At 44.1% G+C, this 69073-nt stretch overlaps 3 protein-coding genes across 5 annotated transcripts in view; all 3 read left to right on the top strand.

Annotated features, from left to right (window-relative positions):
- Positions 1-16101: 16101 nt before the first annotated feature.
- Positions 16102-26389, top strand: RGS18 (regulator of G protein signaling 18). Of its 3 annotated transcripts, XM_088060657.1 has the most exons (6): positions 16103-16493; positions 17287-17375; positions 18026-18127; positions 21120-21181; positions 22216-22382; positions 24242-26389. In XM_088060657.1, the coding sequence occupies exons 2-6, from the start codon at positions 17329-17331 to the stop codon at positions 24425-24427; spliced, it is 564 nt and encodes a 187-aa protein (XP_087916783.1). In that variant the 5' UTR covers positions 16103-16493; positions 17287-17328; the 3' UTR covers positions 24428-26389. The 3 variants fall into 3 exon arrangements, with proteins under 3 accessions (XP_014113093.2, XP_087916783.1, XP_005528776.2); XM_014257618.2 differs by lacking the exon at positions 24242-26389 and adding an exon at positions 24026-24211 and having other exon boundaries at positions 16102-17375; XM_005528719.3 differs by having other exon boundaries at positions 16106-17375.
- A 3224-nt stretch (positions 26390-29613) lies between these two features.
- LOC102106063 (regulator of G protein signaling 21) lies at positions 29614-37245 on the top strand. Its single transcript, XM_088060443.1, has 6 exons — positions 29614-29902; positions 32095-32346; positions 33200-33282; positions 34682-34743; positions 35947-36113; positions 37042-37245. The coding sequence occupies exons 3-6, from the start codon at positions 33272-33274 to the stop codon at positions 37243-37245; spliced, it is 444 nt and encodes a 147-aa protein (XP_087916569.1). The 5' UTR covers positions 29614-29902; positions 32095-32346; positions 33200-33271.
- Positions 37246-68334: 31089 nt separating this feature from the next.
- LOC102105878 (regulator of G protein signaling 1) overlaps positions 68335-69073 on the top strand; it is a 3532-nt gene continuing 2793 nt past the window's right edge. Inside the window, exons 1-2 of the mRNA XM_005528628.3 lie at positions 68335-68507; positions 68879-68962. Of these exons, the coding sequence (XP_005528685.1) occupies positions 68404-68507; positions 68879-68962 (188 nt within the window). The 5' untranslated portion in view covers positions 68335-68403. The remainder of the gene's footprint in view (positions 68508-68878; positions 68963-69073) is intronic.

Raw genomic sequence — 69073 nt, 5'->3', positions numbered from 1 at the left:
AGCTCACCAGATTTCCTGCCTAGAGACCTCTCAAAAGCTGCAGGAGTTCTGAGTTTAAGCCTTTTCTTCAGAAAAAAGGCCATTTCCTCGGTGGAGCCCTTTGGACAGGGTGGCTCCCTGTGCAGGTGCTCTCTCACCTGTCTCACCACACGCTGCCTCTCCCTGCACTGTGCACAGCCCCCGAGCACTCCCTGCCCCATTTCGGTACAGTGCAGAGGACGTGGCTCATTTAAACTCTCTGAATTGCTCGGGGGCTTCAGGGGGTGCTTACCCCTCCTCTTCTGGTAGACAAGGGCTCCAGGGAAGCCACCTTGAAATCCCAGCTGTATTTAGAGTGACAGGCAGCTGATGCAAAACAGGCTCCAAAAGGCAGTTTGGGAAAGATAAACTGGGTAGAGAGAGGCCTGGCTCACCCCTCCCAGAGCCACAATAAAGCGTTTGATGTGTCCCTTCTCTGCACTTGATCACGTTCCTGCTGCCTGTGTTTCACATTACGCAACTGATTGACTTGGCAAGATGTGAGAGCAGAGCCGTCTCCTTGCCCCGCTCCCTGATGTGTGCGAAGTGTCTTAGACGGGAAGGATGGAGCAGAAATCAAAACAAGCCCTGAAGCCGCCTGGTTTCGCTGCTAATCGCTGGTGCTCAGATCCTTGTGCTCCAGCAGCCTGGAGGCACCACCCTGAGCATGTTTCTGTGGTCTGCAGAGCCCTTCTGCTGCGTGTCCCGGGGAGCTCTGGGATGCTTTCTGTGCTCAAACAGGACTTTTCCCCTGGGGCGTTAACGAGCACCTCTGGAAGCAGCCTCTGACCCAGGAGATGTGAAGGAAGGCACAGAGGCCAGCTGTCCTGCCAGCTGCATCCCCATCACACAGCCTCGCTCTCAGGGGGTGGCCAAAGGCACAAAGTGCCCCAACCCCTGAACGCACGGCATTTCAGGGCATTTCTCATGGAGGCTTGGACTGCTCTCACTCAAGAATGCACTGCCCTAGAGCCAGCATATCCCACTGTAGCATCTTCAGCCTGGTGCCACATCCCCAGGGACGGTCCCCAGACTTCCCAGCACGCTGCTGACGCCAGGAGGAAGCAGGTCTGTCAGTGATGCCACCCACATGGTGTGCTCTCATCTCCAAGGTGCATCACTGGGATCCTGCTGAGCTTCTCAGAGAGCCTTTGCCACATGAAATCTGCTGCTGACAAGAGTGGGTTTGCTGCTGTATTTTTCTGTTTTCCTACATCCAGCCAGATTGCCTTTACTTCCAGCTCCTGGATAACAGAGGCTGAACCCCACTGTGCTTTTAAATTCTCCAGTATATGCATACTTGGTCCAAGCCCCACCAGGGCAGTACAGGAGGCACTCTGGACTCTGTCAGCAGCAAAGATCAAAGTAGGCTCAAATTCTGAAGAAATTATCTCTAAAACCCTGCTTGTCTTTGTTCTGTATGAGTCACATGAAGTAATACGCAGTACATACAGGAAGGGGAGTGGGGACAGCTCTAAAAGCAGGATTTTCTTCCCCCACTGCAATTTGCCTCTCATATATTGCCTGGAGTTGTGCATGAGAGGGGAGGGGCAGGATATTCTGCCCTCAGCCCTGGACCAACAGAGTCTCGCAGCAAATAATTCAGTCTAACAGTGTCTGCTTGGTATCACAAAAAACCAGTAACAGATCTGAAACCCAAAATCAGGTATTATCATATTAAGGGCATGGAAATTATTCTCAGACAAAACTCCATCAGATTTTTATCCAGCTATTCTGTGCTCTGCAGCTGCTAATGTGTTCTCAGTTAACCTGTTTCAGTACTGGTGCAGGAACATGACTATCTCAACCAGCCCCCACTGAAGAACTAACTGGCCTAACTACCCAGGGTTTGCAATTCAGTGAAGCAAACACTTTGTTTAGCAGCAAGTACCTCCAGGGGCCTCTCTGGAGACACTCTCACCCTTCCCAACCAGTCCAGAGTCCCCAGATATGCAGCCATGGAAGGGCAGGGCTGGACCTAGCATGTACAGAGCTCAGAAACAGTTTAAGTGCAGACTGGAAATGAGGAAAAGCCAGGAGATTTAGAACATGAGCAATCCTGCCCAGGGAACGAGGGGAGGGAGAGCAAAATGTGCCATGCACACAGACAGGCTGCTGGAGGTCAGTGCAGGATGAATGGATGAGACACAGAAGCTTTCAATCCACTACCTGGCTGCACAGAAAACATTTTTTTCCCAGGAGGTAAAAGGCCACCAGGACAGTGTGCAGAAAGGGAGCCTTAAGCTGTACACACTGCCCTTCCTGCCACCAACAGCACAGGCTAAACCCTTCACATTTGAGACTTATCTGCTTCTCTGGTCAGGACATGTTTGTTTTCCCGATGGCCCATCAGGAAAAGCAGTGGTGTGTGAATTGCTGCAGCCTCCATGGCATTCTCTGGGTGGGACAGGTCTGTGCTGTGATCTGACCAGAGTGCAGGTCCTTGGGGCATGCCATGAACACATTCTTCAGTTTTACAGCCAGGAATGGCATCCTGGAAACCCAGTTCTGGGAGCAGTGCTCCACTTATCAGTACAGGTCATGCTTTTAATCCTCACTCACCCTGTTGTTTTTTCCCCATTCTTTACATGCACTACAACTCAGGCTGCACTTCAGCCTTAATATTTCTGCTACACATCTCTTACACGTGGGAAAATCACTGTGCTCTGCCTCCTTCAGACATCCAGTAAGAGCTTGGAAGATGGGTATTGCTCTTCAAGGAGCTGCAGACCGACTGGAAAGGGTCCAGATTGCAGACCTAAAAGGTAAGATGGAAGAATGAGAGTTTGTTCAATCTAGAAGTGGGCAGACCAAAGGGACACAGGGTAATGATACATGAAGTACCTAAATATCACAGCCATAAAAGGCTGCAGTAACACAGAGGAAGATGATAAACTATTAGTGTGTCTAAGCTGGGTAAGGACAAGAAATGTTTGTCCTTAGTTACACCAAGTAAGGATTAGATTAGGCAGCAGACAAGATTTTTCCAGCTGTAAGAGCATGAAGTACTAGATTGGATCACCTGGAGAAGGGCTTAAACACTGCTTTGAAGAGCTCCCACTAAAAATATCATTTATCTGCCTCTGCCTTGGAGCTTGGTGAAGCTCTAGAGAGCCTTTCTGCATTCCTTCAGAGAGGTTTTTTTGGGCAGATGGTAAAACAGGAGTTTAAAGTTCAGCTTTGGTCTCCAGGTTTGTGGACATTTGTGGCTGAATGTTGAGTGCATGGCGTGTCCTGATCCCAACAATCCCACCTGGCTGCCTTGGGGACAAACACCCAGCTCTTGCTGGACAGCAGGGACCCGGTGGCTCTGCACAACCCTGACCTTCCCACTCTTGCCAAGCTTTGCTGCCCTTTGACCACTGCCCTAAGCCAAGCTAGGCTGCATCATCGAAATGGTTCACTTGTGTTTTATTATTTTTTTAGCTAAATGGATTTCCACCTACTCTGCAACCCCGGGGGAAAAGGAAGTTGAATTTCTGGCTGGAGACAGCAGCTCACAGTGACCAGTCCCAAGGGAAAAGATGGTATCAGTGTTTCTGAGTTTCCAGTTAATTGTGTTTACCGAAGAATACATAGCATTAGAGTGCCTTGAGCTTTGGCCAAGTCTGTAAAAGTAAATAAAGACAATTCCAGCCTAATGTTAGAAAACTGACCCTTGGATTATTTCTGAGCTCAGTTCTTCCAAGAGCTAGGATAAGCCCGGATGTGTATGACGGGAAATAAGGAGCACTGGACTCATACCTTATTATTTCAGCAAAGAAACGTGTTTGCTGTAGGGAGAAGGCACCTCTCCTCCAGGTGACAGACCAGGGCTTTGTCTGGTGACCCCTGTGCAGCTCAGCAGACTTCCAGCCACCCTCTCAGGAGGACGTGCTGCAGAGTGTGCTGTGTGAGGAGGCAGCAGAGGGGGAGATGCTGCCCCAGGCAGGAGCTGAGCATGACCCCAGCACTGGCTGTGTCCTCAGCCAGGGCACCATCCCACAGCACCTGAGCAGAGCAGGCTGCACAGGGACCAGCCAGTGGCCAGCACAGCCCTGGCGTGGATCAGAGCAGGGGACATTCAGCAGGAGGTGGGCTTGGAGACAGACAACAGAGCTCAACAGAGCTCTAGCCCCGAGTTTAAATGGAGCTCCTGGTCCATGAGCAGAGGGGGTGGGTGGGGGCCCAGGTGGGGCTGTTTGGGGCAGCCAAGGCCTGTCAGTGCCCTCGGGGGCTCTGGTACCCTGCCCTGTGCCCTGAGCCTGCCCACAGACAGCAGAGCCATCTCCAGCCAGGAGCTGTGCTCTGCCCAGGGGCCACGGCACCCACCAGGGGCTGGCCAGCTCCTCTCTGCCCTTCCCAGCCTCTCTTCCCCTGCTGACTCCTGCTGTGCTTTGTAGCACACCTTGCAAACTGCTCTGAGCATCCCCAGCACGGCCACTCCTGCCCAGTGCAGCCCCAGCAGCCAGCAGCTCTCTCCTCGGCCTGTAATGATTCAAACCACAAAGCCATTTGTCACGCTGCATCTTCTCTCCCAGTGAGTAAAAGTCAATTAGTGTTTTCAACTTTGCTCTGAAACAGCCTGGCTCCCTCCTGCTTCTTTATGCTACCAGGAAACCATCTACAATAATGACTTCCTTGGATGTCTAGTGCTGTGTTGCAGTGGATTAGGAGCTCTCTAAACTTCCCTCCCTGTGTACCAAGCACCTGACACAGAAACCACGTTTTGCCAGAAATTCCACGATGAATTGGGTTTTGAACCTGTCAAATGGCTGTTTTTATATTTTAATCTTTATGCTCAAGTAAAGAAATATGAGTTTGGCTTCCAGAACTTACTTCCTATTTCAAACATGTAAATCTTAATCCTGCCTTAGTAGAGGAATAAACCCTTGAAAAATAAATGCTCAGAAAGATCTGCAGAGTCAAAGCAAGGTGGCAGTGCTGTGGCTGTGAGCTCTGGTGGCCTGCTGTCACCCCAGGGCAGCACCTGGTCACACAGCCCAGGCTCCAGCTGAGCCCACAGGGGCTTCAAACAAGGGGCTTTGCAGGAGCTCCAAACCCAGGCTCAGAGCCTCTTGTATTTGTCAGTGTTAGGTTGTATTAAGGCATTAAAACTCGACTGGCACATGATAATTGTGTCAGAGCTGCAGGGGTTTTAAAGTTAAAAGACAGTAATGTTCCTAAAATGAAAAATTCAAAACTAGTGTTTTCTGTCATATTGATATTTTGATTTGAAGGAATAGCCATTAATCAGAGCTAATTGAAATTAAATAAGATTTTTAAAATTAAGTCATTTCATTGCCTGGCCATTTTTAATTAAAGAAAGCAATTCAATTATGAAACAAAATCAGATGTGCTGGTCAGCAATGAGTTTATACATCTGCTTAAATTTCATGGAATCATGGAATGGTTTGGGTTGGAGGGTTTGTCTTACCACCCTCTCGTGAGCAGCAGATTCACAGCAGGTGAGTGGCATCCCTGAGCTCCTCCACTGAGGTCTCCTACCCCACCAACCCTCCCTTCCAGGTTGTGTGTGAACGTCCTTCTGTTTGTAACTGTCCCCTCCCGGGCAGTTTGCAGTGTGTGACCCTCCTCCAGAAGCCCTCACGACAATTCCTGCTCTGTGGCTCACGGCAGCAGAGGTGTGGGCTGCCCTTTGCTCCCTTTCTGGCACCTGCTGGGGCAAGCTGCACACAGGTGCTCTGCTGAGTCTGCCCCCTGCACCCACATCTCCTGCCTGGATGGGCTGCCCTGGGGAGCAGCCCTGGGCCACCAGCACAGCCTGAGTCACTTCTGGGGACAGCAGCTGCCCTGGGGAGCAGCCCTGGGCCACCAGCACAGCCTGAGTCACTTCTGGGGACAGCAGCTGCCCTGGGGAGCAGCCCTGGGCCACCAGCACAGCCTGAGTCACTTCTGGGGACAGCAGCTGCCCTGGGGAGCAGCCCTGGGCCACCAGCACAGCCTGAGTCACTTCTGGGGACAGCAGCTGCCCTGGGGAGCAGCCCTGGGCCACCAGCACAGCCTGAGTCACTTCTGGGGACAGCAGCTGCCCTGCGGACGCGGCCGAGGCGCGCGGGGAAGCGCTCGGGAGGGTTTTGCTCGTCTCTTATCCAGCCTTGAAAGCAGCTGGCAAAAGTCACCGGGCCTGGCTTCAGGCCCAGCTCACACAATTAGAAAAGTATTAGCTGAACTTAATAGGAAAATCAACATTAAGCAGATAGGAGCTGGTACAGTTGTTAAAGACTGAGTAGTGTTTTTCCCTGGCAGAAGCCCAGGCTAATGGAGGGCTTCCAGCACCCAGAGCAGCCTCCAAATGAAGGCTTAATTGGCCTCTGAAGCCACTCATATAATTACAAACACTTTTAATGAAGCATGAAAAATACAAGAGCCTGGGCCTGGGACATGGAGGGAAGAAATCATCTCATCCATCTCAGAAAACAAAGCAAAGCTGCTTTACCTTCTTCCTTACACTGAAACCTCCTTCCTAGCTCCTGCCTGGCCAGCAGACTCCTGTCAGGGGCCAGCTCCCAGGGCAGTGCTAAGACCGAGGGGAAATCTAACACAAGACAAAACTTCTGCTTTCTCCTGGCTGTGGGGGACACCTCTGCAGGCCCCCACCCCCGGCTGTGGGGTGGACACTGGGATGGGCTTTGACTGCCCACTGCTGGTGTGCACAGCACAGCCCTGCCTGCAGCAACACAGCTGAATTGGCTGAGGATTTTTTGTTCGATTCTGCTGTAACTTCAGCTAAATGGCCCCTCTGATTTCTGTTCAACAGCTGCTCCCTGGAGCACAAGCCTCTGCCCATTACTCAGCAGCAGCACCTGTAGCACCTGGTTCAGGCAGAGCCACACATTCCCTGCCAGAGCCTGGAACGTGCGTCCCAGAGGAGAGTCCAAGGTGCAGCCCCTCTGCTGCTTTGCTGGGCTGAGGCAAAGGGCCATGGGGTTAGTGCTGTGATTTTCTGGTTGGCTGGGGGCACCTTGTTGGCTCCTTGGTTTGTTTCTCAGGTCCTCCTGACAGAGTAACCGAGGTCTGGGAGTCAGAACCCGTCTGGCCCAACACTCACAAAGAGCAAGGGACATCCTGTGTCCTTTCTATAGATCAGGAGGTGTCTGGTCCCACCAAAAGGAAACTTCAGCCAGGAGTGTTAGGAAGGATCCAGGGGCAGTTCAATCACGAAGGCTCCCTCCCTGTGTACACGAGCAAAACATCTGTACCAGCACCACACCCAGCCTTGTCCAATTAGCCGTGCCATCATCCAGGCTAATTAGCCTACTCAGAGCTTTGCAAGGCCACAGCAATGTTGCTCATTCTTTCAGTGTCAGCTCAGATCACACCGCACCACTTCCCCTTATATTTCATCCCAGTGTTTATCACTAAGGCCGGGTTGGGAGCTGTGTGTGTCCATCACCCACACCTCTGTTGGCAAAGCTCACAGCTGCTGATGCAGGGAGAGGAAACACTCAGGAGAGGAGCTCCAGTGGTCTCGTGAGGAAGGGGAAGGGACAGCACTGGGACTACCAGGGCAGCCAGAAGGGCAGCAAGGAGGCAGCAGTCAGCTCTGTGCCTGCTGTGGGGCAGATAAACACCACTGAGCATCACTTTGGAGCAGGCTGGTTTCCACCACACACCTTGAGGGATTTGAGGGCTCATGGCCCTACCTTGGCTTTCCCTCCTGGACCCTGTGTCCCTCTCTTTGGAGAGCTCTGGTGCTCACTTCTCATGTGCCAACACAGACCCCACACAGGGCCCATACAAAGCCACTGAGTCACTCAGACCGGGCATGAGAGATAGGAAATTTCCATCCTCTCCAAGAAACTGATTTTGGCTGGACTTACTCAGCCTCCTGTCACTGCTGTGCCATCCACCTGCACCTGCACACTGAGAGATGGACACTGGTCGCTGGACCACAATTTTTTTTCCTGTGACTAACACGGTTTGCCAGCAAATTCCATCCAAGAGTCGTAGCCCTGCCCAGGCCAGACTGTGTCAAGAAATGCTGCAGGATAATCCCACACATTTGTGATCTCAGGGGGCTCCAGCCAATCTGCTGAAGCAGGCAGTGTTCAAGCAAAGGGAGAGAGCATCCTCTCCCACCCCAGAAGATGGTGATTAACAGCTACTGTTTCCCTGGCACAGCCTAGACACAGTCAGCCCCAAAGCAATGGCTTTTTCCTTGGCTTTGCTGGGTTTTACTTTAACAGCTAAAATGCTAACATTTGATCAAATCACACTTGGCCGCAGCGAGACCTGTCATGGGCTTAACTGCCCTCAAGTGATGATGAGCAGAAAGTGCAGATAAATGAGGCACCTGAAGAGGAGCACGTTCTGCAGCAGGCTGAGTGAGCCTTCAGAGAGGCTCATTTGTGCACAGGAGCCTTTCCCTCACATGTCCCAGGCACAAGCCAGGATTTTGCTTTGAAGTGTCTGCTCTGGCTCTGCCCCAAGGGCTTGCTGGGGTTCCCTGTTTCCAGCTCTGCTCAGATAACCATCACACCGGCTAAATGAGTGCAGCATGGCAAACACTGAGGCAAAGCAGCGCCAGATGATCCTTCAGAAGCCAGGAAAGGACCCCAGCTCCCAGCCCAGCTGTTTCTTTACAGCTGAGGTGACGCGGGTTCCTGCACGCGCTCGGCTGCCGGGCGATGGCTCCGGGTGCGAACATCAAGAGAACAGTTGTGTCTTTGGCCACGTCTGCACAGCCCTGCCACAAAAGTGACAGAGATAAACAGGGCCTGTGCCATCCACACAAATGATTTGTCAGATTTGACACTGATGGATGTGTCACTGCAAGAGGGTGACCAGGAAAGCAGCGCGTGATCGCTCAGCTCTGGACACTGAGATCCATCAGAAGCGAGCGGGTGATAAGAGCATCCAGGTCATCCTCAGCAGGAGCAGAAGGGTTCTCTCATGCAGATCATCTTTAAAGTAAGAGCTGATGCTCTGAGTTTGTAGAGTCACCAGGGCCAAGCCTTTTTCCCCCCAGGCAAGCGGATCTCAGAAGGATCTTCACATCGTGGCACACGCGTGAAATGAGCTGGTGTGAACCAGGCAGCGAAACTGCAGGTACAAGGAAAGGAGGTTGGAGCCAGGTGGGGTTCAGCCTCTCCTCCCAGGATATTTGTGATAGGACCAGAGAACAAAGTTTGAAGCTGTGCCAGAGAAGGTTTAGATTAGATATTAGGAAAAGCTTCTTCATGGAAAGGGTGATCAGACACCGGGATGCCCTGGGAGGTGCTGGAGTCACCACCCCTGGAGGTGTTTGAGGAAAGACTGGACTCAGTGCCATGGGCTGGGGCACAGGCAGTGTTGGGTCATGGACTGGTCTCAGAGGTCTTCTCCAACCAAACCGGTTCCAGGATTCTGTGTGACAGCAGGGATCTGCTGGAGGTGTGGGATGGACACGTGGGGATACCAGAGCTGCTCTTTCTGCTGGCTGCAGGTCTGACCCTGCTCACAGAGAGCTCCAAACCTCAGGGGAAGCCCTGACAGGGCAGGCTGTGGCCAAACCACGTCCAGAGAAGAACTAGAGTGTGCTAATGAAAGGGAGGAGGGTGGGAGGGCCGGCAGGAGCTGTGCCCAGGGTGACACCGGGAGCCGCAGTCCCGTGCCCTCCATGGCTCTGCCCTGTGCTGGAAATCAGATTTGTGGTGTCTGCAGCACCCAAACAACTGACTCCTGGCACAGGGAAGCACCTGGGGAGAACATTTCCAAAAGATCAGACTACTGCATTTGATATAATGAATCGATATTATGAAATAATATTATGAAATATGTATTGAAATATATGAATATACAATAACATTAATGTAATTAATATTATTACATTGAATATATTATATTATAATCTATTGAATTAATATTCAATATATGAAATAATCTTGATTATTTCTCAGTCCTTAAGAGAGGCTGCTGTGTCCACGCTGCTGAACCGAGCCCCCCGCAGCGGCCTGAGCTGGGGAGGATGGAAGGTGCCAGCAGCTCTTTCGGGAGTGACTGCAGAGGGGCAGAGGTGCTCATGTGCCCTTTCTGCCAGGGAGAAAGGACGAGTCAGAACTTTTCCAACAGAGGGAGCACCACGACAGCCGTGGCTGCTGTCAGCCCTCACCTGCCGTGCTTTATTTTGGAGCTGGAAGAGCTGGGTACCCGTGCATCCATCCTCTGGGCAATTGTGCCTGAGCTGTCAGGGTGAGGCTGGAACTGGATCATCAGAAAGCAAATGTTTCCAACTTGGAGACCATTCCGGGTTGGCAAATACCGAACTTACTTATCCTCAGTGAAAATCTCTGAATTAGGATTTGAAAGGCGCTTGTGGATGGAGTAAAGCAGCGGCTCTCCTGCTCTGCAGACGTTCCCTAGGAATTACAGAAACTGGCTCGTGGTCCCTGCAGACTGGAATGGAAATTGTGCCACAAGGACACATTTCAGATCAACAGTCTGTCCTCAGATTGGCAACAGATGAAGTGCAACATTTGTGTTAGACTTGGTGACCACAGCAATATCAAACTTATTAAAGTTTCATGTTTATCAAATTGGCAGCATAAGCTGATAAATGATCACCTGTTTTCACTCAACAGAGAGACTAGAATAGCTCCCTTCCTAGTGTACATACTGAAACTGCAAACACCATGTTTCCTCTGCTTGGAGGAAGCATTTTTGGCAAGCTCTGCAAAACTTATTTTTGTGATTCCAGTTAATCTAGCTGTGGCAGAAAAACACAGAGGAGAAAGACAGGAGCAGCAGACTGGACCTGATGAGAATCTGGTGTGAAAACCAGATGTCACCAAGGACAACTGGTGCAAAAGCTAAGAAGTGTAACATCAAACCCACAATAATCATGAAGCCTGCCATGACTCAGGCTAAAAGCCTGAAAAATTCGAGGAATGCCCAAATGGCAAGGTCTTTTGTCATGGTCATAACAGCACGGGGTGCCAGTGAGGAATCCATAAAATCCACCCTGCTGCCTGGAGTGCAGGATGAAGGATGGGTTCAGTTGTTTCTGCTGTTGCTGCTCACATCTGCTGGGTCCCAGAACGTCTCAGGTCTTTGCCAGCTCACACAGCACCACGAACGAACGAGTCACAGAAGATTTCTCGCACTACTGGAATTAAACACTCTCACAAGGACTTCACTGGAGCAAAGCCTTATCTCTGCTGTGCCTGAAGCTCCCCTGAAGGCTCTCTGGGATTCACAGCCTCTCACTCTGCTGGGTAACCCAGCAAGTTCTCGTGAGGGCTCCTGCAGATGTGAAGAAGCTGGATGGCAGTTTTGGGGAAGCTGCTGGTACCCTGCTGCCTGAAGAAGGCTTTTGTTGGGAATGCTGGTGTTAGCAAAGAGGAATGAGACTGTGGCTGACTGGTAAAGACTGACAGGGAGTGTCCCTGCCTCAAAGCCAAACTCCACATTAAATTTCTGAGTTTAAGAGTAGGAAAAGAAAACTACTTCTGCAAAACTTTCATAATCTAGGAAATAAAACTGTCCCAGCTTACATTTTAGAATACAGCTTTTTCCAATCCTCAAAAATCTGTTGAACCTTCCTGGAAAATTTTTCAGTCATTCTGAAGATTGCACTGAAATGTGATGTAACATTGTTATTTTTACCTAATTTTCATGATGAATGTCTTTGGATAACTACTGAAGAGAAAAATCAGAGTGACACGTAGTTTTTATACCTTCAGACGCTGTCTTCTTTTGACAGAATTTGAAGATAATATATTTACATATTCATATGGAAATTGAGCTATACATTTTCAAGTTTTTTGGGTACCAATTTTTTACTGCTTTGGTGGGAAGTCCACCACACCACTTTGCAAGCCAGTTTGCCTCAGCTAAATCAGGATGCCAGAACAAAGTGTTATCAGGAAGAAGTAACAATAAAATAGAATATTTAATATTTAATTTAATAATTTAATAATTTAATAATTTAATAATTTAAATTTAATTTAATATAAGAATATTTAATTTAATATAAGCTGGAAAAATAATATTGCCAAGTCACTGTGGAGGTTTGACAGGTCCTGCCCTGGGAGCTCAGCCTGACATTCCTGATTGTCTGCCTGGAAGAGCAGAGTGAGGACATGCCTGGCACTGAGCGTGGTGGCTCTGCTTAAAGCACCCAGCGGTTCAGTCCTGATGCAACACAGATTTTATTCCTGTGTGTGCTGTCAGGAGTTTGATTTTATAGCAGTCAGTGGATCAGGAGTCACAGCCCTCCTGTGTGTGACTAAAAACAGTCCCACACCTTCCCCAGGAGGACCAGAGAGCTCCCAGCCCAATACTTGCTGCTGTCTGCTCCATTGCCACGGGCTGATAAAATCTCTCTTGGAAAAACCACAACAACCTCCAAGTCCAGGTTGTCATGGGAGGAATCCTTCTGGGCTTCTGTAAGAGGAATAAATGCAGCAGGGCACAGCTCCAGCAGGAAGGACATTTTGGGCAGGATCTAGAGAGCTTTTCCCGTGAGGAGCACCCCGACAGGAGCAGTTTTTAAGTTGTGGTGGGGAAGGGGAGTCTCTGGGGAAGGTTCTCATTATTCCCACGCCACACTCTGCTGTCAGAGCCTGCTGGAGACGGAAGGTGACACTGGCGTGTGTCCCATGCAAACTGTGCTAATGGGAGATGCTGGCCAGCAGGAAAGGAACAGGCTGAGAACGCTGCACTTTCCTATTCTGACCTTTCAAAAGACCCAAGAAATGAATTCTGTTTGGCACGCACATAAACGCTGTCCCCAGCAGAAGTTCTGACGAAGCTGTGAGGATTCCCAAGGCTGTGCCACGCTTGAGTTTGCATCAGGGATGGCTTAAAAAATCCTTCTGCCATGCTGGGCTGGCAGACCCCAAAAGCAAAGTGTTATACTAAACATATAACATAACATAACATAACATAACATAACATAACATAACATAACATAACATAACATAACACATGTCATAACATAACATAACATAACATAAAACATATCATAACATAACATAAGTGTTATGTTCCCATAACATAACATAACATAACATAACATAACATAAAACATATCATAACATAACATAACATAACATAACATAACATAACACAACATAAAACATAACATAATATAACAAAGTGTTATGTTCCCATAACATAACATAAAACATAACATAACATAACATAAAACATAACATAACATAACATAACATAACATAACATAACATAACATAACATAACATAACATAACATTAGTGTTACGTTCCCATTGCCAGTGCTTCACATCTGAAACAAGGTGATTTTGTTTCCTTCCTTTCAAACAGCAGCCACAAAGGAGGCTTTTCCAACGTGAGCTGTGTGCAGGTGTCACAGGGATTCTCCTCATCCGACTGAAGAATCTCACATGTCAGCCCCCTCCCCTGGGATGCATCTTTTAAGGGCACCACTAAACAAGTTCCCTGAATTAGCAGACAGCAAGTTCCTCTACTCGACATTTCCAATAAAACTCTTTTTCTTCTGGGTTTGCTTCCTGGGGAAGAGATAAAAAAACAACCATAACTTGGAATATTATTATTAAATTTTAGGTCCAATTATGGTTTTCAATGAGGAATAAACAACATAAATATTGAGGAGGGGTAAATTGGTCAGAAGTGACTGAAGAGCAGAATAATTAATTAAAACACGTTAATTCAAAAGACATAATTTTAATTTTCAAGTCTTCAAGTGTCTTTACATGAAAAAGAAATGTGGAAATTCATGTTTTCAGCCCATGCTCTTCAGTGAAGTTTCTTTCCATGCTGACTTCTTCCTGTAAGAATAAAACAGTAAAAACACTATTGGTTTTGGTTTTTTTGTTTTTCTTCTCACAGAGATGAATATTTCTTCCCTTCAGCAGAAACCCAACAAAGCCATACTGGTAAGACTGGATTTGAAGAAGAACAGTGCTGGAGCTTGGCTGTGGAGGAGCCTGGGCAGTGCCAGAACAGGAGGAAGGAAACGGAGGAGGCGAAGTTTGCGTTTAGCTGGGAAAGAAGGAAAAGAGCTTGGAGAGAGCTGCAGTGGGATCATTAACAAAGGAGAGCTTCCCGAGGTGCTCCAGAGCTTTGTGCTGAGCTGAGCTGCTCAGGCAGGGCTGCACTTTGTTCAGCTGGACTGAAAGCCTGAACCTCTCAGAGCCTCCTGGAAAGAAGGGAACATTCCCAGTGCCCAGTTCACTCTGCTTGCCAACACGGTCACTCAGCATCGCTTCCACCAAGGGCAGCTCTTGTCTCTGTACAAATCATCAGCTGTGACAGGACCTTGTCAAACACCAACAGGAGCCAGTGCAGACACTTCTCAGCCAAAGGACAGGAAGGCCCAAAGGATCAGGAATCACCTCATCATCCTGCCCTTTATGCTCTATTCAATTTGACTTTTGTGCCACAGGTGCTCCGTTATGAAAATACATTTGGTGTTCATGTAACCATTGAAAAATGTGTTTCTACACAGAGCATAGAACATTAACTCAATACTGTTCTCACATTTCAGAGAGAACCTCGATTTGAGGGCTTAAAAATCAGTAGCCTCCTTCCCAACAGATTTGTGAATATATTTCTGTGGTTAGAGAAACAGTTGGGAATCAGAACATTTAGTTCTCATCACAATTTTTTTTTAGAGCTTTCTAGATCTCTAGTCATGTCATCAACATAATATTCTGTGTCTGTTTTATCTGGTTTTAAAATAACTTATTCATTTTCCTATCTCGTCATCTTGCAGCACCCAAAATGGCCCAGAAGCATTTGCAGGGTCATTAACACTGTTGCTATAACTACTGCAGCCTCCAGTGCAAAGCAGGGATGCTCATTAGCACCAGCAGCAGCGCTGACAAAACACAGACTGACTTGGAGGCAGTCTGGCTACTTTGTGGCCTGGATTTAATATTAGCTTTCTATTAATGGGGGGAAAAAAAAGTGTGTGTGCATGGGGGAAAGATTGTGATTATTCCCTCCCTCTCCACATTCCTCCAGACTTCCAAGGGAATTCTCAGGAGGAGCACAGCACACTGCTGCAGTCAAGACACGATTGCTGAGGTGTAATGCAGACAAAATTCCAGCATCTGGGGCATAAAACCCACGCAGGAGAGTGAGTTCAGCCCATGGCTGGTGGGTGCTGGAAGAGGGGACACAGCTGCTCATCCCCATCCAGAAGCTGCCTGGCACAGTGGCCACTCATAATTCACCTCTGAATTATGTTCCATGCTCCAAATCTTCCTTAAATCAGCCTAGATGGACTGTGGTGGCTACAATTAAAAATGTTTTCTGGGAGCAGAAATCAGCAGGTAACAAAATGATGGCAGACGAGCACAGACAGTATTTTATACACATAACAGGTAAAAAAAGCTCATGTGACCACCACTATTGCAGAAAAGTGACACAAAATCATGCAGTCTATATTTATTTACTTATCTGTAAAAGGCAGAATAAATTATCACACACAGCTGTGGTTAAAGCCAGTTTAAAATATGCATGATACAGTGCAAAAGCCTTCTCTGAAATTGAAATGAGCTTTAAACTGTAACCCTGCTTCTTAAAGTTCCTTGGGTTACAAAAGGCAGTTGTGCACTGTTTCCCATTCAGTCTGAATTTAAAATTTGTATCACACATGTAGCACATGAGAGTTTTTCAGTTTTTCACATTAAAAAAAAAAAAATCACAATAGATATAATCTTTTTCTTCTTTCAATGTTTCACAAATCTGGATTCCTAGCAGAGTTGAATTTTTTTTATTTCTTTTGAATATTAGTGTCTCCAATTCCCATCCTCCTCAGCTCCACAAGAAAAAAGCCACAGGGGGACTCTCACCAGAACTAAGTAAGCAAAACACAAAAAATGATGGGAGGTGATGAGCTGATGTCTTCTCCTCAAAGCTCAGTGTCCTACCTGAGAAGTCAAAATGAGACACTGCCATTAAAAACATGACAACTATTTAATTCCTAATCAATTAACTACTGCATTAAATTTAACCCTTTCCAGTGCCCCCTTCAGCTAACACTGAGGATGTTTCTTTATTAGATGTAACATTCTTATGACACCTCCAATAGAAACTGAACTTAAACCAAGAAACTTAACTGACATCAGACTTGTAAGTGGAGAGGTAATTTGTGCTGAACAACCTCAAAGATGAAAACATTTTTACCTTATGCAAACTGAAACGAGCAGTTTTGGGTTATTAAGTAACAAAATAAAATGGAAAAATCCTTTTTTTTTTTTTTTTTTTTTTCTGAACTAAAGGCTTTTTATCCTGGGTAGGAGATTGCAAGTAAAAATAAATCCAGACAGAGAAGTTAAAGAGAGAGCATTTAGTGGACAAGCTGGAAATTAGAGGTGGGTGGTTGTAGTTTCTGAAGAGTGGCACAGAAATTAAAATATCTGCTGACAAAATGATTGATCAGCCAAAGCTTGGAGGAGATGCTGAGGAGCTCTGGGTTTGAAGTCAGCTGCTGTGGGTGGACCTGTGGCCAGCACATGGCCCTGAGGCTGCAGAGGGCAGCTGGAGGTGGATGGATCCACTGGAGCTGGGTGTGGATGGATCCTGTGGAGCTGGGTGTGGATGGATCCTCTGGAGCTGGGGATGGATGGATCCTGTGGAGCTGGGTGTGGATGGATCCTGTGGAGCTGGGTGTGGATGGATCCTCTGGAGCTGGGTGTGGATGGATCCACTGGAGCTGGGTGTGGATGGATCCTGTGGAGCTGGGTGTGGATGGATCCTGTGGAGCTGGGTGTGGATGGATCCTCTGGAGCTGGGTGTGGATGGATCCTGTGGAGCTGGGTGTGGATGGATCCTGTGGAGCTGGGTGTGGATGGATCCTGTGGGAGCTGGGGACAAGGCTGCACGCTGTTTTGGGAGGTGTCACTGGCACCAGGGCTGGTTCTAGGAGCCCTGGGCACGTTTGGGAGCCCAGAGCAGCCCCAGCAGCCCAGCCCTGCCAAGCTGCAGAGTCACTTCCCCAAGTGACAGGGACACAGGCGGAGCTGCCCTCGGAGCCTGCAGGGCACAGCCACCTCCTGCCATCTTCTGCCACCTCCTGTCACCTCCTGCCATCTCCTGTCACCTCCTGTCACCTCCTGCCACCTCCTGTCACCTCCTGTCACCTCCTGTCACCTCCTGTCACCTCCTGTCACCTCCTGCCACCTCCTGTCACCTCCTGACACCTGCTCTGGGCACAGGGCTGGCCAGGGCAGCATGTGAGAGCCCCAGGCAGCACGGACCAGGGCCGAGGCAGCCAAGGGAGCCTCACCACAAGCTGTTCCAGAGGAGGATGGAGAACCCACTGCTTTTATTCCCCCAGCTCAACATTGCTGCTGCTGAGGATAAAGGCCATTACAGAGCCATGAGATCGGCGGTTCGGGAGGAGCCACAGAAGGCAAACAAACCTGGGTGAGTGTTCAGCTCATGAACCCTCTGCTCACATGGAACATCTTCCAGCATCGCTTTGTGGGGCTCGTTTCATTGTTGACATATGTATGAGAACTCATGAACTGCAATCCCAGAAATGATATGTGTAAAATATTAACTCTTCTTAAAGAGTTATCTCAAAGAGCTCTTGTTTTTTTGAGGACAAGAAACAAATCAAATTAATGATCTAAAAATACTAAGAAAGAGAGGTTGCAAGCAGTTCTGAGAAATGCTTCTCTAAAGCCTGAATATGATCCGGGAAAGCTTTCTTCACAAATTTCAAATGACAGGAAGTAAAACTTCCTTTTTGCTTTGTGAAACATTAAAAGTAGAAGACGCTGAGCCAACTGTTTATGTTCTCTAATGGCAAGTTTGGCCCCTTTGTCTTTAAAATAAATGAAAAGGATGCTGGAAATGAAAGGATTTCCATTTTTCTTTGCCAGTGCTTCATATGTAAATTTGTGCTAAGCTATGAAGAAAAAAGCATTAATGTGAATAATATATGTAGGAGAAGTGACACCAACATTACTGAAAGTGAAAATAGGGAGATCTGTAACACAGAAGCGGAGAATGCTGAAGAGGGAAAAACTTTCTATGATGTTTCTTGAACATCTGCTCCAATTCTGTTTTAGAGCTAAGCAGAAGAGAAACAGGCTGAGCCTGCTCCTGCAGAGACCTGAGTTCCATGAAGGTGATCACCTTGGCAAACCTGGAAGCCTGACAAAAGCAGCGAGGTAAACGTTGTGAAAGGTTGGGGCCGGCTGGGGATTCCTTCCGAGGAGCAGCTGCTGACTCAGGGTGTTTCCTGTACCCTGGCTGTGTGTTCTGGGGCACAGGAACACCTTGAAAAGTGACCAGAGCTCCCCAGGCATGCAAACACCACAGAACCACCTGGTGTGCATCAAAGCACTCAGCAGTGCTCCCACACCACTGGTGCCCACACAGCTGCAGAGGGCTTTAAACCTTGTGCCAGCAGCCTTGGGGGGACTCCAGTGACTCCACAGAGCAACAATCAACTCAGAAGTGCAGCTTGCAGGAAAATCCTACAGCTCCATGCAAAGCAGGTGTTCCAGAGACTTCTGTGGTGTCCAAATGCCATAGGTGTGTTAAACACTGAATGCAGAGCTCTTCAGTAACTGCAATAATTGGTTGAATACTCTTGTCTCCAAAGTCCACGGACTCTGGTAGGATTTACCACAAAGATGCAGGGTACAATCCCGGCTTTGCTGACTTCCATGAGAGTTTAATCCCTCACTTCAGTGGAGGGTCAAGATCTCATTGATACATTAAGAATTGCGTTTGTAGGTCCTGCCTGAGAGGAAGGACTGGGTAGAATTCTGCAACGCCGTGGCCTAGAAAATGTCCCGGCCCTTGCTTTCCACCCAAATCTCCCCAGAACCCTTCAGTGCTTGCCACAGCCTTTTGTCTCATTCCAACAGGTCCTGCTTTGGGACCAAGCTGCCTGCTTTGACCAAAGCTGCTTCTCCAAGCCCTCCTGAATAACGAGGACGTGGCAGAGGTCACCCAAGGGCCCAAACTCTGCTCCCAAGACCCATGGCACAGTGGCTGGGAGGGGGTATCTAAACACTCCCCAGGCCGTGTTTCCTGCTCTTCTTCTGCAATATCCTGGTTGCAGACAAGTGAAACCATTCTAAGATTGCATCTGGAAGGAGAAGGCAGAGCTGCCTGCATGCAGACAGGGCTGCTGGCTCCTGCACCCCCGCTATTTAATACAAATTGAAATTAAATTTAATACAAAGTACAGCCATTCACTGCATTCTCACAGTCTGCCAGACACTTTCAGAGCAGAAACAATGAATTTGAAGAATTTCCCCCTTTTAACAGACCATCACTTCCTCACCCAGCCAGCTGCCTTTTACCTTGTTACTCTCAGCTGGTGCCTGACTAACAGAGATTTCACTGTTCTTGTATGGAAAAGAAACTTGTAGATTTTTGCTGGTCTTTATATTTGGATTAAAGTGGCAATTATATTTGTCAAAAATGGAAAAAAAACCCTAAACAAACCAAACCAAACTAAAAAAATTTACTCTTTTTCAAATAATAAGGTGAGATAATAGTTTGATGTTTATTAAGTGATTTACTTAGCTTTTATGATTTCCATTTTTCCAACAGAGCTACTAAAATAAGTAGAATTTAATGAAACACTGCAGATGGACATTGGGGTGATGGTACAAAAGTTAATTGAAAGTTAATTTCCAGTTTAGATGTTTATCGATTAGTTTAAATTTGTTTGTTCTCATGTTTAGGAAGTGGCAAAGCTGAACAAATCTTGCTTTGTCTGTTGTTGCACAAGCTCACTGCTGCACTCGGGGGTCTGTGAGGCTCCAGGGTTGTTGCAGGTTCTGAAGGAAAAGCAGAAATTCGCAGTAGAAGTTTCCAAACCCAGCAAAGATCCTCTCCAGCATCCCATGCCTCTGAGCATGTGGTCTGAAGTCATGAGGCTTTATCTTCCACTATGACCAAAATCATTTCTGTAGGTGCAGGAGCCTGCAGCTGACAGAGCTCACTGCACTTTTGGTAATTCTCATAACCAATGGCCTCTGTAAGGGAGTGAGGTTTCATTTTGTCTGACTTTCCTGAATTTCCTTTCTCCAGCATTTGTATCTCTCCTCACAAACTGTTTTCCTCTCTCTAGTGAAAGTTTTCATTCTTGAAAGCAACGACTTCAGCTATGGAACGTGTGACACCTAAAAAATTAAAATAAATAAATAAAAATCTCCTCCTTTTGAGTTTTGTGCAAACTCAGGATCATTACTGGCTTAGATTCCTTCCCAGAGAGATTGGAATTTCCTTTCACCTGAACTTCATGTGCCTACAGGTTTTGCCAAGGGAGCCCAAACTCTGTAAATTAGGCAACAGGACAGCAAGCCTTGATGAGGAAGTGGGATCATATTCCAGAAACATTCAGTCCATAAGAACTTGATCTGACCAACTAATCCTGGACCAGTCACTTATTGATACTTTCAGTGTCCTGTGGTTTGCCTTGGAATGAAAATGGTTGTAAATATTCACATCCACAAAGCAACTGAATTTTTTTCCTTTCTCTGCTGTTTCCTTGAAGTGAAACACGTGCAGCCTGTCATACTTGATGAATGTGAAGAGTTTTATAAATGAGGCACAGAATAACACAGCATTTGAAATGTTTGTGGTAAACAAACCAGACTACATGTGCTATTGCCCTGGAAGACTGACACCTAAACTATCTTGCTACAGTTTTGTCTTCAGGCTATAGAATGATGCATATTTCACTAAAAGCAGAATGTTGTAACAGCCTCAGAGTGAGAGTATTCAAAACCACATCTCTGTGCCAGAATCTCAAGTGTAAACAGCTGACAAGACCTGCTTCCCTTAGGACTTTCACCATGCTACATGGTCTCAATTCCCTTAAAGATTACTAGGACAACACAAGTGCCACAGCAGAAAGCCTCTGCTCTGATGGTTTCATAAAAAGAGGAAACAAGTATAACTCTGCCGGGAAAAATGTCAGGAAAGAGTTAAAGCAAATGTTCCTGAAGTCCCTAAGAGAATGATCTCCCTTAGTGATCTCCCTTCTCTCCCAAACTTGCCCTGAAGCAGGACACACGGTCCATGAAAGGCTTTGTGGAGCAGCCCTGAGCCACAGTGGGAAGAGATGATGTGTGTTACACAGCTCCTAAGTGCACAGTCTGAGCAATTCTTCAAAACTCCTTTCTGTTTCTCACGCAGTGTGTCTCCTGAGGAAGCAGTGAAATGGGGAGAGTCTTTTGACAAACTGCTTTCTGAGAAAGGTCAGTAGTTTTTTCTGTCTCCATGCAGACTGGTAGGATGGAAAATGGATGGTAGAGGATGGAAAATTCTAAAATCCAGTTGTGCCCTCAACTAGAAGTGGCAGTTACCTAAACTAGGTATGATGGGTCATTTATAGCAGCAGGTATTTCCTGCTCCCCTTGTCTTCCTATGCTACAGCTTGCTGTCAGCTTGTGAAAATAGTTTAAAATTATTTTTGAGTTTGGTGTTTTATTGAACAAAGGAATATAGCAGACAGCAAAGAGTCTCTTCAGTAACCAGGAGCATTTAATCTGAATATTGCTCAAATATTCCTGACTGCATATGTTCCATGTACTTAAGAAAACACCTTGTCACTCCTGACAGAGTTTGTTTCCAAGCCAGTGACTGGATCCAAGCTGATTTGATCCAAGATCATTTGAGAGGCCCTGCTGCTCCCATAATTATCAAATGCACATATGTTCCTGCCTTCATTTTGGAGGGGCACACACACCTGTGTTTCAGCTGCAGGGCTGGACACTGTGTGCTTTTCAAACCTGTTCCCTGAACAGCTCCCATCCACACAATTGCATTACTTCCACAGATGAAGTGTGCTTGGGAAAGAAAATATCCTCAGCATAGCAACAGCAGGATAAAGTAAATGATAGAGATGCTGAAAGCCATCCATTTTAAATTGCTGCTGAAGAATGGTTTGCTTATGAGCAAAGATTCAAAGAGTCTTTTGATCAACCCAAATTGATATTCAGCTGGAATAAAGTCCACCATTTCCACATATAAATACATGTTTTGCTTAATGTTTTTTTCTAAATTTATGAAACCTTAGTAACATTTTTTTTACTGATGCTGTGAATTCTGTGATGAGTTGCAGGATCATAATGAAGAAACTGCATTTATTTTAAAACATTTATGTATTTTACAGACAATTATCTGTAAGGTGGTATTATCCCAAGGGAGAAAAACATATTTTACTACTTTGAAAGAGTAACTGTCTGATAAGGATATATTCTTTAATGCAATTCAACTTTCCCTTTTGCAGCTGGGCTGGATGCCTTCACAAAGTTTCTGAAAACGGAGTTCAGTGAGGAGAACATTGAGTTCTGGATAGCCTGCGAGGATTACAAGAAAAGCAAAAGTGCGCAAGAACTTCTGCCAAAAGCCAAGACCATTTTTGAAACATTCATACAGAAAGATGCTCCAAAAGAGGTAAAGACCTTCCTCATTATACACAGGGTCTGATTGGCACAACTGCAGCAGGTGAAATCTGCTTTTAAGAAGTGCGTGCCCACAAGCAGCTTCAAGAGCTAATCCTGCAGTCCCCTGACATTAGAGGAATTTCATAAAAGTCAGAACTCTGGCAGGAGGATGGATTTGCACTGCTTGGCTCCTTCTCCCTTTTCCACCCCTCCACCTCCAATTGTATGTCCTTGGTACGTCACTGTCAGCACAAAACAATGCTGATATCACAATCCCCACCAACACTAAGGCCTTTTGTTAGTATCCTAAGAATGAAAAAAGTTTTCATATTTCCAGCTTTGTCATTTTTCTGGAGTGTGTTAGAAATGATTCATAAATGGACAAAAGAAATATTTTTTTGCCTGCCCTAAGAAGGAGATGAACAGGTTGGGAGATTATCAACTTTTCAGTGAAATCACAAGCAGCCTCTTGAATAGGTTTTTTGGACTTACAGCTTCCTGTAATTCCATCACATCTGAGCAGATCAAATATGTCACTTGCCAATAACTGTATTTATTTTATTTGCCAGAATAGCAGAAGTTAAACACTAACTTCTGCTTCCTTGTGACGAGGGTGAAAAAGGTGTAATTCTCATTTTAGTGGAAGGATTGCAAAGTGGTGCAGTTTCCACCTGCAATTCCCACAGATTGCATCAGGATTCAGATCTGCTTTTCCTAGGAAATGCCCACTTTTAAGGACTTCTGTCCCTTTTCCTTCCCTTCCCTGCTGTGTGCCTTTGTGGGGAAGCAGCTCTGGACAGGTAACAAGTGCTGTCAATGCTGATGATGATGAGCAGGAGTCACACTGAGGCCAGGGAAGTCACAGTGACACAACAATTTCTTTCTGTGCCAAACCTGAGCCTGGTGCAGGCAGCACAGTGGGTGCTGTGGGTCACCCTGCACCCTTGGCCTTGGGGTGCCTTCCTGCCTTGGGTTCAGCTGAGACCACACAGCTCTGGAGCCTGCACCTCTTCTCTGACTCCTTGTCCAGCAGGACACCTTTAAACACAAATTTCTGAGCCTAGAGTTCAATAGGATCTTAACATTTTGGATGAGTGGACCCTTCTCTGATCACTAATTGCCCTTCAGCTCTTAGATCGAGACTATTTGTTCCAACGAGTTATATGGAAATGACAGGCACCTCTGGGGAGGGAAAAGGAAAACATTATAGAAGTCACTTTTTGACAGGGTTAACAATTTTTTAATATATATTCTAGCTTATTTTTCAAAATACTGTGCTTGAATCAGTGTCTGTCATTCAATTTAAATTCTTATACCATTAAATAAATCCCAGGGTGAATGCAGCAGCACGTGGAATAAATAGTCATTTGGAAATGCTTTTTCAATCTAAAGCCTCTAGAGGCCCATTTAAATTTTTTTAAAAAATTTATTAGCATTTTCTCACCTTCCTGCTACCCAAGCTACACAGAATCCAGGAATTTTAACTATTCCTTAACGTTCCCTCATTAGAACAAGTTCTGCTTTAATCCTTAAATGAGAGAGGGGAGAGCTGCAATAGTTGGGTGCAGCAAAGCTGGGACACTGCAGAGATGCAGCCATGGGTTGGAAAGTTACTTTTGATCAAATGTCAGCGTTTATCTCCTGGTTCACCAGTTTTGCAGGGTGCCAGTGATACATTTGAGGAGACTTTCTGAGAGCCATCACTGGAGGCGAACACACCGATTCCGTCATTTAATAACCCGTTGTGGGGGGACAAATAATAAAATAAAAAGAATAAAGCGAAATAGGCAGGGCGCAGCGGCCGTGGCTGACGGGACCTGCGTTGTGCCGAGCTGACTGAGCCAGCTCTCTGTTCCCCCGCTGCTGCAGGTGAACCTGGACTGGCACACGCGGGAGGTGACACGGGTGGCCGTGGCGCAGCCGGGCCGCGGCGCCTTCGAGGCCGCGCAGCGCCACGTGCACGCGCTGATGGAGCACGACAGCTACCGCCGCTTCCTCGGCTCCGCGGCCTACCTCAGCCTGCTGCGCGGCCATTCCCGCTCCTGCCGTGTGTAACACAGGGAATTCCTTCCTGATAAATGAACTCTAACTGCTGCTGAAGGTATTATTAGAGGCAAGCAAAAGAATCGCTGTTGCAAGGCAGATGCACCCCTTTACAGATGTTACAAATTGAGGTACAGGATGGAGTTTGGAAGATCAGTGATGTCCCAAGACCAAAACGGCCTTGAGATGGACAAAATTAGAACAATTTAGGCATTGGGCCTAAAACCCAGTAATTATCAGACTAATTAGTAGACTAACATAACACAACGCTCAGTACGCTCACACAAACCTGTGAGGTTATCCAAAGGACAACGAGGAAGAGGAGAAGCCTTCACCAAAAGACCACCAAAAGAAGACTGGAGACCCCCTAACAACAAGTGAGGCACGGGCCGTGAAGGAAAGGGACATAAAGTCAGAAAAATGGGAAATAGGAGGAAACTGTCAGGAAACATGAATGAATATGTATAAACACACAGTACATGAGTTTAGCTTGAGGTGTTTTGTTTTGTACCTGAGGCAGGGTGGGGAACCCCCTCCGTACCCCAGCTGGTTTTGCTTATGCTTTAATCATATTTAATTACTGGAAAATTACATATATAAATTGTAATTTTTTACTAAACTGTATTCTTTTCTACCAAATCACTATTCAATTTACTAAATCGCACTCATTTTTAATTAAACTGTTATTAACTCAAGGGACCTAGGTGTCAGAATTCCAGTTTCATGTATGACAGGTGTATGGGCTGATGGAGCTAGCGCCGTTTCCTCAGCCCGCAGCAGCGGGGAGTGCCCCGAACCCCAGCCCAGCGCCCGGGAAACGCGCTCAGCCCGCCTCAGACCGCTGCAGAACAACCTCACTTCCCTGGAGGAGTAGGGGATGTGTCGCCAAGCCGCGGCATGCAGAGTTTTCACACAGCTCTGATCAGATTTGGGGGGAAAAATCTGAATTTCCAGCTTAAAGATGTCCTGTAAAGTGGTGTTTGATGTTATCCAGCTCGTTCCCTGGGTCTCTACTGCTTAGGCCAGAGTTTCATCGCAGGCAGGATCTCCGTATCCAGTCTCTGCACATATTTATGGTTTTTGGAATATTTCCTACACTGAGCACAGAGAATTTGTGGTATTTTCTCATGCTGTAAAACACACAGGAACATTATCAGGTATAATGCAAAGTTGCATGAATTTTAACTAAAGACACCGCATAATTAAATCTGTAATTAAAATGTAGCCATTGCCTATTTTAAGAAGAACATTAAAATACGAATGTAATTTTTTGGGGGTACACTTTTCTTGTTCCACATGTCTGTTCTCTATTTTTAAGTTATGCTGTGTATATTAGCTTTGGCATCAAATACAGGTATTCTAATTTTTTTGCAGCTAAATGAGCAGCAACAAAGGGCCAAGAATGGTATTTTGACACAGTGTGTATCCTTAAATACCAGGCCATGCCAATGTGTATATATATATATATATATAAAATATTTCTACTTTTATTTATAGTCATGGTACACCAACTTTGCTACTAAACTTCGTTTTAATTTTTTTTCTGCCTTTTATTTTGAAAATGTATCTGAAAATTAACAGTTCTTGGACTGAGGCAGAGCAACTTTCAGTTCCACCGGCCATTAATATTCTCTATAGGCTACAGATGCAGAAGGAGAAATCTTTTTTATTTCTTTACTATCAAAGACAGACGTATTTTTCTGTAGTTGGCACACACAGTCATTCTGTCCTCCTCATTCACAGTCTTGCTGCAGACATACCTTGAAGCTTGGGGCAGTTCTTAAACATTGGTCCAGTTTAGGAAGCAGCTGCAGGATTTATCTGGAACTATGACTCGTATATTCAGTTGCTGCTTGTGCAATTTAAGCTTTCTCCCTTTCTCCCCCTTTCTGTAAGTGCTGAAGGAGAAGAGGTGCAGCTCCTGAGGATGGGACTTTGTGTTCATGGTTAATTTGGGGTGTATGTGAACTGCTGGATCTGCAGGTTTCCCTCTCTGCTTTATTAACTTCCAATAAATCTGATCTGCCTAAAGAGTTGTCAGGATTTGATTTATCATCAGTACATTGATGAGGAAGATGAGAAGACTTCACCCAGGGTTCAATTCTAGCTGTAATCACTGCCACAGTAATGGAATCGTTACTGTGCACAGAGAATCAAACTCTGGAGATGCTGCTGAGCCACAGTGACCCAGGAGCCACCTCCAAGCTCTCACCTTTACCTGGGGAGCAGAGAGGAAACACATTTGTGATGATGATCCGTGCTGGTTTATTGCTCATCCTCCCCTGACCTCAAAACACCAGGCACAGGCTCTTTCTGACAGTGAAAGCAGTCAGGGGCTGGGCACAGGGGTTTTTCTTTCTGACAGTGAAAGCAGTCAGGGGCTGGGCACAGGGGTTTTTCTTTCTGACAGTGAAAGCAGGGCTGGGCACAGGGGTTTTTCACTGGCTCTCAGGTGCTGAAGGAGCTGCCCAAGGGAGCAGTGGGGTCTCTGGAACAGCTCAAGAGCCTCTGGGCTTAGGGGTGACTGTGGATTCACCTCCAGCCCTGAGGATTCTGTGCTGAGGAGCTCTCTAGCAGCACCAGCAGTGCCTGAATTCCAGTTCTCAGGCACTGAAAACGTGCATGTTCCTGTGCCATGGATGAGGAGCCCTGCTGGAAGAAGGGAACAGGTTTGAGAGCAGCCCCACCTGAGTCCTGGCACTGGGTTTGTTGCCACACAGACGTGAGACCAACAACCTTGCAGCTAAATTCTGCCCTGGTGTGATTATGTCCCTTCATATCAGTGGAGAATCCATATCTTGGGTGGATTGCCATGAAGGAAAAAAATGAAAAAATTACATATATTTAATACTATTCAAAAATCCAACCAAATGACAAATGCAGTACCCTGAGTAAGAGTTTTTCTTGTTAGCAAAAGCCCAGCTGTTAGTCAGAAGGGTCAGCAATGATAAATAGAAGTCAGCAGGTGCCCTTTATTTCATTTCACAGACACATGGAAAATTTTGCTTATCTCCAGGGAGGCCTTCCTCAAACCCATCAGTCTGTGGTACTGACAGTGCTAGTCCCTCTCATGAGTTTTATAATGAAAACAAACAAATAAGATATTCCTGGTAGCTATTTATGCATGTGTGTTTTCCAAAGATAATTATGAACCCTAGCTGAATTTGCAGCAGACTAGTGCCATGGGAACTACTGTAGAAAGAAAGTCAAGATAAACTCAGAGAAAGGGAAGCAAAGGACACAGAGATAAACCAAAATGGCATCATTATCTGGCAAAGGGGTTTTTTTTTCCTAGAAGAGGCTCCCTTTAGTGAGAGAAAATGAGCACTCTACTATTTAGTGTCGTGCTGCAGTCCTGGAGATGAGCTGGGCATGGACTTAGTACAAGTCTGTGATCCTGGTCAGACTCAGCACTGGCCCTGCACAGATGTATTTACAGCACAAATCCTAGGGTAGGACCAGAGAACACAGTCAGGCTTCTCTGGTTTTGGCAGAATCTGAACCACAGTTATGTAAATCCTCTCGTTGAGCTGCCTTAATGCAAATAATGCAAATACAAAGCCTGCTGGGCAAGTACTTCTATTGGAGATTGTTTCATGCAGCAGCTATTGATATTGATATTGATATTGATATTGATATTGATATTGATATTGATATATTTGCCACTCAGGGCTCAGCAAGAGCTCCCAAAATATTCCTCCTGTCAATACAATATTGGCCCTACCCAAACCCTGCACTTCACTCCTTCCATAGGTGAGGTCTCAAGACACAAAGCATGAGGGAATCAATCTCCTGACTCACATGGCACAAAGGCTTCTCCTGTTTCAACACTTCCATCTAATTAGATGCTTTAAATTGGCTGAATTATGATCTGCTGTTCTTGTTTAACTCGAGGGAGGAAGAAATATACAGGAACAAATATCTTCTTCGGGTTGTGGATTTGTTATTGAGCTAAAGACAACTGATTTTTCAACTGACAAGAAGCAAGAATGAAGTCTAAGATAAAGAATCTCAAAGAAGAAGACTGATTTCCATTTTCCAGTGAAGCAGGCAATCACTATCACAGCTCTTACATGCTTTTACACGCTACAACTTTTAAGTGACTCACAAACAGCAGATCATTTTCCTCTCCTTTTGTCCCCAGCTGCTCAGCCTGCCTTAATTAGCTCCTGCTTTGAATGCAGCTCCCTCTCCTTTCCACACATGCTGCCAAAGACCTCAGCTGAGAAAAAAAAAATTGCAGAAAATCATCTTCCTCTCATCAGTGATTCATACACTCATGAACTTGGTCCTTGCTCAGCTGCCTATCCCAGATCCCACTCTGTTCTTTGCATTTTAGTCAAATGCCTCAATCAAATGCCCTTTAAGCTCCTGTGTGGCTCTGTGCCCAAGATAAAAATGTATTTCCTCTATCCACCACCCAAACTTACTTCCATTTTTACTTTATTCCTTGTTAATATGTTCCTGTCTTCCATTTGCTGTGCCCTGAACACTTTATGGGGGCTGGTCTCATAAAGCTCCCAAAGCTTTCCTCTCTCCTTTCCTAAACAGAATCTGTTTGTGTAACCCCCTCCTAATTCTTCCTTGGGCTGTACAGGAAATTATCTGCCCTCCCAGATTTACAATTGAGCCTCTGCCATTGCCTTCTCCACCAAAGGTAACAAAAATTAACTAGCAAGAAACCCTACAGCAGCCATTTGAGAGTTTTCAAGCAGGACAGAAGATAAGGATGAAGCCCAAAAGAAGGACAACTCTGAACTCCCATTTCTTCACCATAAAATTTGCTCATAATTAAGACATTCTTGCTTCTTCACAGATTCGTGGCCTCATTTTGAATTTCTGCATCTAATGCTATTCCAGTTTTTCCTGATTTCACATTTTATTGAGAATTGTTTTCAGTTCTTTTCCAGTGGAGGTTTGTGATTGTACAGCACTTGGAAACCCTGAATAAGAGGATCCCAGAGTGCTGTAAAATATTTTGACAGATTGTCCTTGGAATCAAAACATTTCACCTGAAGGGCATAGTTTGCTTGGGTGGAAAATATCAGCTCATTTTCTTATGCAAAGCAACTCTGTGGCACACTGAAGGCACACAGAGTTATTCACATGGAAAAAGATCAATTATTTTGTGAGCTGCCCGTGCTGTGCAGCACGGTGGGAAGGGGGGCATTTACATAGTGCTGGGATTAGGCTGAATTTGCATCCCCCTGGGACAGGCCTTTCCATGCTCTGAGGATGCCAGCACTGCCTGGATCATGCTGGCTTCTCCCAACATAAGGGATGCACCCAAGTCCCCTGGGCTTCACTGCTCGGGGCAGCAGAACGTTGATTTTTCACTCTGCTGAGGTTGCCTTGCACAAACCAGCTCTGCCCAAACAAATCTCTGCATGGAATGGAATTACCAGAGGAGCATTAACACACTGAGCCTGCTCCAGGGAAACAGCAGCACATCCACTGGAGTGTGAGCTTTTCTCACCTTGTGCTCAGGTGAGTACCAGGCAGCCCTTTTAGGAACCTGTGGAACTGGAAATGATTTCCTAGGTTAATAAACCAATGGTTTGAATATGTAGCATTGCTTTAGACTGTTGTGATTAGTATCCAGGCCAGAGGAACAAAAACTGACAGGTCTTAATCCCCTCAACAGCCAGTGGCTTTTCATGAAGGAAGATAATTCAGCAAAGCTAATGCCTGAAGATAGTTAAAGAATAAAAGGTGAGCACCAGTAAAAGTCAAACTGTGAAAGTTCTGGAGATTTAAATATTTAATAACTCAGGGGTCCTTAGCAAGTAATACTGGCACAGTTGGGAACGTTCAGTCAGGTCCACATTCCCTTTCCTATGGTTTCAGCTCTCCCATGTCATCAAAGGCAGAGGACTCAGAAATCCATAGCCCAGCCCTCAGAGGAACTGAAAGGTTCCAGGCCTGACAGATAAAGAGAAAAATGCCCTGCAGTGAGCTGAGCAGGTAAGGGCTCTGCAGGTCCAGCTCTGAGTGAGCTGAAGCTGTAACTGCGTGTGTCAGCTGGCTCCAGATCCACAACAACTTTAGCACTAATTCCATGTGCCATTTCCAGCCCATCTCTACTACCTATTCCTATTTCCTTTTGTTTGCTGGGTGCTGGTTATTATGAATAGCCAACACACTGGCACGAGCAGCTGATGCATTTGTTTTATAACTAAGATCACTTTTTCTCCTTGTGACATTTCAGTGAAATATCAGTTTCTTTCCAGACACTCAAGTTCCAAGCAGAGGAGGTACAGAGAGGTACAACCAGCTGGTTTCTATGGGAAATTGAACTTACTGGTTAGCGAACTTATTCTCATTGTCCCGGTACAAATACCACAACAACTCCCTTAACCTGCTGCACACCTGAAATGTTTTCAGCTTGCACAGACTGAGCAGTCACTGACAGAATGTTGTACAGTGATGAGAGTCCCTGACAGCTTCTTTATGCTTTTGTGGATTGTGAGCAGTGCCCCTAAAATGCAAAAGCAATCCAGCTGCGTCCATCCAGTTACTGTGTGTGCTAGAATATTCCTGGGTTTTAGCCTAGCTCTGTGGCTGCTAAGACTGACTTGAAAAATATCCATCAGTCCTGAAAAATCTTGAAGAGACATTCATGCCTGCTTCATTCAGGCTATTAGGCAGAAATTTTAAAAATTAATGTGTGGCACTATCTGGAGTTTTGTTTTGAAATAAATGTATATCATCTGATGATATTAATAAAAAATAGGCACAGATCCTCAACCTTCCCTCTCATAGTTTCACAGGAGTTACTGGAACTATGATATAGCAATGATAATACCTCGTTAAAAAAAGCAAAATGCATCAATTTATGGTCACAGTTCTAAGGAGGGTAAATAGTAGAACCACTGGGATTAGACACAGGGTAAACACTGAGAAATTAATAGAGCCAGCCAAGAATTTTGAGTTGCCTAATTTAGTGTCAACTCTGTCCTCACAACTGGACTGACTTTTCTGGCAGGGCACAGTTAAAAAATTCCAGCTGTAGCTGTTTACACTCTGCCCAGCCAGAAGCTCCACAGATAAATATCGCTTGGATTTTGAATTATGTTGATTCCCTTTTACCAAAGCTCAGGCCTGGGGCTGAATCAGGCACAAAGGACTGGATGTCAGTACAGATGCTGGAAGTTTTCTCCCCTGCTGAAGTTAGTCTCACTAGCACAATGCACAAAGGGCTTTTGGTCCTCTCTGGCACACAAGGTGTACTCTGGAAATAAGAGAAAATAACCAATTAAGCAAAATAAGAATCACAGAGGAAAATCAGGATGATAATTAACATTTCTGATCTTCTGCTATAAGGTTTAGAAGCAAGCAGATGCAAAGCTAAGGAATTACCAAAAGGATTCATATTTTGCTACCAGGAATCATTTTTAGTAATATGAGGAACTAAAAGGGCATCTTAGGTCATCATTTCTGGTGTTCTATTAACGAAGACAACAATTTAAAATAATCTCATAAATATATGAAGCTCTATCTTCAAAGCATAGAGGAATAGAGAGGGCAAAAAATTCTTCTGGGAGTCTGTAAAAAACCAACAGTTTGTGAAGCCTTATTCTGGTTTTCGGTCTGAATTTCTTCACTGGCTGCTTATATACATTTTTTTTTTCTTTTGTCAATATAGTCATTATGCTAAATAATTATTTTTTTCTCACCAGGTTACCTCTCTGTTTTCAGAGGGCAATCATAGCTCCTCTCTGCTTTCCTCTTAGAGACAAACTGGTCTTTCATTCCTCCCCTGCAAGACAATTCAATTCTCGTGCTTGTCCCAGTAATGCACCTCTCCACATCTGTTTCCATCTGATTTCATCTTCCTGGAGCACAATTGACCAGATTTACTGGTTTTTTTTGTCCCATGTGAAGTTCATCAAATAGATTGGCCTGAAACTTCTTTCACAGATCTGCAAAAGGTAAGGATAAGGAATAACCTCTTAACATTGCTAAGGGTGAAACGTGGCATGTGGTGCTTGGGCTTTTCCTTCTGACCATAGAAGATGGACATGGCTAAAATCAGAAAGATGTTCTCAGGCAGGCAGGAGGCAGCTTTGCTCATGACTGCACCGTGGAGGAAAATCAAATGGAACCTTAAACTCACTCCTAAGACTGCTCTATTGGGTGTAAAACATTATAACATTTAAGATTTAAGACAAAAATCCCTAAGTTGGGACAGCTGGGATCCCACTTCCTGAGCCACTGGAAGTTTATGCCAAGTGGAGACATTGAGAACCAGGAATCTGGGTAATCTGAATAAAGGATTTGGCCTCAGGACAAGATTTGGAGGGAGGCAAGAAATCAATCAGTAAGGATTGTTCAGGAGAAGGAGGGACAGCAAGGGTTACACAGAGGAAGCAAAGAGCTGGGCATGAAAGAATAGTTATAAAGCACAAGAGACAAATTGCATAGACCAGCAGCTGGCCACAATCCCTTCTCAGGCAGTTCTAGGGAGCAGTAAGGTCCCCCCTGGGGCTTTTCTCAGGCTGAACAAGCCCAGCTCATCAGACCTGTGCCCCAGCCCCTTCAGCACCTGCTGCCCCTCTCTGCACTCCTCCAGCACCTGTGACTGGGCAGGAACGTGTTCCCATTGCCCCCAGTCCTTCTGTGCTGTGGCCACTGGGAGGTGGGAATGGCACTGTCTGGAAATGGGCCATGTTTCTGAAAGAAATGATTTTAAAGAAAATGTTGAAAAGGGTTTGTCAATGTGCAATGTCCTGTTTGCTTATCCACATGCTAACTGTATTGTTCCTGCTGTCACATTGCCTTCAGCTCGAAGATCAGTCAGAAAAAGAAACTCTGCCTTCCCTGAGACAGTCAGACAGACAAAGAGTGGAACAAGAAATGCCAGTGAAGTGAGTTGCTGTTTATGGCTATTTCACTCGTAGGAGATTTATGTGGCAGGATGACCAAGCCTGAATAATCTGTACAGCTTTATTTTCCTTCCCCCTTTGAAGGGAATATGACTATTTTGATTCCTTGTTGTCAGTTCTGCTTGCCATTCCCATTCAAGTAAATCCCACGTGGTCAGTGAGATCATTCCCTGAGTGGTGAGTAAATATTAAAATGACAAATATTACCCATAAGAACAACAAGGAAAACTCCCTGCTTTATCTTGGTCTTTCATTTTGCTTTTTTGCTTGACAAGAAAGCTAATAAGCATTTAATAAAAATCCTGAAAATTTGTTACATATTTGATAAAAGTTTCTTATTGTCACTAAAACAAATTCTCTGTTGATTAGTTCCATCATCACATGACGTCTCAAAAAGTACAACAAAATGCTATGTTTAGTTTTCATTTGTATTTTCACAGACTTACTATATTTGCACTCCAGCTTCCCTCATGTATGTATTTATATGGACTTATAAATATGCACAACTTTTTTCTTACTTCAATATAATTTTTGCACTCTGGATACAAGTAAATGGAGAGCTGCAGAAAATCTTGTTTTATTTAAAGTGCCACTGCCACCATCCCTTGTCAGAATTATAACAGAATATAACAGAAGTATAACAGCCACGTAATATCCAGACAGTGTTGTATGATCTCTGCATAAATTTGCAATTAGAAATTACCATTACTGGTGATGCTGAGAGGTGGCTGTGGAACACAGATCCCAAAGCAGCCCCTATGATTCAGGGAGCAGGGTTTTGACAGCTGAGCCCTCAGTCCCCCCCTTAGGAACAGCAAATGTTTTTTACAGAACTTGGGAGTGCTTGGGATTTTTTTTTTGTGCTGAGTTTTTTGTTTCTTTTTTTTGTTTGGTTGGTTGGGTTTTTTTAAGAAAACTGGCAATATTTTATATAGAACAAAGTGCTTGCCCTCATGTCTAGCAGAAGCCTACAGCAAGTTGCAGAGGAAGAGCCAAAACTATGAATTTATTCGGTTATTTATACCACTGAGAAGCTCCTTCTAGGCCCATGTTTCCCACTAGTGTTAGCTTGGTAACATTTTAGATAATTCCAGTCATTCCAAGCAAAAAGTGCCATATAAATTAATGCCTAATCCTTTTGAACTCAGGAAGAAATTCAGTACGCTCTCTAGAACATTCCTACCTCTGCTATGCTTTATTGGAGCTCCAGCAGCTGCAAGCTTTGGGGGTATTTCCAGGATGGACAATCCAGTCAGCAGCACCCAGATCCCTGTTTTTCCCTGGCTGGGATGAGTGCTGAGCCCTGTCCCGAGCAGCCAGCCCGGGCTGCACAGGGCAAGGACCACAATGCTATTTTCAGGGCTAGATGTTGTTTCCACAGGTCAAACACTGGGGAAACCATGGCCTGGGCTGAGTCTGTGGATACAGTACTAGCCAGTAAAGGTAAGAAGTGATGGAAAAATACATGTCTTTTTAAAACTTCTGTCAAACATCTGCCAAACATTCCTGCTGGGCTTTCAGCTGCTCTCCAGCTCAGCTCCCCCGTGCAGTCAGAGCTGCTGCTGGACTGATGCTGTCCTGAGAGCTCTGGCCAAGCTGCAGGCACAGGCTGCCTTCTGGCCAATGCTCCAGGGCAGGCAGAAATGCTGTGAAATAGTTTTCATTAAGGTAACTGCTAAATTCCCCTTGCAATGGTTTCATTTTTCGTAATTTCTACACGTAATAAACCACAAACGTTTTCTTAGGGATTCCTGAGAAATACGTGTGCTGTGCAGTGACTTCCAGTCAAACAAAATGACATATCTGAAGTCACTTCTCCCAGAAATGCCATTTCTACAGACCTGATACCACAAACCACACACAACTTGGAAATTTCCTTGCCCCTGCCCCATTTCCCTGGGCAATGTGGGGTCTGGACCCTGGGGTGCCTCCACACCGTTCCTGGATAGCAGGAACTTGACTAACACAATTAAATTTGGGTGCTGTCAGCTTTCTTTACTCAGAGCTTCTGATTTGGATTCATTTTAAAACAGTCTCTTCCTAGCAAACCTTTATTTGTTTCATTCTTCCCCTTCAAAGTGAAAAAAGTAAAAAAATAAAAAGAGGAACAAAGAAGTAACCAGGAGTCCCTCTTCCATCCAAGCCTCGATCTTTCCTTGCAGGGATTTGGGAGCCCCATTTGGGCAGGGAAGCTCAGCTGTGGGGGGAACACACCAGCACAGTGTGACCCACCTGTCTGTTTGCTTCTCAACCCAGGGGTCAGCCTCAAATCTCAGATTTCCCAGCCACTACAAATCCTTTTGAAGACCAAAACCTCCATTTCAACAAATGTACCGGTGCTAAGGAGACCAAACCCCAGCTGCTGGGAGCAATCCTTGCTTGGCAGCTCACTGAAAAACTCCCTGAGTAGTCCCCTCATCAGCACTGTAATTTAATCTATTTATTTCCCCGGCAGCAGCTTCTCAGACCTGAGATTAGTTTGTAAAATTGTGGCAGATAGATAGGTTACACTGTACACACCCTGTAAAAATAGATATATTTACACATATGTACACACACACACACACGTGTGAGTATGCACACACACAAATAATTGCACTGGCCATTCAGTTTTCCCCCACCCACTGTCTGATGCACTTTCCCCAGAGGGCCTGGCAGCTTTTAGGACGTTTCTGAAGTCTGAGTTCAGTGAGGAAAATGTGGAGTTCTGGCTGGCCTGTGAGGACTTCAAGAAAACCAAATCCTCCACCAAGATCGCCTCGAAGGCCCAGAAGATTTATTCTGACTTTATACAAGCTGATGCTCCAAAGGAGGTAAAGGGTTTTTCTGTGTGTGCTTTGGGTACTGAGGACATGGATGAAATGGAAAATTTGGGTCCAGACCTCCAGGAATGACAGAAAATGCGATTCAGCCTGGCTGTAATTCCCATTTTCATGCCCATTATTCACCAGGCAAACGCCTTGTGCAACTCTGGGAAGCAAAAACGTTGTGGTTTACACTTCACACTCTTCACACAGGAATAAGTTTACCTCAAATTCTGAAATTTCTGCCTGAAGTTCTAAGGGAGTTTATGCTCAATAGAATTTATTTTCTCTAGCCATTTTTCGTAATGCAGGAAGCACTATTTCTTCCATATTTATGGTACCAGAGCATTAGTATGTTTCTGATTGCATTTGTTCTTTTGTACAGGTATTTTTGCCACGATGAGAATGCAAAAATTTCCATCACAGAATTCTATTTTATCACTATTTCATTACCATGAAGGAATACATTGCTCATTAATCATTATTCACTTCCTGCACCCTAAACTTTTACACTGTTTTTGCCTTTGCTAGCAGGAGTGCTTTAAATGTCCCCATGTCTTACATATGATTGAAATCCATATTGTTGTTAAAACAAAAAGTCCTTAAAAATGCGTAGGGCCAAAATCTGAAATGATGCCGAGTGCCTTCACTTTTAATTTACCCTTTGATGATTAGTACTTCACAGGATTTGATTTGGCAGAAAGATGAGAAGGAAAAGGAAGTTTTTCCTTCCTTTTTTTCTGTGATTCCATCTTTTTTAGAGCCAAATAAAATGAAGAATTCAGTCTGCTAGAAAAGGAAGGGATGAGCTCCCTGTTTATTTGCATCAGTTGGGTGATTTGGGAGGAAATTCAAACGCAGCCTGTGTCCTGGGCACAAACAGATCTCAGCTCCCCTATAAAACTGACGCAGCTCTTGCGCTCCTTTCCTCCCACAGGTTAATATTGACTTCCATACCAAAAACGACATCTCCCAGAACATCTCCAAGCCCAGCCTCAGCTGCTTTGATGCTGCTCAGAGCTCAGTCTACTGCCTCATGGCAAAGGACTCTTTTCCCAGGTTCCTGAGGTCAGAGGTGTACAGGGAGCTGCTGAAGAAGGAGCAGGACAGAAATCAGAAGAGGTGGCTCCCGTTCCTGTGAGGAAAAACACCGAGGCTTTATGAATTGATAACATCTCCCACTGCCACTCGGTACAGATAATTACTCATTATTAAAGTGCTTGCAGAAGCCACTTCCAAGAATCACCTGTGCCAGTTTGTTTCTAAGTACAAATTACACACGATGCTTTCTAATAACAGTAGAGAAATATTCAAGAAGCAGGATGGAATATGCTAGAACCCTTGAGCTGCCTTCCTAATAAAAAAGTTTGCCATTGTTACTTTTTTCCACCGGTTACTTCATTTTTCAAAGAGATTTGAGATTTTAAAGCAGAATATTTCGGTTTTCTTGTTTGCTGTTGGTTCCTCGTTAGAAGTATGGCCCCCAAAATAAATCCCTTTCAGGAGATTTGAATGCCTTTACTCCTTCATTTGTCATTTTATTTGTAGCTTGCAAGAATTTTTAAATCCTTTTTTAAACATGTTCTAGACTAACTCAAAACGGGAGATGTAGAAATATGGTCGATAACACACTATGATAATATTTAATAAATAGGCAGCTGCTTTATCACAAATGTTCTTGGCATTCAGAGCAAATTAATGTTTCATAATACAGCTGTCCTCTGGAAGAAGGCCTTCAAGTTTCTTTCTGTTAATTTAATTTTTTAATTGAAAAACCTCATTTATTAATTGCACAGGCATTTGGGAAGAAAACCACAACTGAGTAAATCTTCCTTTGTACATTTCCAATTAATTAATTTTCTTTGCTTTTCCAAATACATTGGTGGCACTGTCCCCCCATGTACTCACGAAGAAATAATTTCATTAATTCCTGCCAATGAAATTCATTGACTAAGTTCATTTCAATAAAATACAGATAAGCAGAAAAGTAGGCATAAATAACTGTTTTAGGCTGTAAACATGCAAAGTAAACATGTAAACCAGGATTTACTGAAGAAAGAATACTTTCAACCATACAGGGAAGAAATAATCTTTGCTATGGAAAAGAATTCTAAACACAAGGGACAGCAATAAGATTTTTCAAGAAGAAAAACATGATAAAAAACAACGTGTGCCATTATTCTCATTCCTGCATGAAACCACGTCTGGCTCATCCTCTGCTATCAACAGCACCCTCATTGTCAAAAGAGACAACAATTCTTGACACTTCTGCATATGGCATTCATTTGAATAATTGCACAGTGAAGAACCATGAATGATTTTAACAGATTTTAAATTAATTTAGAATGTTTTTAAGAGAAATGTACAGGAACGGCACTTCTAGGGGGCATCCCCGACTCAAGGGTAAATTAACAGTACTAATTGCTGTTCTAATTTACAGTATTAATTCTGAATTAATTCTAATTAAGTACCTCTTAATGAAAACTTCGGTACTTTTAATTGACAAAATTAATTAATAAACTTTCGGTGTTGATCAAGCTTCACAAAATTTTTATTAATCTGTTTCAGATGCTAAACATGAGATGAAACTTGGCGTGATTTAAATAAATGATCACTATAAACTCCTGTGTATCCAAAGGCAATTTGATTGCCATTCACAAGAAATTTCTCAAACTCTCAGAGCTCTATCTGCCTATAGCATATGCAATTACACAAAAGCATCTACTGAAATGGTTTGGGTTTTAGCAATCAGATTCTGAAAATGTCTGTAATGTAATTTATCATTTAAGCATTATAAAAGATCTGTTTCAGAAAGTGTTTGAAAACACCCAGGTGTGAAAGATGGGAGGCAGTAGTCTTTATTTCTCTTTATTTCCTAAGTCTAAAACTGCTGCTTCATTCTCCTGCATCACCAAAAAAAGGTCACAGCTTAGCATCCGTGCTCTGATCATTTGACTTAGGAAAGGCCAAGAACAGAAGTGTGATTTAGGGGATTTAGATTGAACTTTGCCAAAAAGACTCAATCTTGCTCAGCACAAAAAGGCAGATTTACCAAAAAATCCTACCAAATGGAAATGAGAGTAAAAAATGCAAATGTGAATACCACATATTAAAAAAAAAATATAAAACCCCCAATTTCTTCATGAGGTGCCAATCCAAAAGCTCCAACAGCAGCTAGACACAGAGATCCCACCACACCCATGACAGGACCATCCCAGGTTTAAAATCAAAGGCATGTAATCTATGTTTTCATTCCAGTCATATATTTTATATTTATAAAATATGCATAGAAAAATAATGGGCATGTACATAAACATAATAAATGCAGATTAGCCCTCAGGACTAATCACAGGACTGATACCAGTGTTGTTCTCAAGCTCAGGACCACAAATTAAAGGCAGGCAGGTATGTTTCCAGCTGCAGACAGCAGTATGTGGCACTCTTCTTTATGTCTTGTCAAAGGCTTGTTAAATTCAACACATTTCTGTAAATGCTGGAGAAGAAAACTCAGTACTTTCTGTTTTGCCAGAAAATTCTCTGCTAACACTGTAATGCAAAGGCCTACCTGAACAGACACAGAATTACAGGCTTTGCACGAGAACCTCTTGGGCTTTTGTCTGGATTTGAGCCAAACAGAAAAGATCACAAGGTGGAATTCCCGGAGCAGTGTCTGCTGCTAAATAACACAGCCATCACCCTGAGAAGCCACACAACCCGTGAGGAGGATTTCCAGTGAGCCATTTTCAGTGCAAGGCTCTCCTGGGGCGTTTGGACTGATGGCAGAGCCCAGGGTCCTGTCCCCAAGGCTGACACCCCCTGCTCATCCTCCTCCTCCTCCTCCTCCTCCTCCCTGAGCTCTCCGCTGGGAAAACGGGGCCCTTCTCACACTGCCCTTGTTCTCTGGGTACAGAGCTCTCTCTTGGTGACGCGTGGGTGATTACTGACCCAGCCCAGCCCTTTGAGAGGATACACCTTTTGAAATGAACCTCAGTCACGGAAAGAGGCAGAAACAGCTTCGGCAGCAGCTGCAGTTTACCCCAACACGAGCTGGTGTGGCCGAACCATTGCAGTGAGCAGCAGTGACAAAATGTCCACTTTGACATTGCCCTACACCTGCACATCAAAGCTGACGTGAGCTCCTGGCCTCTGTCCTCCTCCTGCACCACACAGCTTCGGGATGCTGCAGCTGTGGGAAATGGTCCCTGAGCCAGGGGAACGGCCCCTGCTCCCCTCCTGGGGGTCAGCTCAGACACAAGACAATAAAATCCAGCCTGAACTAGACACAGAAAAGTTCCAGGAATTCTGAAGCCTACACACCAAAATTAACCCTTTTTGATTAAAAAAACTCCCTGGGTTTTGGGGAGGAGCAGCTGCTACATCTAGACTTTAATGCTATGTCTTAGAAAGGGAAACCTTCCATTTACAATTTGACTCCCGCCAGGACAAGGCAGGGGAATTAAATGGATGAAATCACTGGAATAACTTTATTTCTGGATGATAATTACACTCTGCAGTGCTGGTAGAATTTTAAAGCGCATTATGGATCTGAAATTGAAGCATGGTTTCTGCCTTTTGGTTTAAAAACAAGGCAGGGAGAAAACCATGAAGAGAGGCGTTGTCACAGCTGTTGACACCAATTAAAGATCTCATGTAACTCGAGAAGCAGCCTGTGCTCATTAAGAAAAAATGAAATTGGGTAATGAAAAAGAGATCCTCATGCATATTCACCTTCATTCAGCAAACAGTGCACTGCCTAGGAATGGTAATTGTCTGATATGGTAATTTGGAATTAATTTGAAATATTTAGTAACAGAAAGTGTTTTGGTGAACTGACAAGTGGCACTAAAATTACTGCTAAAAGCTCTACTTTAAGTATTCTGAATTCATTTGGAGAAAAAACACCTCCCAGCAAAGTTTCTTTTCCATTTTTTCCCCCAGCTTTTCAACTTCAATAACATTAGACCCTGGAAATTCGACTCAATGTTTCATTACATATTTCAAAGGGGGCCCTGGATGCTTTGATCTTCAGTAAGAAAAATGAGTCGATACTAGATCAAATGCTTCCCTACTTAAATTTTAGGGTTTTATATTGTTGCTGGGGTTTCTAGCTGCAATGACATAATTTCTCTGTACTAAAAGAGACGTTTTTGTTTTTTCCCTGTATTGCATGGGTTAGGTTATTTGCATATAAAATGAGTAAAGCTGGATTTGTCTCTCAATCCGTATCTGTCTCCATTTAGGTTTGCATGGAGGTTATTTTCACTTCTATGAATAGTTTCCCCACTATGCATAACAGTCTTGGAAAGACAAACAAAAGCAAGTACTCAGTAAAAACTGTAGGGAAAACATTTTTTTCCTAATACAGTGGCTACAACTTAACAGGATCATAAACCAGGGAAGAAGAGGAGGAGGGGAATCCTTAAATAAATTGTTTCTTGAATGATTTCAAGTATGCTATGCTTCTAAATATCATGTTTTCAGGGAGAGAATAGAAGAAATAATGTAGTTAAATTATTTGGTATTTTGGACAAAAAAATGTGTTTCAGAAACCCGTCCAGGACTCCAGCTGCATGGGGAATACAGCAAGACAGGATACAGGGAGATTTCCCAGCCCACTCTCCCACACTGGTCAGTCACCCCAAGGCTGACATACACTGCATTCACCTTTCAATTGTTGGCCAATTCCAGCAGCAAAAAGGCTTTTATTAAGATGCATTATTTTTTATCCCTCCAAGATGTAGAATAACTGCACTGCATTAACTGCAGGCTACAGAGTCCTTGGTCTTTAGGCCACACCGCACATAAACAATGATATTAATAGTTATTCTCAGCTGCTTATAGATATTTCTGCCACTAACCTTGGGAAGTACCCAGGGCTGGAGGGGCATTTACTTCTAGATGGATCATATAAAATAGCAAGAATACAACGAAGTGTAAATATCACAAACTGCAGAAAGCTCATTCTTCACGTCACAGAACAGGGGAAGCTCCTCTGACAGGCTGAACTAGTTTGTTATTTAAAACATGATATTCAAGAGAGAAGATGCATAGGCAAATGCAACCTGAATGGGCTGACAAGAGAAGCTCAGCAATGCCCTGACCCTGCAAAGTGACATGGCACAGACTGGGAGCTGCCAGCCCCTGGTGCTTTACCTGGGACTGGGACAGGGCTGCTTGGAACAGCGGCGTTTTCCCAGTCCTGGGCTCTGATTTCCCAGTCCTGGGCTCTGATTTCCCAGTCCTGGGCTCTGATTTCCCCAGTTCTGAGCTCTGATTTCCCAGTCCTGGGCTCTGATTTCCCCAGTTCTGAGCTCTGATTTCCCAGTCCTGGGCTCTGATTTCCCAGTCCTGGGCTCTGATTTCCCAGTTCTGGCTCTGTTTTCCCCAGTCCTGGGCTCTGATTTCCCAGTCCTGGGCTCTGATTTCCCAGTCCTGGGCTCTGATTTCCCAGTCCTGGGCTCTGATTTCCCAGTCCTGGGCTCTGATTTCCCAGTTCTGGCTCTGTTTTCCCCAGTCCTGGGCTCTGATTTCCCAGTCCTGGGCTCTGATTTCCCAGTCCTGGGCTCTGTTTTCCCCAGTTCTGGCTCTGTTTTCCCCAGTCCTGGGCTCAGTTTTCCCCAGTTCTGGCTCTGATTTCCCAGTCCTGGGCTCTGATTTCCCAGTTCTGGCTCTGTTTTCCCCAGTCCTGGGCTCTGATTTCCCAGTCCTGGGCTCTGTTTTCCCCAGTTCTGGGCTCTGATTTCCCAGTCCTGGGCTCTGTTTTCCCCAGTTCTGGCTCTGATTTCCCAGTCCTGGGCTCTGTTTTCCCCAGTTCTGGCTCTGATTTCCCAGTCCTGGGCTCAGTTTTCCCCAGTTCTGGCTCTGATTTCCCAGTTCTGGGCTCAGTTTTCCCCAGTCCTGGCTCTGATTTCCCAGTTCTGGCTCTGATTTCCCAGTTCTGGCTCTGATTTCCCCAGTTCTGGCTCTGATTTCCCAGTCCTGGGCTCTGATTTCCCAGTTCTGGCTCTGTTTTCCCCAGTCCTGGGCTCTGATTTCCCAGTCCTGGGCTCTGATTTCCCAGCTCTGGCTCTGATTTCCCCAGTTCTGGGCTCTGATTTCCCAGTCCTGGGCTCAGTTTTCCCCAGTTCTGGCTCTGATTTCCCCAGTTCTGGGCTCTGATTTCCCAGTCCTGGGCTCTGTTTTCCCCAGTTCTGGCTCTGTTTTCCCCAGTCCTGGGCTCTGATTTCCCAGTCCTGGGCTCTGTTTTCCCCAGTTCTGGCTCTGATTTCCCAGTCCTGGGCTCAGTTTTCCCCAGTTCTGGCTCTGATTTCCCAGTTCTGGCTCAGTTTTCCCCAGTTCTGGGCTCTGATTTCCCCAGTTCTGAGCTCTGATTTCCCAGTCCTGGGCTCTGATTTCCCAGTTCTGGCTCTGATTTCCCAGTTCTGGGCTCTGATTTCCCAGTTCTGGGCTCAGTTTTCCCCAGTTCTGGCTCTGATTTCCCAGTTCTGGGCTCTGAGTTCCCAGTTCTGGGCTCAGTTTTCCCCAGTTCTGGCTCTGATTTCCCAGTTCTGGGCTCTGAGTTCCCAGTTCTGGGCTCAGTTTTCCCCAGTTCTGGCTCTGATTTCCCAGTCTCTCACCCAGACTCCTCAGCACCACGGGGCTGATCTTGCTTCAGGCCCATTTTGAGGCTTTCACTTTGCCTTGAAGTGCCATCAGCGACTCTGCAATGGGAATAGTTTCAAATTGATTTGAATTTAATTTCCAGAACAAATGGACTGGATTTTGATCTCCGTGCAATCATTTTGCCTGTTGTAATGAGATAAAACAGCACTAGTGAAAAACTCTTGAACTTACTGAATTTCTTGCCAGCGCTGAGCTTTTTAGGGGATTAAAATGAAAAGTGCAGCTTGATAAATGGCATAAAAGGGGTTTTTGTGACATGATATCTTCTCATGTCAAATGGCAAACACAACATATTCCAAACTAGACAGACTCATTAATGCTGACACCTTTTACAGCCCCAAATGTTTTTCACTGTTGATAGTGACTCAGTATTGAAAATTACATCTTCTGAGACAGGAATTACCAGAACAAACTGTACTTGGGTCACGCTTTTTACTTCCTGATATTTTTCCCCTTTTCCAGCTTTTCTCACCCTTTGTGTGGCTCCCTCTGCAGTGACAGTGCTGTCTGCCACAAAGACATTGGTTTTCATAGCAAGATTGCAATGTGGCATAGATTTTAAATAACCAATAATTTGATGTTTTTAAAATACCCTTGCTGGTTGCAGTTGCCTGTTAATGGTAATCCTCCAGGCTTGTTCTCTCATCTTTATTAGGACTAACACCAGGGGGTTTTGCCGTGCATGGTGAGGTGATAAGGCTGTAAACTGGACTGAAATCAGAATTAGAGGAATGGTAAAGGAGGGCACAAATGGAAGAGTCTGGTTTTGAAAAAAAGCTCATAAAAATCTCCCCAGGTTTCTATGAAGTGAATTAATAAAAACACATGCCTGCCACCATTATTACTGTATACCTAAAAATGCATTTTACAGGGCAATGGTATCTAGAGATTTAATAATTACAAAAATAAACCCTTTCCTTCTTTCTTAAAGGGAGTGGATTGATTTGTTTCTTTTCAGAATGGGTGAAAACGTGAATTAATTCACACTTTGCACCTCTGTATAAGCAGGGTTTTATGCATAGGAATTGTCCAATGAACTTCAATTTCCAAAGGGTTGCTTCTCACCAATATGTTTGCAAGGCACAAAGAATTCACAAAGCACTACAAAACATTGCAGTCTGTGCTACAGAATCATCTGGTTTTATTGCACAAGAAAATTGTATCTCATGTCTTATTTTTGCAATAAATTTCAATATTATTTTGTATTACTACCCTTTTTTTTTTTATATTGTGTATTTAAAACTAACTGAGGGATTGATCTTCTGTTGGCAGTCCACATGAACAAAAGAGAAATGACAAAAGGAATTATATCCCACTAGGAGATCTCTCAAATTCTTCAATTATATAAAAGCAAGGGAAATTCATATGCAAATTGAATCCACTGGCATTAAAAAGGGAGGTGGGTACAATGTAATTGCAGAGAAGCTGCACAGAGGCAGCAGGATGAGGGTAATGACAGAGAAATAGAAATGCTTTATAATGCTTTATAGGTGTTAAGGCAATATAAGTGAGAGAAGACAGCTTGGGATGCAGCCCCTTGGGCAGGTGACAGCTCACAGCAATGTTCTTGAAAGACACTGTGTGCCTTGGTGCAGGAACTTCTTTATTCAGGTTTGTATTAGCTCCCAGCACAGCCATCAATCTGAGTTTATACAATGCCCCTTTGGGCTCCAGTGAGAGCTCAGAGTGCAGAAACTGAATTCCAGGGGCTTGGCCCCCATTGAGAACAGCCCACCGAGCTTTGCTTCGAGGAGCAAGAGCAGTCCAGATGGATCTGAACATACAGACCCACACAGGGTCCTAGGATTCAATACTTGTCCAGAATGCTGCAGTCTGGAACTATTTAGGGCTCATTTCTTCTTCAAAATCCTATCAGCATGCAACAGGCAGAGAACTGTTGCTATCTAAAATTCCATACATTGGCATTTTGAAATTGGAGGCACCACAGTTATCTGAGAGAGGCAGGAACTCAGTGACTGGGTAATTAGGGCTACAGAGGTTAGATTTATGAAGAAACATTAAAGAGAAGAGCATAAATACGGTGTCTCAGTCAAGAAGATGTGAAGCATGAATTTTAAAGTAGCTTAAAACCAAAGGACAGGCTGTGTCTTGTCGCAGGGAGGGTGGTTCAAGGGACCAGAGGGGTGGGCTCACAGCTACAGACCGAGGCTTTGTAAAGATTGTCAGTGTTGGTTCCAAGGGAAAGGACAGAATTCCCAAGAGACTGGATACTCAGATATGGACCAGAGGAACCCTCACTGGCACAGCTGCTGGACTTCCACCACTAAAGAATTCCCTTCTGCCCTTACTCCAGCTGGACACTGACCCCACCTGACACAGACACCAAGCTGGTGCTTAATTCCCAGACAGCAGAATTGTCCAGGTTTCTGTTCCCTTGGCACTTAAACATCCTGGCATTTTCAGGGGAATGCCTTTGCACAGCCCAGGCACAGCTGCCCTTAACAACTGGAGAACCTTAGAGCAGCTAACATGAGGGAGAAGGAAGGGGAAAAATCAGGACAGACACCAAAATTAATTTGCTTATTGAGGCAGATACCATTGTTAGGAAAACATTAAAATTTTTAATTTTAATGCTGAAATTTCATCACCTAAAGAATCCATCTTGCATAATAATTATGGCAGGAGAGCACAGTGCAAACATTGGTGCCCAGGTAAATTGGTGCTGTCAGACAGACCCAGCTGCTGCTGCCTCTGCAGGAGCCCCTCTGCAGCCCTAAAGGGGCATTATCTTCAAATAAAGGCACCTTTTTGCATCCTCATCTCTTCTACATTGCACCTCTAGTAAGAAAATAGCTGGTTTAGTACAAAAATGTCGAAATCTTATAAAATACTGTGGTACCACCTTGTGGCAGCTTTATAGATAGCTCTGTTGGCATTAAGACTGACTTTTAAAAATTAAATTAGAACAGCTAGCATTTGCTCTCATTAGAGTTTTGAGCTGTGTTCTTAACCATCTGCATCCTCCTATTAATTAGAACACCTGACATTTGAAACAAATTTTAAATGTATTTTAGTGAATGCTGGATATCGACGTTCCAACGCCATTTAAAATCATTTATACAGATACATGCAAGCCTGTTTCTGAGGTGGGAAAGGCAGCAGCCTTGCCTGCCAGGTAGGACTGACAGCTCAGGAAGCTGCAGAGAGCCTGCAGGTATCAGCAGCACAAGAGGCAACCAAGAGAGGAGCCCAGGTTGCCCCTGTTGTCTCAGAGATGGCGAGGAGAAGGAAGCCAGAGTGAGGTGCAGAGGGAGGACTCAGAGCAGCTTCTGCTCTCATGGTGAGGGTTAGAGGATGGCATGGAAAGCTCTGGAAGGTGAACAGATGTGTAACTGTGGTAAACATGGTCTTTTGTAAAGAAGAACACAGAAATCCAGATACTGCTAAGTGAACTGGAGGCACCAGATGCAAAAAGCTTTGATTTCAGCTGGCCTGCCTGGGCCAGCAGCTAATCAGCTCCTCTGGGCTCTCCTGCTCTTGAATCCTAGAGACTCTGAAGGATGACAAACAATGACAAATTTAATGTTTCCAGGAGCTTTTGGGTTGCCCCTCCCACAGCCATCTTCAGCCCTCTTTTCCACACCACTGCAGGAAATGAGATCTCTTCCCTTAAACAGGACGAACCAGCTGTTTACTCCTTGTGCTTTGGTTGAAGACTGTCCCAGGGCACTGAAGCTTAGGGACAAATTCATCTCTTACAGCTTTGACTGATTTGAAAACACAGAGCAGGAAGGAGAACTTCTTGTGTTTGAAACCAGGAGTTCACAGGTTGTTTATTAAGTGCACAAGGAAGCTCTGTGTCTTTCCAAATTAATGCTTCAAATACGAAGCAGCTGGCCACATCCCAGCTTAAACTCAGGTGTGCTTCTGTTTCATTCACAGCAGTAAGCACCAGCTTAGAGTAAAAGAGAATAAAACTGGCACAGGAATGAGGCATGAATGAGCACATTTGAAGCAAAGGCTTTTGTCTCTGGGAGGGCTGCTTGTCCAGCCTCCTGCTCCTCAGCTCCCAGCTGAACCCCCAAGGGAGAAGTGTTGGGACTGTGCATTGAAGCTCTTGATTAAAGTTAGCAATGAAATATGAAAATGCAAAATCATTGTGGGCATGGGTACAGCATGAGGCTAAAATACAAAGCAAGAGAAGAGGTGAGCAATAGCTCTCTTACACCCTCTCAAGAACATTCTCTGCGTAGGCACCTTCCTGTCACACTCTCTAATCTCTCCAGCCCCGTGCCTGGGTTACCCCTCTAGCTCAGATTTAAAGAGATCACAAAAGAGTGCCAAGGTGCCCATTAGAGGAGTAAACCCCCTTTCTCCTGAGGCACCCAGATGGGTCCTGGCTCCTGCCACAATAATCAGATGTGCACTTTTGACTATTTCTCTCACTTTTCAGAGCTGCCCTTTAAAGGCTGCCACCAGCGTGTTACCAGAGTGCCCCAGCCTGTAACAACAGTAAAACATTTTTCCTCTAAGTGGGCACTTGTGTACCTGGGACACGTGTTTTCCAAACTCTCCTGCAAACTCTATAAGGCAATGTTGATTGTGACCTGTCAAATAATCTCCCCAAATATCCATCATTTATGGGAGCTATAAGCCCGTGCCTTGATGCTACATTAAATAACTCATAACTCATGGCAAGAGAGGCAGCAGAAAGGGAAGATATATTGAGCTAATTAAAGGAAGGTTTCTTAAACAGTTTCTTTAACCTCTGCACACTAAGCACCCATTTATCACTCTGTGCTTGCAACAGAGCGCGTCATATGTTCTCTGGCCAGTCCAGAGAGTGTTTAAACATGTGCTCACCTCCCAGCTGCTGAGCAGAAAGGCAAGTCCTCGCTGAAAAAACCTGAGGAAGAGCCAGACCATGTTGAGAAAACACAGCATTTGGGGCTGGGGTTTTTTTCCAGGCTACAGACTGGGCTGAATACTGCCTCGGTATTCAGCTGTAAAACACCATGCACAAACCATCTGCAAAGCGGGGCACACAGCTGGAGGAGGCTTTCATCAGATATTGCTGTAATAGAGAACATTTTTTGCTCTCAACTTCTTTGTACCTCATTCATCAGCAAGACCCTTACAAGTCCAGACCCTGCAATACGAATGAACAGTCTGAAAAAATTTCTGTTTCTGTATGTCAAGGCCAGGATTTTTCCACGAAAGCTTTTTGATGGGAAAACGATGAGTGAACCCGCAGACTTCTTTAAAAAAAATAAAAAGTTTTTTTCCTCAGGATATGGCTGGAGAGGAAAGAACAAGAATAAAAACTATTGTCTTCATGACTGCAATATTTCCTCCCTCATTTGGAAATAACCAGTGATTTAGAAGCTAAGCTGGGACACGTGGAGGTGCAGCAGAGCCCAGGACAGCTATGTCAAGTCTCCCTCACTCCAGCTACTGCTTATCTTGTGACTAAGGGCTGTCTGTCTGCCTGGTGAAACACACTTTCAGTTCTGGTTTGGGGCTTTGCTTTATGCCAAACCCCTCATGCCCCATCTTCCCATTGCCCCCCGTTATCTTTTTCCTTGGTTTGGAGCACTTTGGTTTTTGAGGTGCTGGTGATGTGGTCCCACGCCTGTCCCTGCCCACGGAGGGTGACTGTTGCTCAGCCTGGGGGTGGACTTGTGGCCTCATGTGCTTTTTTTGGTTTGTCTGCCTTGGGGGAGGGTGATGGAGATAACACTCTGGCCCACACTTGAGCCTCTCCATCTATATATAGATGTAGACTGGTGCTATTTCCACAGCTGTAGGGTTTAAAGGCCATCTCAAAAAGCCAGAAAGAAGGTGGTGACTTGGCTGGAAAGTTTCTGCCAATGTGCCCAGCTGCTCTGCACACCTGAGTCATCCTGGAGTGTTCCCCTCCTCGCCACTCCTCACCTGCCCATCCTGCCCCAGGCTGGGGCACCATCCCCTTTGCTGCTCACAGACATCTCCTTGCCAGTCTGGGAGTAAATCTCTAACTTCAGCATTTGTACCACCCTTTTAAACGAGCTGCTGTGAGAACCCAGAGGCCAGGGCAGCTTCTTTTCTCTAGGGAAACTCGTGTCTTCTATTCTTAGCACGACAAAGTCTCACCCTGCTTCCACCCACCACCTCACCCTTCCATGAGGTTCCATCCTTGCACCCACAGCCCTTCTGTTTCACACTTTCTCTCCCCACTGCCTGCAGACCTCTGGCAAAGCGAGAGCAGCGGGGGAGTCAGAGACACGCTGGGGCCTCACTGACCCCAGCCACTCAAGCACAGGCACAAAAATAAAACAAACATCAAATTTACCAGGGTTTAGAGGGACACAAAGAACAGTAGTTAGCAGAAAAGTAGGCTAAGGCAAGCCTAAAGGTTTTTTTTAAAAATTTAAAGTTTGTCACCAGCAGAGGACAGCAAGGCTTTATACATGCAGAGACTGATTTGCTTCTCTGCTCTGGGAGACGGGACTGGTCAGGGTTTAGATATCCTTGGGTAAAGGCTTCCAAAGTGAAAGAGTCAAGAGTTCACAAAAATGTGCTCCAGGAGCAAAAACATCTTGAGAAATGACTGAGCTGCCCACTTGGCACAGGTATTACATCACTTGGATACTGAAAGGCTCAGTTCCAAGTCCTGTTTGCCTTCAGCACCAGGCTCACCAGCCAGACCTGTGGGACAGCAAACCCCTGGAGCACGGACCACAAGGCTCAGTCTTGGATTAGAAACACAACTCCCTGTTCTACTTCATCAAAAGTATCCAGGAGGAGATTCAATTTTTATTTAATAAAGCTCTTTAGTGCTATTTTACATTCTGAATGGGCTCCTACTTGCCCTCAGTTGCTGTTTCAGAAGGGCAGAAACTGCAAGTTCAATGTCACAGCTGACAGCCCTGTACCTTCCAAATTTCAGGGCACCTGCAGTGACAGCATGCACCTATATTTAGGCAGCAGCCTCACACTCTCTGGCTTTTGGGATGAGGAAGAAATTTTGAAATGCATGCAGTAATTTCTGATCATAGTTGTCCTTTTCCATGACTTCGTATTCCACAAGACTTAATGACACTTTATTACTAAGGAATGACAACATTTACGTAGTCCCCCATCACAAATTAACAAAAACCTCCACTATTGTCTTTAAAAATCAGGATGGGAGATTCCTTCTTTAAGAGACTGGGGAAAATCAAGGATTCTTCCCTTCAATCTTGGCAAATAAGGAGTGTCATTTTTGAAACACTCTCAATAAGACATTTTTACTTTGTTAAAAATGTTTTCCAAAAACATGAACTACTCTGTAAAAAATCTCAACATATGGAAAAAAGAATGAGACCATCCCCAAATGCAATATAGCATATGCATGTGCATTCCAAATGTGATTAGGGAGTTCATTTTTGTACTTTGATTATTCATACAGAGAGGCATTAATATCCTTGCATATCAAGTGGGACATAAATACCATCCCATACCTAGTTTTGGCCTCCATGTGTTAAAACCCTCACTTCCAAATTTAAAGGGCTTACAAAAAGAACCATAATTGGGGCCCAGTGATCTCCTTACCAATAAAGAAACAAATAAGTTAGATCTATTTAATTTGTCATGGAACAGATCAACAAATAACGTCATCATAGCCTATAATAGAAGTAGAAATACAAAAGCAAGACCAGTTCAAACTAGAATGAGACGCTGTTTAATGACAAGATCATGTTAAGACACAATAGACTGGTACTAAGCTCTAAACTGGGTATCTAACAGGGTAGCATTCTAAAGAAGGTTTTACTTGCACACAGTTGTAAAGCTTTTATTTTGCAGCACATCAAACTAGGTCGTCTAGGTCTTTTGGGGGTTTAAAAACCTTTGAATCACTATGTGAATTTATTTTACAGGTATTTTTTAGCCCTTTAATCTTCTCAGCACTTCTGTGACCTGACATCTAGGCTCACTGTAGAGTTTACTACAAACCCCACCAGCCTCAGAACTCCTCAGACAGACTCCAGAATCAGCAGAACCAGTTGCTGGTTTATTGCTATTCACAAGGGACATTTACAGCACTGTGCCTGTCATCTGTTTTCCCCTCAGTAAATCTTTCTTCAGGCGAGCTGAATGTACCAACATTAATCAAATAAAGCTAAAAAAGAGAGAACACAGAACACCCTGGCTGTTGCACATTTATTCTATGATACGCACTGGTTGCTATTAACAGTGAGAAACTTCTGGCAGTTGCACTGTTTCATTGTCAGCAGGATTTGTTAGAGCATGAAAATCATGCCAATGATTAATGGCCTTGGTTAGGGAGCACTGCTCCAGTTACATTTCTGCAGATCCCAGCTGAAGGCCTGAGGCCTGAACAACTTCAGACACAGAACCAGGGGATCTTATTTCTTAGAGACTTCATCTTGTCTTGCCCTTTTTATCAGAAATGTGAAACTGAACTTGGCATTAATATAAAAGTACAGAAAGATGACCAGGTTATGGTGCATTTGAAATGGAAGGGAATGCATATGAAATCTAAATTTTACGAGTTCACTTACAATTGGAGTCACAGCTCTCTGAACCAGGACAGTCTTGTTCCCTTTGTGTCTAATTTAAAAATAATAAACAAATCCCCAAGCCACAAATATCAATAATGACTAGCATTTCCCTTAAACCTTTATGTAGTCTTGTCCAAGGCAAAGTTTAATAAACCTGATTGTGTCTACACATATTCATAAGAGTAACACGTGTATCAGTTTAGTGCTCTGAGCACCTTTGCTCTTTTCTCAGCCACTGGTATTAGCAGAGGTTTCACAGGTACATCTGCAGGTCTGCCCACAGGAAATGCTTCACTCCCTTCCCTGGGGTTTGGCTTTTTATAGCCTGGTACAAATATTCTCCAAAAGATGCAACTTTTTCCAGAAAAAAAAGTGTAGGTGGAGGCAGATGGGGCTCTGTAGATGGAAGCCTTGGTGGGGCACTGGCAAATATTTGCTTCATTCTGTGATAGGAGAAAAATCCCCTTAATCCTGTGTCAACAGATTTTCTTTGGTTTTTCATTAAAAATTTTTATTAAATGCTTCACTTTCCAAAACATTTTTTCCCACACTGAGTGGTATTAAGGGGGACTTCATGATTGTTTTTGTAAATATTAGTCAGGTAAAAAACCAAACCAAACAAACCCAAATCTCCTCACCCTCTCCACGGTCTAAACAGAAACAAATTACATCTCACTGCACAACCACATGTCACATACATTGGAATCACAGAAGTTTAAATCAAAAATTGATCAGTCCTATTTTCCTTGATAAATTGTCTTTTGTGTTCATGAATCACAATTTTGTGATTGAGCTTGGGCTCATAGTCATAATATCATAATTGATGCATTTTAAAGACATCTCAATTAAATATATTAAAGATCTTTCTTTCAGTGTCAGGATTAACATCTACTTCATCCTCAGATCCAAATACTAAAACAAGTGAGGTAGAAATTCATTTGACCAGGCCTTTAAGATATGTTAGAACCCTTTTCCTCAGGATTAACCACTGTAATATTTGTTAAAGTCAGTCATTAAAAATTGAATTACACATGCTGAAAATGCACACTCTTACTGGTTTAGTATCTAGCATGATGCAGTCTACCACACTATTAATAAACCTAAGAATATTTTTTTTTCCTTTGGAAAATGACTTATAGCATAATTGAAGAAAAGACAACATCTTTTGTTCTGAAGGTCTATTAAGTGGCGTGGACATGTGCTGTCTCTTTATTGATGTAAAGGGAGAGGATTATAAATATCGATGTGATAAATAAATGGATTTATTTGATGCATGCAGTCAGCCTGGAGAGGTGAAGCCCAGTTTGGCCATGTGAGGGATGATGTGTCAGAGCAGCTTCCGTGGGACGTGTGCCCCCAGCTCACAGCCACATCCTTCTGCCCCACAATTTCCCTTTGGGGCTGGCTGGGGCCGTCTGCTTTCGCTTTAGCAGGAGGAGTAATCAGCCAGGGACTGCTCTTACTCACTGCCCTCAGTCTCTGGGACCTCGTGGTGAGCTTTGTAGAAAGCTGTGCAGGCAGAAGAGCTCACCACAGAGCATCTCAGCGCTGCCCAGACACGCTGCCCTGCCTCATGTGGGAGCAGACACCCTGCCCAGAGGCTGACGTGGGCCCAGCAGAGCGAGTTTTGCTCTAACTCACCCAGGAAATCCATGGCAGGCACAGGAACTCGACCCAGCTTACTCAGGTTTCAGCCCAGAACTTTGGAAGTGCTGCAATGGCACTTGTTTCAGCAGATGAGAAACTGCCTCATGCTCTAACACCAAACCCCACTCTCTATCTCCCAATCGCCTCAACACTTCTCAGCTATTTTCGTAGCCAACAGTTGATCTATTTCCTTCTGCTCCGTCACGTTCTGTTCTTGCTCACGTCCTGTTCTCACTGCTGTACCAGTAAATAATGCTGATGTGTGAGCAGCACACTGATTCAGGCCCTCTGGAGCTCCAGCTTTCATATCTCTAATTCTAATCCAATTCTAATCCTGCAGCATCACACGTGCACTGTGCTCTCTGGCAGGGAAACGGGGCTGGCAGATAACAGGAGGCCTTAGCTTACAAATAAAACCAGACAAAATGGATTTCAATTCAAAATGTACAAGTTTCCAATCCTTTGTATATTTTGAGGGAGCACTCTGGTGTGCTCTCCTCCCTCAGGCCTGCACAAGGCCGCTTTGTCACCAGCTACAAATGTCTTCAAGGTGTTTTGATGTTCAGGCAGGTTCACAAGGCACTTTGTGTAAGAATCTCCACTTTTGGACACTTGTTTCCTCACAAAACTTCAAAAAGATTACAATTTAAAGATAAACTCTATGAAAAAGTGCATGGTTTCAATGGTTTCTGCAGGCCCAAGGCCCAAAGAATACAGCATCACCTAACATTTTTAGTTTGTTCGCTTTGTTTTTGTTTTCAACCTGTGTCAGTGGCACCAGGAGTGTCCCGTGTGACATTCAACAGTGGTCCCAGGAACACACAAAGCACATTTTGCATTGCAAATATAGACTGGTACACATGTCGGGGCTTAAGATCAATACACCCCAGAACAGAGTGTGTCCAAACTTCTTTGCTGTCATTTTGTTAGTGCTGGGTTTTTGTATTTTTTTTTTCTTTTGAGTAAAACTTCAGCAAAATAAAAAAAAAATAAAAAAGAAATAAAAATTTAAATTCTCTATTGTGTAGAGAATGCCTCTATATAAATAGCCAACAAGTAACCAGAACTCTGTGTTAGATAAATTACACCCTTGGCAAACAGGCTGGATAGCATGTTAAAATAAGAATGCTTGCATGGTATTTACTCCAAATTGCTCATGTTTAAGTGAAAAAACACCATTAGCCAGGTTCAGCAGTGATTAGGGAATCACTGAGCTGGATTTTTGGTAATGAACCAGAAAATTTATCTCAAATTATGTTGAGAGAGTTTTCTCATTAATATAGGTGCAACTCAAGTATTGTTTTTAAATTAGAGCACTTTAATTAAACACACTGGCACACTCCAAGACTGTCTACTAAGAATGATGAATAAACTTCCTAATGCTAATCAGTATTAATGCTCAGCAGTTTTCTCAGAGACCACAGATTTCTCAGAGATCCTTTCATCTGCCTTTGAAATAAGATCAGTTCTTTTCACTGTCAGGGAAGGATGACAACAGTCATTTATTTGTACTTACAGACAGCATCCTACAGCTCTTTGAATGCTGCATAAAACTTCCTCATCAGCCTCTGCAATATATTCTGCAATAAAGGAATGAATACTCATCAGGGACCCCACCAAAGGCAGGCAGACCCACTCATGCAGAGGGAATAAAGAAGGGGAATGCTAGACAGGCACTGTGTGTATGTGACACATTTTCAAGTTTATTCCAAAGAATCCTGACACTGGGGTTGTCCTAAATCTCAGGTATGCCCTCCCTACCAGATCTTGTCAGCCACTGTAGCAATGAAATCAGCTACCTTTGAAACAGGCTGGCAAACCTTGCCCAGACAGAGGAAAACCACTCATTCTGAAGTGGTTTCCTTTTGCCAGCCCCTGGGGAGAGCAGCTCGGATGCTCAGGTGGCCGCAGCTGCTCCAGGTGTTTCTCAGTCAGTGCAGTTCAGGAGTGCCTTGGAGCTCTGCATGGATTCTGGAACCAGCAGCTTTCTGCAGGCCAGCCCAGGAGTGCCACAATGACATCTCACTGCCCTGCTCAGGAGACTGCAGAGTTTAAAACTGAGAGCTTTTTATGTACTCTGAAACCTCACTTCACACACTCTTGGCAAGTTTTGCATTTGGGACTGAGCTTTCATTGCTATTTTCACAGAACATGAAGCTTCAAGCTGAACTGTACTATCAAATTTAGGGAAAAAATCAATGTGAGAGGAGTTTTTTTTGGGTTTTTTTTTATTGCCTTGAGAAAGTTCAGGGTTGGGACTCATTCCACAGCACAGCAGCAGGTTGTATGGGAAAAGTGCCCTCTCACTCTTTCAATCCTTTGCTTTTTTTTCTTTCTTTCCAGCTCCATTGTTCGAGTCCCTCTCAGCCTGACCTCCCCCACAGCCCTGCTGCCCACTGCCATCATTTTGACATTTCCATGCAGCGCTGCCAGAGAGAGAGGCTGAGCTGAATGGTCCCCAGCACAGAAGAGATGCTTCATAGAAAGAAGAGAATGAGAAGCAAAAGTTGATGGTCTAAGGGGACAAGAATAGAGATAAACTGCAGGTCCAAGCTGATAAATAAAAATAATCAGGTTTTAGACAATTATGCTTCTTTGTCTTCACATCATCACATCCTCACTTTTTTCCTTGAAAATGCAAGCAGCCCATACAGGACTGGGAAATCAGGCAAGAAATCCCTACTTCTTTGTGAGTCCAAGGCATGACACAAGTGAGGCAAAAAGGAAACAGGTGTCAGCATGAGCCACTGAAAGCAAGAAAGCAAAATTCACAGAAATTACATTTTCAGAAATAGCAGAAAACTCTGAAAACATGTTTGGTCTTGCCCTGAACCTGCCAACGGGCAGGTCGGGTAAACAGCATCCTCACTCCATCGTGAGCCACAAGCTTCATCAAATGTGTGTTCCACGTGTTGGAGTGTTCTGAGGCCTGCTTTAGGCTCTTGGGTTCAGGGATCATATTTTTCCAGTTGTTTTCTCTGTGACTGGAAACCACGTGGAGCCTTGGGCTATGCAGTTCCGCAGTTCCCTAATATTTGGAATGTTCCATAGCAACCCACAGAGACACTAAACCAGATGACAAGTGAAAGTGGTGCTGCTTACTCAATGAACGTAAGAGGAGTCAAAAAGAGGTTGGCTTATAAAATACAAATCTTGCTACAATAGCAGTCAAAGCAAGCTATAAAAAGAGAACAATATGCAAACAGTATTCTGAGCTTCAAGTGACGCAAGTTGGTGTTGTCAGGTCTCTTTTATTATGATCTGACTTTACAGGGTTATTTGCATGAGCCATGAGAACACAGGAATGATATTTTAAATGCTCATCAAAGTTCATTGCAGCTTTCCATTTAGTGTATTCTGCTCGTGCTATCGTGGAGGGCCAAAGTTAGAGTGGCCCTGTCATGCAGAATGTCATTTTATACATTTCATCCCTGCCCAGTAGCCATAAAACATCCTTATTTTGTCATTTTCCAAGCAGCACTATTAGTTTATGTGAGGGGGAAGCTGCCACACTCGAGATTCTAAGCAAAATGTAACCAAACAAAAACATAACCACAGAAAATTTTTTCCTATTGGAAATAAGCTAGTAATTCATAACTGATTATTACATGAGAAGTAAGTGGCAGGGCATGCCAATTCACTAGAAAAAGACAAATAAACAGGTACAGGCCATTTTGTATTGATGGGAGAAATTTTATAATCAATTTTCCACTGTTTATCTGTGTCCTGGGGCAAGTGAACTCTTATTTCGTATTCAGTTCAGAAGGGATCTTTCTTATTTGCTGAACCATTGTCTTTACTTATTTTGGTCATAGATCCCAATCTGTTATTAAAAAAGTCTAGAACACATCTTTCCCACACAAATGTTAACAGAACAAAAATACTCACTGTGAATTTGAGTTTCCTCTGTTTGAATAACAGCAGTGAGAGGAAGGAAGTGACAACTAAAAAGAAAAAGCCTCCAAGCTGAGGGAAGTGTCTTTTACCATCACAGTTAAGGGGGGAAATCTGGCAGTGATCAGACCAGGACCTCTGACTTTAATTCAAATTGCATCATTACCCAACTTGCTTTTTCATTAGGAGTAAACAGCTGGGGGTGTTATTCTTCAGTTTAAAAAAATCCCAACCGAATACAGTGAGCAGTAGGACTTCAAATGCATTAACACAGGCGTGAAAATGAGAATGTGACACCAAAAAAACAAAGTCATCTTCCATTTCCTTCACTTGCTGTGGCTATTCCTACATTATGTGAGTTCATGGTAAAAAAAGAAGGGTGCAATCAAATTCTAAACAATTCTAAGAAAATTACACCCGTGATTCTATACAGAAAAATAATAATTTTAATAGATTTTTATTGTCTTTCTGTCTGTCACTGAGCACTGTTCCAATTCAGTGCTCCAGTGTAAAACATGACATGGTTTAAATAAAAACCAAGAATAAACTGTGAGAGGAAACTTTGTGACTTGGATGTTACAAAGTGCCTTTTGAACAACATTATTGATAAAACAGACGTAGATATCTTCAGATATTTCCTAACAGGCATTTGTTCATCCAATCTGCTGCGAGCATGTTATGTATCACATGTGGAAAGAGAAAAGGATTTTGGAGATAATGTCAAGTTCCACATACACATATCAATGCCCACACATGTTTTTACAAATATCTACACTCTTAAAAAAAGAAAAATATTTTTCAGAGTCTCTTTTTGCTTCCTTTCAGCACTGCCTGGGCAGTGCCAGCCAGCAGAGCAGGTATCTCTCTAAAGTTTGCTAGGCTGTGGTTTCCAGGCCCACGGCTGAGGTTAGAGGAACATGTACATCAGTGTTTGATGACTCTTTCAGAGTAACTCAGAGCAGCACAAGAAAGCTCAGCAGTCAGGAGCAGAACTATTATTGTCATGAAACTCAGTGGGTTCCGCTTCCTGCTGCTCACACAAAACCTCCCCTCCAGATCTGCTTATCTTGCTTTGCACATCGAAATTTTTTTGTGTGTTTGTCTTCAAATTCATTTCAAAATGAAAGGGAAGTGGTGGCATGTGTCAAAGCTCACCTGGTTTCCAGCCACGTACAGCACACGGGCGGTGGGGAATCCCAAGCAGGGCAGCCCACGCTGCAGGAATAAAGGCAGGCTGAGTTCTCTGTGGAGGTGACAGAAACAAGGCTGAAATAAGGAGTTTTCACCACAGCTGGGGAACTGCTGGAACATGGGAGTTTGGTTTTTCACAATGACACATATTAGGAAAATCCATGCTGAGGATATGACATCCCCTCTTTTGCACAAAGATTATGTTTCAGTGCTCTTGTCAGCCAAGGTCTGTGGGCTTCCAGACAGGTAATTAATGAAGAACTGAGCAGAGGTTCAGAATTACAGGGGCCCATCTCCTGTAATTTAGATGTAAATTAGAGCAGAGTCATTGTCTTGTCAAACACAGACCCACTTGTTTCTTACTGATAACTGTCCTTAAGGTTAGGGAGTTCAGTGATCCAGGAGGAGTTTGGTGCTCAGAGAACTGCAGTAGACTTGCAGTTTGATAACAAACCTTTGCCTCCATCCTTCCCAGGAAAGGGAGTTCAGTGATCCAGGAGGAGTTTGGTGCCCAGAGAACTGCAGTAGACTTGCAGTTTGATAACAAACCTTTGCCTCCATCCTTCCCAGGAATGACCAGCTGGCTGCTGGAACACCCCCTGATGCAGGGCTGTGCCAGCATTCTCCAGCAGCAGCCAGCCCAGGGCAGGCACTGCAGAAATTCCTAAAGTGCTTTGAGTTGGAAGGGGCCTTGAAAGGCCAGGACCAGCTCCCTGCCTTAGGCAGGGCCACCCTCAGCCAGACCAGGTACCCCAAAACCCTGCCCAGGCTGAGCTCAAGCGTTCCCAGGTGTCCCAGAGCTTCAGGGGGTGAAATTCATGTGGAAGGGAGGGAGGTCACCGACAGCATGGATGGGCTCTGTCCCTGTGACACAGCAGAAAACTGCAAATGAGATAAATTAAGGAAATTCAAGTCTCTGTTGCAAACATTCCAGTTCCTGAGAAGTGAAATTAGACAGCAGGTGAGATTCAAGGTAAATGACAGGAAATACAACAAAACTCTCTTCCTTTCCTGGTTCATCACAAGAAGAGCTGGTTCTCAGAGATCATAATGGAAAACATGTAGCTTTTATATAGATTTAAACTGAGCCCTCATAGCTATCTTCAATTTTCCCATTTCTTGAAGTAACTTTCTGCTATTTCACCTATATGCCAGGCAAGTATCTTCCGAGGGAGATGGAAGAAACGGGGATTTGAATGTTGCACTTCCAGTGTGTACTTCTCATTCAAAAAAGTCAAGCTGGAAACCTGGATTAATGTCTACAATTACCATTCTTTGCCAAGTAGTTCTGACTGAATTAGAATATTCCAGTCATTATTCATGAGTTATACACAGAATCTCGGGAAAAATCATGCTGGGAATAAACTGAGGAGGTTTCTAGTCCAAACCCTGCTTTCAGCAGGATCAGGATCAGCTCATATTGCTCACAGCTTTATCCCAGTCTGGTCTGGAAAACCTTCAAGGATGGAGAGGACCCAGCACAAAGATGATTTTCTCTACAGCCATAGTTTAGACAATGTTTCTAATTCCCTTCTGTTTAGCACATCCATTTGTCCACTCCCTGTAAGATGTTGGGTTTTTGGTTGCTGTTTGAGTGCTTTTTTTTGTATTTTGGAGGTTTTTTTAAGTGTTGCTGATGGGTATGGTTGTTGTATTTGGGGTTTTTTTTGTTGTTGTTTTTGAGGGGTTTGGTGGGGTTTTTTGTGTATTTTGGGGTTTTTTGTTGTTGTTGTTGTTTGTTTTGTTTGGGTTTTTTGGTTTTTTGGGGTTGGGTTCTTTTGCTGTTGCTTAAGTTTTTTTTTAATCTGAGCACCATCATGAGTTCCTTGCTTAGCCAAAATAGAGTCCTGATGTGTCTGCTTGTTCTCCTGAGTGTCAGGACAGATCCTCCTTGTGTCTGGAATGGTTTCCATTAACAAGGAGATCTTTGGATGAACCCATCCTTGTGAGGGTTTTTTTGTTAAAGAGAGCTGAATCTGGGCTGGCACTGAAGTGAAAACTCAATCAGGAAATTCAGAACACCAAGTATAAAATGGACACTCGAAAGTGCAATTCTTCAGATATGTCTTTATCAGCATAATGCCACTAAAAGCTTCAGTAATATTTCTGCAGTTTAAAAATTCTTAAAAACATTTTTTAAATGGATACCATGAGTTTTAGCTTGCTGCGTTCAATCAAATGATTTGATTTGATTAATATAATTAATATAATAGATTATTATATATTATTAGATACTATCATATATTATTATATAATATTATAATAATATATATAATAATATAATACATGTAATTAATTGTAATTACAATACTGAAAGATACAGAATTTTACCATCTCTGAGAGAAAAAAAGCATCTGATTTTTCTCCATTAAGATTCAGATGAAAGCGAAGCCTCCAAGCTTTGAAAGCTAAGCTTGTGTTGTGCTCCCACATCCCATTTCCATGCTGGCAGTGGAAACCCAGCAAACTGCTCCACACTCCAGTGCCACAGGCCCTGCTCTCACTGTTTTGCCCGATGACACATGAGGAACAAGGTGCTGCTTCAGTGCAGATGTGAGGAGGTAAAGAGAAATGTGTGTGTTTCCCACACATGAGCAATGAGCACTTCCTGCCCCAGCCAGCAGCAGACACAGGAAGCATCACCCAGAAGTCACGGTGCTGCAGAGTCTTCTCCTCTCTTTTTTATTTCTTCTTCATCCAGGTGTCTGCTGAGAACAAAAAGTCCCCGATTTCACAGAAATTCAACAGTAAATTTATTTCAGATAGAAAGCCCCAGAAAGAAAAGGATCAGGTTTCTGATAAACTGTGTAAGCTTATTACAGTCAAATTAAGAAATGGTTATAAGAAAGAAGGAATTACTGGATATGCATGTCAGTGAAATGTGTTTTAGTATGAAGAAATGCACATCTAATTCCTTGCACTGTCATATAAACACAACCCTTAATGCCAACAACATTTATCATAAAATACTGATAATATTTTTCTTTAAAGCCAAGCCATGAAAGTTTGAAAGCTTTAAAAGATGCCATAGAGAAAATAATAACCATAAGAATAAATTGATTCAGCAAAGTTTCAAATCAAAGGCTTTCTGTAAGTAATGGTGACTTACAGCAGCCATGGGAAGCAGTCAGAGGGGTTGGGGACACAACTAAAGTCACAGCAGCTGAGAGCACAGCACTGTGCTTAAATGTGGAGACGTTTAGAGGCTGAGACAGACAAAGGAAGGACCTGTTGTCATCTCTGCACAGAGCCAGTAAGCCTACGAGAATGGATTTTAATAAGTGTATTTTCATCCCCCTATGATTGATGCAAACAGGGAAAAGAGCATCGTGTGCTCTCCACAGTGACTTCAAGAGCCTCTGCCAGGCTTCTCCTTCACTTCCACGGTGCAGAAAAACCCCCAAAATTCCACAAGGTTCCCTCAGAAAGTAGGGGAAACCCTACCAAAGGACAAAAAATTTCCCCTAAAAGCATTCTGCAGATACTTCAGAGACAGACGGGGCAGTTTTGGGCTGAACTGGAATTTCGCAGGAAAGTTCCTGCATTGGCATTTTATAGGGAGGAAGTGAAAGAGCCAAAATCAGATTTTAGGAAATCTCTGGTCCCTTGTCCTTCAGTGTCAGGTCTCACGGACCCAATGCCACGAGTCTCCCCCAGGTGCTGCTCAAAGTTTTTCACTGCTCAAAGTTTAGCTTGTGGCACTCCTTGATGCAGGTTGGCATTGGGATCCATTTATTTTTCAGATCCAGAACTCCTCCTGTATTTTAAGGAGTCTGATGCCATTCAGCCCTACTCATGCCTTAATGGTTGCAAAATTAGAACTCACCGAATTAATCAGGAGCAAAACTTAACATGGGGAACATCTTAACTTCGAAAATAAACAAATAGCCCTCAAAAAGACCCAATTCTCAACCAAATCAGTCCAAGCCCACTAAAACCACTAGCAAGATTTTTATCTTGGTGGGCTCATGATTTCTTTCCAGAAAACTTTGCTTGCAGCAGAAAATAATTCTAAAAATAATTTATGATGGCTACTATTACTCTGTTATGGACTGACCACACACTATGAGAGAAAATGTTAACATTTCAAATGAATATCACTGCAGCTCAAAAGCACCTTTTCTTTTCAATGCACACTATTTCCTCTCCCACAGAAACTAGTTTCTATTTCGCTTAAGTGACAGAGAGATGGATTATCAGTAGTTGATTTCTTTAGGTCACATAAGAGACAGAGGCATTTCAAAGAAATCACTTGTTTTCACAGCTGAGCTAAGGCTCAGTTACAGGACAGGCAAGGGGAGTTCTGCAGCCTGGCTGGGCACTGGAGCTCAGCACAGATCCACTCCAGGCAAGCTTGTGCTCAGCAGCAAAGCTGGGAATTGGCCACGTGAGGAAGACAACAACCTGCCCAAGCCAAAACAGAAAACTCAGAAACAAAGAGGGGCTGAAATGGAGAATGAGTGAGAGAGATGAGAATGAATGGCCAGACAAGAGTGACCAAAAAGAAACAAAAAAGAAGAAGTCAGAAGGAGAAGCTTGAAATCATTTTGACCAGCAAATGGGACTTGGAGTTAGTGGAACTTTTTGTCCTCTTTGCTTTAACTGAACTTGTCCAGTGTTGTAACCTTGGAAATTTTCTCACTTTTTTTCTCTTATACCACACCATAAAGAATAGAAAATGATGCACAGAAACAGGTTGAATATCAGCAAATATTTGTAAGCATCTTCTGTGAACATAAAATTACTCTTCACAAGCCTCCAAGAGATGTGGAAAAGAGTAGAAAGCAGCTGGTGAGAGCCAGTTATGCTGCTGTTCCTGCAAAAAGGTTTTCTCTGTCCTTTTACTGGACAGAATCAACCAAGACAATGTCAGCCTTAAGACAAAGAGGGTTTTGTATCAAATACTGGGATTATTCTAATAAGCCCTAAAAATGTTAGGCTTAAAATATATTTTTTGCAATTTCCTGTAATATCAGGAAAAGAGACTGGTTATTAAGCAAGAGAGTATTTCAAGCAGGAACTGGCCATCATGGATGAAATAGAGAAAATTATTATATTGGTAGATTAAGGTTGTGGGAGATTAAAAAGGCAGCTCTGTTGCCAGCCATTCCATGATGAAACTGAAAGAAATCCAGAAAATTAGGAGGGAAGAAGTTATGTGAGAAGCTTTCTGCTGGGTCAGGACATGACTGTTGCTCCTGGGATCTCACAAAATCCCAGCAGACATTTCTGTCTGCAGGAATCAAGCACAGTGACCCTGGATATGGATGAATGCACATCGGGTTGAAGCATCGTATTTTTGAAGTTGAAAATAAGTAGACTTTTGTCACTAGAAATGTCAAGTCAGAGCGTTCAGGACAATAGAATCATGAAAACTGCAGGGAACCAGCATCTAAACTCACCTGTAGGACCTAGTCCAGCTCTTTCATAAAGCAGAATCCCCTACAGTAACCAAAGTCAGAGTTAGCAAAGAATTTTTAACTTGGGAGACTCCATGCAGGTGTCTCCCTGGTTCTTCTGTGGTCTGTAGCAGCAGAGTGCTGCTCCAGCAATAAATAAAATTCTTGCCAGCCCTATGAATCTTACAGTTCCTCTTTTCCCTCTCGCTTCAGTTGTACGTGTACCGAATTCTCTTACGGAGTTTTTCTCATTGTTGAGATTGGGAAACTTGCACTGGGCTCAACAAGTGAAATCTTAGAGATTGCACAGAAAGAGTGAATCAGTCAGTGAAATATTCCATTGAGAATAAAAGGGATGCCCTGAAGATCAGACTCACTCAGAGGAAGAAAGGATTTGTCCACAGTGGAGGGAAAAATGACTGATAATCCCACTTTGATATGTCTGCTATCAAATGCAGGAGGTTTTGGTTCTGCAGAGTTTGAGCAGTGTTTACAGGAAGATAGGAGGATATTGAGGCTTTACATTGTCTTTACACTTTCTGTGACCCTAAGCTAGGAGTTTATGTGCCAAATGTTAATCCCTTCTCCAAATCAGACACTCACAACTCCCTACATTTGTACATTTCTACAATACTCTCTTGCATGAATCATTACACAAGTTTACAAATAGACCTGGCTTAGGGTGAACCAGGGAGACAGCACTGATATATACATATATAGATATATAGATTTATTTTTTTAATTTTTTTTTTCCCAGGGATAAGGAGCACCAGTTGTAATGCAGAGATTGGGGGTTAGTGAGGTGGAATACTGGAGAGGACTCCCCAGTGTGCTGAGAGCACAATCAATTCAGGATATGAAAACAGCAGAACATAAGAACACCAGCTAATTCCTGGTGGTCTGCTTAGCAGACACAACTTTTTCCTCCTTCATAGTACAGTATTCCACTTATTCCTACTTCACTTTTGACTGCATTCGAGTCCAGTAGCATCAAGACCCCAAAAGCAAAGGTTACCACCTCCCCCAGGGTCCCTTGTTATGGTACCTGTACAAGCAGCAAGTCACCTGGGAGTTATCCCACACTAACACCACTGGTATCCTCCACTGAATAAAGTACCTGGAAAGCAATTAAATTATTGTGTGATCCAGAAAAGAATTCAAATATTGTGTGACCCAGAAAAGAATTCAAATATTGTGTGACCTGGAAAAGAATTCAAATGCTGTGGGACAGCAGCATCACCCTGACATAAATTACAGGAATGCCATTTTTTCTGTACTCCAGAGAATATTTATTGCAGGAAGGTGAAATACAATGAGACTCAGTGGCATGAGAATTCCTTTCTACAGGAAGGTCCGACTCAACACCTGTTATGTGTGTTGATACATATAAAATAACCCCAAAGATAAAGATAATAACTTCATTTTAAATGGGGAAAAGGCATTCCTCATCTTGTAAATGACCTGTCAAGAGCCCATCATTGATAACAGGTACAAATCAGCAAACCTTCCTGTTCTTCAAGGAATTACCACCATCCCTCACACACACAGACCTTCACTGGTGGATTATTTATAATTACCAGCTGCTAAAAGTTCAGGACATTGCCCCACTTTTAGCCTGAGGCTACAGAGTTCTGGGAGATGAGACGGGAAATGATTTTCCCTGCTGAGGAATTTGATTTTCACCCTTCTGTTGCCCCTCTCTGAGAAGAGCTGGCTGCAGCATCTCCCTGACCTTCCCAGCAATGGGACCTGGCACCGAGGACAGCTCCTGAGTGAGGGAACGCGATGAGACTGAGCGGGGCAGAATGTCAAACCCCAGCAGGTGAGACACGAAACAAATCCAGCACTGATAACATCTCTTCCTTCCTTCTTTCCTTCCTTCTGCACCCTGTCCAGGGGGGTAAGGGCCAGTCAGCAGCTCTGCCCCGCACGAAGGGCAGCGCTCACCTGACAGCGTGGAGATAAATTCCTGCAGACACCTTTGTGTCACCGCCAGCACTCAGGGGAGCGGCTGTGCTGCATTAAAACCATGGTGATGGTGTCGGTCTGTCCTTGCACAGCTGTCTGCCACATCTGTCTGGCACAGCTGTCCTTGCACAGCTGTCCTGGCACATCTGTCCTTGAACAGCTGCCCTTGAACAGCTGTCCTTGCACATCTGTCTGGCACATCTGTCTGGCACAGCTGTCCTTGCACAGCTGTCCTGGCACATCTGTCTGGCACAGCTGTCCTTGCACATCTGTCTGGCACATCTGTCTGGCACGTCTGTCCTTGCACAGCTGTCCTGGCACATCTGTCCTTGAACAGCTGCCCTTGAACAGCTGTCCTTGCACATCTGTCTGGCACATCTGTCTGGCACAGCTGTCTGGCACCTCTGTCCTTGCACAGTTGTCCTTGCATATCTGTCCTCTCACCTCTGTCCTGGCACATCTGTCCTTGAACAGCTATCCTTGCACATCTGTCCTGGCACATCTGTCCTTGCACATCTGTCCTCTCCCATCTGTCCTTGCACATCTGTCCTTGCACATCTGTCCTGGCACATCTGTCCTTGCACATCTGTCCTTGCACATCTGTCTGGCACATCTGTCCTCTCACATCTGTCCTCTCACATCTGTCCTCTCACATCTGTCCTCTCCCATCTGTCCTGGCACATCTGTCCTTGCACATCTGTCCTCTCACATCAGTCCTTGCACATCTGTCTGGCACATCTGTCCTCTCACATCTGTCCTCTCACATCTGTCCTTGCACATCTGTCTGGCACATCAGTCCTTGCACATCTGTCCTCTCCCACCTGCCGGCAGCTCTCGGGCTCCCAGTGCTGCGCGTCGCAGCTCCAGGGGAAGCTGGGGATGTGTCAGGAGGTGCCAGCATCATCTGCAGCCCTGCACACACCACTCACAAACTGCTTACAGGTGATACACGCTGTTCAGTGAAAAACAAACAACGAAACACAAACAAACAAAACCCCACAGCAGCTCTGAAGCATCACAGAAAAAAAGAACCCAAGCAAACAGGCAGAAATTGAGATGCTCAGGGACCAGATTAAATATTTCAACATCTAAATCACCATCCTGGACAGATAAATAGAGAGTTACACTTAATTCTTTGTCTTGTTTTATATGCATGACTGCTTTTTTGGAGCAGAACTCGAGTGTGTACAAACAACTCACACCTCCCTCAAACAGCCTGTGATACTCACACTGTTTTTACAACCACAGCTCCAACCTAATTAATATTTATACATGCCAAGTCACTTAAATTTAGTCAGGTATTCCTAAAATATGGTATTGTGCTTCCAAAGAACCTGACTCAAAAAAATTAAATTAAATTCTTGCTGCTTCAAAACCCCTTCCTGAGAAAACCACTTGTAAATATTTTCACATAACCTGTCGAAACAAACCTGTGTAAGGTAATGTTCTGGTTTGAAGGGCAACAGGGGACTTGCAAATAGGTTGTTGCATATGGAACTTAATTACTGGGGTAATTTAGAGTCCCTTTCCTTGTCTTCTGCTGAGCCCACCTAACCAACTGAAAAGTATGAAATTCAGGACACAGGCATGCAACAAGTGAATTCGGTCAGGAAAAAACTGCAGTATTTGCATCTCTGTTGACCAAACAAAAAACCACTTTGGACTTGCAAGTACCTATCAGAAATGGACAAGAATTCAAAGTTCTAGAGGGTCATGGTTTGGTTTGCTGGGGGTTTTTTTGGTAACAGACATAGACAGTCACACATAACAACCCCAAAGCAATTCAGCCTCATCTGGTTTAACCTCAACCACGAGACACCGCTGTCTGTTTTCTTTCTCAAGAAAGACTCACGTCACTGAGCACTGAAAGGGGAACTTGCCGAGCTTGTGATGAGGATCCACGATAAACAGCTCTGCTCCCCCCAGCCTGCAGGGCTGCCTGCCTCAATAAAAGGCACAGCAGAGGCAGGGAGCTCTCAGCTGGGGCTGGAGGATCAGCGGGGCCAAGGGCGCTCCACCTTAAAGCCCAGAAAAATGCCAGGATTCTTTTTCTCCCACAACAACGTGACTGAATTAAATGGAAAAGAAGATTGCAAGCTTGCAGAAGGCAAAGGCCACAAAAAGAAGCAAAAAGCTTTGTAAGTACATGCAACTTAGTATAAAATTTAATGTATTAGAAGTGAAAATAACACCCTACTAATCCTGGAGATTAAGAATTAGCACTGTGGTTCCGGCTAAATGAATAAAACCTGCTCAAAGCCCTGGACTGCAACATCATTAAAAAAAGCTTGAGCTGAGGCATACCCATTATTGGATTCAGTAATCAGAAACAGAATTTGGATACTGTGGGGGCCTCAGTCTTTTAAAAAAAATTACTTGGATATGTAACTTCCCAGACTTTGGTCATAGGATGGAGCTGAGTCTGTTTGAAAGTTTGAAGAAAATTTAAATAGAAATTAAGTGCAACTTCAGTTCTAATGGATTAAAATGCATCTGTTCATTGTTTCAGTGGTGCAGATCTCAAAAGTTATTTGAAATGCATGGTGCCACATATTGAATCTGGGATCAAGACTTCCAGCTCCAGAAATATCATGTAAGTACAGAAACACACCAAGTTATAAAATACAGTCATAGCTAGATTAATGTATAGTAAATTACTTCATTTCTAAACTGCTTCTAGAACAACAAATCTTGTAAAAATATC

This window comes from Pseudopodoces humilis, chromosome 10 (assembly GCF_049639895.1).
Source record: "Pseudopodoces humilis isolate 2021_Gansu_Grassland_sample_001 chromosome 10, ASM4963989v1, whole genome shotgun sequence".
NCBI classification, from domain to species: Eukaryota; Metazoa; Chordata; class Aves; order Passeriformes; family Paridae; genus Pseudopodoces; species Pseudopodoces humilis.
This window is presented reverse-complemented; position numbering and strand designations above follow the sequence as displayed.

What these genes read in the sequence shown, in the direction of transcription:
- LOC102106063 (XM_088060443.1), top strand. An exon ending in TACAGTACTAGCCAGTAAAG is followed by an intron (nt 34,744 to 35,946) that starts GTAAGAAGTGAT and finishes CACTTTCCCCAG; the next exon opens with AGGGCCTGGCAGCTTTTAGG. An exon ending in AAGCTGATGCTCCAAAGGAG is followed by an intron (nt 36,114 to 37,041) that starts GTAAAGGGTTTT and finishes TTCCTCCCACAG; the next exon opens with GTTAATATTGACTTCCATAC.
- RGS18 (XM_005528719.3), top strand. Translation starts at nt 17,257, where the DNA reads ATGGAGAACCCACTGCTTTTATTCCCCCAGCTCAACATTGCTGCTGCT. An exon ending in AGCCTGACAAAAGCAGCGAG is followed by an intron (nt 18,128 to 21,119) that starts GTAAACGTTGTG and finishes TTTCTCACGCAG; the next exon opens with TGTGTCTCCTGAGGAAGCAG. An exon ending in AGAAAGATGCTCCAAAAGAG is followed by an intron (nt 22,383 to 24,241) that starts GTAAAGACCTTC and finishes CCGCTGCTGCAG; the next exon opens with GTGAACCTGGACTGGCACAC.